The sequence below is a fragment of the Lolium rigidum genome, chromosome 2 (assembly GCF_022539505.1).
Source record: "Lolium rigidum isolate FL_2022 chromosome 2, APGP_CSIRO_Lrig_0.1, whole genome shotgun sequence".
NCBI lineage: Eukaryota > Viridiplantae > Streptophyta > Magnoliopsida > Poales > Poaceae > Lolium > Lolium rigidum.
In genome coordinates, this window is record NC_061509.1 from 33,151,033 (window position 1) to 33,221,886 (window position 70,854).

At 45.8% G+C, this 70,854-nt stretch overlaps 5 protein-coding genes and 1 pseudogene across 8 annotated transcripts; 3 read left to right on the forward strand and 3 right to left on the reverse strand.

The window, feature by feature from the left end:
- Positions 1-8,751: 8,751 nt before the first annotated feature.
- Positions 8,752-15,102, forward strand: LOC124691532 (putative disease resistance protein RGA3). Of its 4 annotated transcripts, XM_047224817.1 has the most exons (4): positions 8,752-8,875; positions 10,600-10,690; positions 10,821-11,374; positions 12,552-15,102. In XM_047224817.1, exons 3-4 carry the CDS (start codon positions 11,009-11,011, stop codon positions 14,973-14,975), a joined length of 2,790 nt encoding a protein of 929 aa, XP_047080773.1. In that variant the 5' UTR covers positions 8,752-8,875; positions 10,600-10,690; positions 10,821-11,008; the 3' UTR covers positions 14,976-15,102. The 4 variants fall into 4 exon arrangements, with proteins under 4 accessions (XP_047080773.1, XP_047080772.1, XP_047080775.1 ...); XM_047224816.1 differs by lacking the exon at positions 10,600-10,690; XM_047224818.1 differs by lacking the exons at positions 8,752-8,875; positions 10,600-10,690 and adding an exon at positions 9,370-9,451.
- A 750-nt stretch (positions 15,103-15,852) lies between these two features.
- Positions 15,853-18,336, reverse strand: LOC124691533 (phytochrome-interacting ankyrin-repeat protein 2-like). The gene is made up of 3 exons (XM_047224820.1): positions 17,776-18,336; positions 16,977-17,148; positions 15,853-16,401 (listed from the first exon to the last, which is right to left on the reverse strand). Exons 1-3 carry the CDS (start codon positions 17,890-17,892, stop codon positions 16,190-16,192), a joined length of 501 nt encoding a protein of 166 aa, XP_047080776.1. The 5' UTR covers positions 17,893-18,336; the 3' UTR covers positions 15,853-16,189.
- An 841-nt stretch (positions 18,337-19,177) lies between these two features.
- LOC124689460 lies at positions 19,178-22,432 on the forward strand (annotated as a pseudogene).
- Positions 22,433-24,897: 2,465 nt separating this feature from the next.
- LOC124689461 lies at positions 24,898-25,987 on the forward strand. Its single transcript, XM_047222986.1, has 2 exons — positions 24,898-25,235; positions 25,313-25,987. The coding sequence occupies exons 1-2, from the start codon at positions 25,089-25,091 to the stop codon at positions 25,985-25,987; spliced, it is 822 nt and encodes a 273-aa protein (XP_047078942.1). The 5' UTR covers positions 24,898-25,088.
- A 937-nt stretch (positions 25,988-26,924) lies between these two features.
- LOC124689462 (multiple organellar RNA editing factor 2, chloroplastic-like) lies at positions 26,925-31,583 on the reverse strand. The gene is made up of 6 exons (XM_047222987.1): positions 31,549-31,583; positions 31,266-31,416; positions 29,302-29,510; positions 29,131-29,228; positions 28,943-29,008; positions 26,925-27,328 (listed from the first exon to the last, which is right to left on the reverse strand). The coding sequence occupies exons 1-6, from the start codon at positions 31,581-31,583 to the stop codon at positions 27,183-27,185; spliced, it is 705 nt and encodes a 234-aa protein (XP_047078943.1). The 3' UTR covers positions 26,925-27,182.
- An 18,584-nt stretch (positions 31,584-50,167) lies between these two features.
- Positions 50,168-52,756, reverse strand: LOC124689463 (wall-associated receptor kinase 2-like). Its single transcript, XM_047222988.1, has 3 exons — positions 51,730-52,756; positions 51,465-51,623; positions 50,168-51,156 (listed from the first exon to the last, which is right to left on the reverse strand). Exons 1-3 carry the CDS (start codon positions 52,754-52,756, stop codon positions 50,168-50,170), a joined length of 2,175 nt encoding a protein of 724 aa, XP_047078944.1.
- Positions 52,757-70,854: the final 18,098 nt, after the last annotated feature.

Sequence of the window (70,854 nt, forward strand, 5' to 3'; positions counted from 1 at the left end):
ATGAGATTTGGCGAGATGGATGTCAAAACGGCGTTCCTTAATGGAGACATTGAGGAAGAGTTGTATATGGTACAACCCAAAGGTTTTGTCGATCCTAAAAATGCGACAAAGTATGCAAACTTCAGCGTTCAATCTATGGACTGAAGCAAGCATCAAGAAGTTGGAACCGACGCTTTGATAAGGTGATCAAAGACTTCGGGTTTATACGGTGTCATGGAGAGGCCTGTATTTACAAGAAAGTGAGTGGGAGCTACTGTAGCATTCACGATATTATATGTAGATGACATATTATTGATCGGGAATGATATAGAACTATTAAGCGATGTTAAGGGTTATTTGAATAATAGTTTTTCAATGAAAGACCTTGGTGAAGCATCATATATATTAGGCATCAAGATTTATAGAGATAGATCAAGACGCCTAATAGGGCTATCCACGAGTACATATCTGGACAAGATTCTAAAGAAATTTAGAATGGACGAAAGTAAGAAAGGGTTCTTACCTATGTTACCGAGGCAAGGTATTGAGTAAGACTCAAGGACCGGCTACGGCGAGAAGAAAGAGAAAGGATGAATAATATCCCCTATGCCTCGGCGATAGGATCTATCATGTATGCCATGCTATGTACTAGACCGGATATAGCACATGCTTTGTTAGTTTGACTAGCGAGATATCAAAGTGATCCGGGAATGGAACATCTGGACAGCGGTCAAGAATATCTCGAAGTACTTGAAAAGAACTAAGGATATGTTTCTTTGTTATGGAGGTGACCAAGAGCTCGTTGTAAACGGTTACACCGATGCAAGTTGGAACAACGATCACGATGACTCTAAGTCACAATGCAGGTACGTGTTTATATTGAATGGTGCTTTGCGATAGGCTGGGCAAGCTCGAAGCGGTGCACGGTGGCGAAGTCTTCAACGGAATCGAGTACATAGCGGCTTCGGAGGCTTCATCGGAAGCGGTATGGATGAAGAGGTTCATTGTAGAGCTCGGTGTGGTTCCTAGTGCATTGGACCCATTAATCATTTCTTGTGATAACATGGGTGCCATCGCCAATGCACAAGAACCAAGGTCACACAAGAGGCTGAAGCATATCAAGCTGCGTTACCACTCGATTCGCGAGTACATCGAAGATGGAGAAGTAAAGATTTGCAAAGTACACACCGATCCGAATGTAGCGGATCCGTTGACTAAAGCTCTCCCTAGGGCAAAGCATGACCAACACCGGAATGCCATGGGTGTTAGGTATATTACTATGTAATCTAGATTATTGACTCTAGTGCAAGTGGGAGGCTGAAGGAGATATGCCCTAGAGGCAATAATAAAGTGGTTATTATTTATATCTTTATGTTTATGATAAATGTTTATATATCATGCTAGAATTGTATTAACAGAAACATTAGTACATGTGTGATATGTAGACAACAAGAAGTCCCTAGTATGCCTCTTAAACTAGCTTGTTGATTAATGGATGATTAGTTTCATAATCATGAACATTGGATGTTATTAATAACAAGGTTATATCATTATATGAATGATGTAATGGACACACCCAATTAAGCGTAGCATAAGATCTCGTCATTAAGTTATTTGCTATAAGCTTTCGATACATAGTTACCTAGTCCTTATGACCATGAGATCATGTAAATCACTTATACCGGAAAGGTACTTTGATTACACCAAACACCACTTTGCGTAAATGGGTGGCTATAAAGGTGGGATTAAGTATCCGGAAAGTATGAGTTGAGGCATATGGATCAATAGTGGGATTTGTCCATCCCGATGACGGATAGATATACTCTGGGCCCTCTCGGTGGAATGTCGTCTAATGTCTTGCAAGCATATGAATGAGTTCATAAGAGACCACATACCACGGTACGAGTAAAAGAGTACTTGTCAGGAGACGAGGTTGAACAAGGTATAGAGTGATACCGAAGATCAAACCTCGGACAAGTAAAATATCGCGAGACAAAGGGAATTGGTAATGTATGTGAATGGTTCATTCGATCACTAAAGTCATCGTTGAATATGTGGGAGCCATTATGGATCTCCGGATCCCGCTATTGGTTATTGGTCGGAGTGAGTACTCAACCATGTCCGCATAGTTCTCGAACCGTAGGGTGACACACTTAAAGTTGGATGTTGAAATGGTAGTTCTTGAATATGGAATGAAGTTGGAATATTTGTTCGGAGTCCGGATGTGATCCCGGACATCACGAGGAGTCCGGAATGGTCGGAGAATAAGATTCATATATAGGATGTCATTTTATGTGAATAAAATGTCGCGGAAGGTTCTATGGAAGGTTCTAGAAGGTTCTAGAAAAGTCCGGAAGAAACCACCAAGGAAGGTGGAGTCCACAAGGGACTCCACCCCCATGGCCGGCCAACCCTAGTGGGGGAGGAGTCCCAAGTGGACTCCCCCTAGGGGCCGGCCACCCCCACATGGGAGGTGGGAATCCCACCTTTGGGTGGGAGTCCTAGTTGGGCTAGGATTGCCCCCTCCTATGGAAGGATTTGGTTCGGGTCTTATTCGAAGACTTGGACACCACCTCTTGGGGTTCCACCTATATAATGAGGGACAAGGGGGAGGGGGCCGGCCACCTCAAACACCACCAAGGTGGCCGCACCCCTATAGTGGCCGGCGCCCCCTCTCCCCAAACCCTAGCCGCCTCGCTCCTCCACTTCCCGCACGCTTAGCGAAGCTCCGCCGGACTTCTCCACCACCACCGAGCACCACGCCGTCGTGCTTGTCGGATTCAAGAGGAGCTACTACTTCCGCTGCCCGGCTGGAACGGGGAGGTGGACGTCGTCTTCATCAACAACCGAACGTGTGACCGAGTACGGAGGTGCTGCCCGTTCGTGGCGCCGGAACCGATCGTGATCAAGATCTTCTACGCGCTTTTGCAAGCGGCAAGTGAACGTCTACCGCAGCAACAAGAGCCTCATCTTGTAGGCTTTGGAATCTCTTCAAGGGTGAGACTCGATACCCCCTCGTTGCTACCGTCTTCTAGATTGCATCTTGGCTTGGATTGCGTGTTCGCGGTAGGAAAATTTTTGTTTTCTATGCTACGTTATCCTACAAGGAGAGACGATAACACAGCGGCAGACATGCTATCCAAACTCGGATCCGGCAGAAAGCCAATTCCGCCGGGAATCTTCCTGGAGCATCTCCGGATACCCTCTGTGAAGGGCGCTAACCCGGAAAACCCAGAGGTGGCAGTGTCTCCGGCCAGAGAGGTATTGTCTACCATTCCGGCTTGGACACAGCCTTTCCTGGATTACCTCATCGATCAGAAGCTGCCGGAGGACGAGGTCCTCGCGCGCCAGATCATCAGACGAGCAAGATCCTACACAATTGTTGATGGACAGCTCTACAAACGAAGCGCAACAGGGGTGTTTCTCAAATGCGTCTCCAATCAAGATGGCATTGAAATCCTCAGAGAGATCCACGCAGGGGATTGCGGGCACCATGCCGCTCCCAGGTCACCCGTTGCAAAAGCTTTTCGGCTAGGTTTTTACTGGCTTACAGCTAAATAAGACGCTGACAAAATAGTCAAGACCTGCCGAGGTTGTCAGTACTACGCTACTCAACCAAACGCTCCAGCCCAAGAGCTGAAGACCATACCTATCACCTGGCCATTTGCGGTCTGGGGGCTCGATATGGTTGGTAAGTTAAAAGATCATCTCCTGGCGGTTTTGAATACCTCTTGGTCGCTGTTGACAAATTCAGCAAGTGGATCGAGGCAAAGCCAGTGAGAAAAGCCGATGGTGCTACGGCACTAAAATTTGTCTGCAGCCTCGTGATGAGATTCGGCATCCCACACAACATCATAACAGATAATGGCACAAACTTCGCTCAGGGAGAATTGAAGGATTATTGTGAGACAATGGGGATTCGATTGGACCTTGCATCTGTGGCTCACCCACAATCCAATGGTCAAGTTGAAAGGGCTAACGGTCTAATATTATCAGGAATCAAGCCACGCCTTGAAGAACCGGCTGCGACGAGCAGCTGGAGCTTGGGCCGACGAGCCGGACGCTGTCTTGTGGAGTTTGCGAACTACCCCTAACAGGTCAACAGGGTTTACCCCATTCTTCCTGGTATACGGATCCGAAGCCGTGATTCCCTCCGACATCATCCACGATTCACCGCGAGTTTCCGCCTATAATGAAGAAACAGCTGATGAGGCCAGACAGCTATCTGTGGACCTGATCGAGGAAGCTCGGAACCTAGCTGATCAGCGCTCCGCCATCTACCAGCAGAAGCTCCGACGCTATCACAGTCGTCGAGTTCGGAAACGCTCCTTCATGGCAGGAGACCTGGTCCTCCGCCTTCGACAGGTGAAAGACCATAAGCTGCAATCTCCATGGGAAGGACCCTTCGTCGTTAGCAAAGTACTTCACAACGGATCGTACTACCTTGTCGATTTCCGCGAGCTAAGGGATAGACCTGCTAACTGGCACCGGAAACGCAAGCGTGAGGATCCGGATGACATCTACGATGAAACAGATCGCCCTTGGAATATCGCACAGCTACGTCCTTTCTACACTTAGCATATTTTTTCCCGAGTTACAAACTCTGTAATAGTTATACATGATCAATGAAATAAAGCTTATGGTTCACTCTTTGAGTCTTTTACCTCCTTTACTTGTTCATTTTTAGATCGTGTATGTTTTCCGACTCAAACCGCCTAGGCGTGTATAAAAGTTGTGATTTTCAAAAATCGTCCTTTAGGACGTAAGCTTAAGTTTTCTGATTAAGTTGTTGTCTGTTGCGAACTCGTGGATTCCTAGTAGCGATTTCGGCACCTATGCTTGGGGGGCTTGTTTCCGCGGTTATCGACGGATTGCCATTGGGCTTCGTCGCCGCTGGCGAGCGTCTCCGGCTAAGGTCTTCCGGCTCACGGAAGGTCAAGCGGGTAAGCCGGAAAACAACAAAGTCAGCACTTGCTTTCCGACATAAAACGAAACATGCGAATAACTGTAGCGGATAGCAGGATAAGTGTTTCCGCCCCATGCATAGTCGTTTCGTTTCCTAGCTACTTAAGAATTTAAAAGTCTTATTACAAACCCACTTTGGGGCCAAAATGATGCATTGTTTTTCCTGCAGGAATAAAAAGTTGTCACTCTCCCTTGGCCGGAGAAGTCTTGCCTTCTGGATCTTTTTTCTCGGCATCTTCGGCCGGAGACGACACGTCTTCATCACTTTCTTCTTCTGCAGCTGCAGCGCTGGTCTTGGGTTCCTCTTGGGGAGCGTCCTTGGAGCTGGTCCAGGTGAATTGGGTTCCGGATTCCGCAGGTCGCGCCTTCGCGTCGAGCTCCTTTTGAAGTTCAGCTTCCAAGGGCTCGTCTGCAGGAAGAACAACCTTGTCGTAGAATTCCTCATGACGGATCCTACGCGCGATACGGGTGTCGTAGCCGCTCACTTGCATCCAGGAGTGCATTAACATCCGCATCCGGAGGAACGCCTCGTGGTCACCCGATCAAGATCAAGATCCGGATTATGTGCTAAGCACATAGTCAACGCCATTGCAGCAGCGCCCGGGCTGATGATGCTTGAAGATCCGTCACCAGCTCCGGCGAACGTCCATCTTTCCAACAAGCTTGCGAACGTTGCAAGTGCGACTCCTCTTGATGGATAGGTTATAGCATATCTTGCGGGAGGCGGAGATGAGATCTTTGCGATCATCGCCCGCAAGTTGAAGAAGGTCATCCTGCGGGAACAAATTCCGGCGCTGTTCCGGATACCCAAGCGGCTCGCATAAAACAGTCGAGGATATAAGCATACAATTTGAGCATAAAGTAAAGAGTCGGAGCAAAAATCTGGACAAGGTCTCGGTATAAGTACCCAAGATGTTCTCATTGAGCAAATCCCAGTCGTTGTTCCGCGGTCTACATATACTTCCGGAGTCCATTAAGCTCTTTTTGCTGCCCTTTGATGGTCTCGCTTGTCGACTTTTTTCTTCAATATCAGCTCGCCCTTTTCCACGATGAACTCGGAGTTTTTCTCCGCCGACTGCTTCTCGGCCTGTTCCCTCTTTAGTTCCGCCTCCTTTAGTTTCGTTTCCAGATCTTGGTACGAGGAGCGCAGGTTCTCAAGTTCGGATGAGGCTGTAGCAAGGGAAGAGGATGCGCCTATAATAAAGTAAGTTAAAAACAAGTTCAAAGTCGGAATATGACTAATGACAAATGAGACGGAAACCAACCTTGGGCATCCGCCAGTTGTTTCGACAGTTCCGCATTCTCATCTTTCAGAGTCCGGATATTTTCCGCCTGACTCAGAGTAACGCGGCGCTGCAGGGCAATGTTCTTGTGAAGCTCGTAATGCAGCGCCTGCTGTTCCTGTAAAACATAAACAGTGCAGGAGTAAAAATTCCGCCTGTAGCAGTGGTTTCTTTCAAAGCATCATTGCCGGAATCTTTCCGCCATAATGCTTGGGGGCTACTGGTCCAATTTAAAAACTTTCCCGGAAGTAATTTTTCTCTAAGCATCTAAGCGCTAACTATTATTTGAGTTTCCGCATACATGCTTGGGGGCTACTGGGGAGTACCTTTTGCTTGCAGATGAGCTTGTCGAAGAATTGGCCGACATCCTTCTTAAAATCTTGGATCTCCGATGTCGCGGTGTCAGGTTTCCCCCAGGCGTTGTTCAGCATGGCGTTGAGCAGGTCTTGTTCAAGCTCCCATTTCTCCGCCTCGGACAGCTTGTTGAAAAACTTGGTAGCATACGCCTTGGGGGTGGAAGTGATGTCAGCCGGATCTCCAAAGTTCTTCGGAAAAACGACGATGTCGCCAGCGCCGTCTCCGGCCTTCTCAGAAGAAGTGACTTCAGCCTCTCCTTGGCCTTGTTCTTCCGCATCTTCTTGGGCAGGGCCTTTGGCCTCTGGATCTTCTCCACCTACCTTCTTGCTGCTAACCGGAATTATTTCCGGTGGAGTGTTTGCGGCAGGAGGGGGAGACGGATCAGCCTGAGGGGGAGATGGCTGAGGAGTAGGGTGAGAGGCACTTGGCGGAGCTGGAGTAGCAGGACCGACTGCCGGAGATTTCCTCATGTACTTAGTAATGGGCTCTTGGCGACCTCCGAGAGCTCCCAGAGGTCATCTTCATCTTCCGAAATTCTCTAGTTAATTAAATGATGTTCATCTTTTGCAGTTCGCTCTGTTAATTAAACAGAAGCTAGTTGGTTTCACTGTCTCCAAATTTGTCCTCTAAGATGTCGTTAATTAATTTTGTTTTTTTCTCATTGATAGAAATAGTAATGGGTACATAAGAGCATCTCCAGCCGCGTCCCCCAAAGCGTCCCCCAAAGGGATTTGGGGCGCGCCGGATAAAAAATGTGTTCCAGCCGCGTCCCCCAAAGCCCATTTTTGTCCGGCGCGCCCCGATACGGTATCCGGCGCCCCGAGCCCGTCCCCGTCCCACAGGGGACGCACCGGGCACGCCGGACACAACGAAAAGCGAGGCGGGGAGTGGCGGGGCCGACCGTCAGCGGCATGGAAGGCTAAAACCCCGTCGCCTACCTTTGGTCAAGCGATAACCTCGTCGGCGGCCCCAACAGCTGGAACAAGGATGGCCGCGCCCTGTTCTGGGGAGTTCCGAGGCGCACCCTCGAGAACGTCATCCGCGGCATCCGCAACGGCGCTCCAAGGTTGGAGATGCCGTCGTCACCGCCGCCATCTCCTCAATGGCAGCCGAGGAGGCTCGCACTCTTCATCCTCTGTACCGGCGCGATCGACGCCGTCCTCGTCGTACCGGTCGGCGCCCTACACCGTCCCCAAACGGGAGGTCAAGGAGGAGACGGCGACGCCCATCAACACGAGGCGTGGCGGCAGCGGCAGCCGGGGGCAGCAAGGGAGGCGCGGCGGCGCCCTCCTCATCCCGAAGCCGGAGGTGAAGGAGGAGTCGGAGGAAGCGTCGCAGGCGGCGCTGCTGGTGGAGTACGAGCGGCAGCAGCGGCTCATCGCCGGCAGCCGACGACCCCGAGGACTGCCCGTAGCTGCGGGCGGCGTTCTTGGCGTCCATCAACGACAAGGACGCCCGGAGGGGCGACCTCGACGCGGCGATCGCCATGTCCATCCGCGACTCCGGCAAGCGGCCGGTGGACCTCACCGACGACGGCGAGGCAGGACCAAGCGGCTTGGTGAAGGACGAGCTCGTCGACGAGCCCGTCGAGGAGCGCGTCAAGCAGGAGGTCGTCACCGACGACATGTACAACTTCCAGCAGTACTACGACGCCTCCGGCCGCCGCAAGTGGTTCTAGATTAGGTTTAGTTTAAATTTAGTGAAATTTCGTTCGAATCTATGTAAGTTTGGACGAATCTAAATCGAATCTCATTAAGTTTGAAATTTTCGAAATTTTGTTTGGTGTACGCGACTGGGGAAGCGATGTCCCCAAACGTCAATCCGGCACGGTTTGGGGGACGGTTTGGGGACGCGACTGGATCACATATCCCTATCAAGACTGGTTCATGCGCGGCGACTTCTTAACATGAGCGGAGCCAGATTGTCAAAAAAAAAAACATGAGCGGAGCCAGGGGGGACCACGTGGTCAAGAGGCAAATATTTCGAGACCCCCAGATATATTATGGTCAAGAGGTGTGTATGATGTGCTGTTTTCAGAGTCAAGCAGCGAGGTAGTGATTCAGTTGGTCACAGAAGATCCTTAGAGAAGTGAAAAAAAGCCTTTTGACTTTTCCCTTGCCTTCACACGACCAGCACACCCCTTCTCCATCACCATGTGCTTCACTTTTCTCCTGTAGCTTCTCTGCTCTCTCTCTCTCTTCTCTGGTTCGAAGGAGCCAAGCCGTTAGGCCCAAGCAGCAGCGATTTTGCTTCTTTTTCTTTGATTTGAAGCACATCAGAAGGCAACACAGGTACATAATGGAAGATCTTTCACTCATGTCTTCCATCTGCAGTATATTAATTTCGGATCTAGAAATTCTGGATTATTTGTTCCCCATTTCATGGATAGGATAGAAACTGGTATATCAAGAATTCAAGATCCATCCTTTTAATTCGTCGTGATTAATCTCTGTAGAATAATCATGGCAAGAAATAATCAGAAGACCATTGATTCGATTTATAAGAAGAAAGCTAGACTTATGCCATAGTTTGGATCCCAGGGACTCGTTTAGTTCATTAAACATTGACGATGTATGCTGTCTGGCTTCAAAGTACTGCTCTGATGATTTTTCAGAGCAAGAAAGGAACATTCTGAGATGTCAACTACAACATTATGAGCTTGACGTAACTACAAATCCAAGGTTTCAGAACCTTTCAAGTGTAGCTAGCAGATCTCTGTCATCAACTTGCGAAAACTGGAAAGTCGGTTGATTATTATTTGATTGATAGGCTGATTCGGCTTGTTCTTACTTTACCGGTCTCAAAATAAAATGGAAGACGGATTTCTAAGGGATTGCTTATTGATATACATCAAGAAAGAGATTGCAGTGAGGTTCTCGACCCATGAAATTATTGATGAGTTTAATACAGATAACCGCCGTGTGCCATTTGACTGAAAATTGTTAGTTTGGCGTCATCCCATTATGCATTTTGCTTTCATTCCATCTCTTGTGTGGATGTCTCATTAAATTATCAAAACTTGATCTCGTGAGTGCATTTTCTCCTACAACCATTAGTAGCTCCGCCGTTGCTTGTTGACTATGGTACCAGGTAGCTGTGTCTATCTTAATACGTGGGAGCTTGTTGGACCATGCGTAGCAATTTTCTACTGTGACAGAATCACAGAAAGTGAACTGTAGTATATGGTGCATGTTGATCGCCAGCTGAACTTGTTCTGAAACTAACCAGTTTGCTAGTCCAACTATCCCTCTCAAATGGCATACTGTATATATACAGAGCAACAGTATATTAATACCGTTCGAGACTGACTCGCGCTACTTGGTCTCCCATCCTCTCACTCTGCATCTCACCTATCTTGGTCTCCCTCTTCCCCTTGACAATCCCCAATTCCTCCACGGTTCCATCGCCTTCCACCGTGATTGCTCCAGTACATCACATTCAGGCGGATCCTGAGCAGGGCGAGGGGAGCCCATCTCCTCCAGTCGGTTCCACTGTCTCCCTTTGTTGCCGGTCTAGCAAATTTCATGGTGAGTAGTGCGAGTCAGTCTAGAACTATAATGACCGTGAATCGTGAGTAGTAGTGTGAGCTGGTCTTTCTTGGACGGTAATTTCATTTTTAGCCTTAGGTTTATCCTGTGCGCAACCTTGCATGTGTGCTGTTCCAAAATTTGAGATAGAGCTCTACAATTTTACCAAAGAAGATGCAGAAACTGGCCAACGAATTAGACTAAGACTTAGATAGATTAGTTCATGACTCATTTTCCTTAAAAAAAAATTCTCATTGATAAAAATATCAGTAGAGTACGCTATTGTATATTCGTATCAAGACTTGTCTCTATTTTAATTTGTGGGAACATGGGTAGAATTTTTTACTATGAAGGAAGCTAATTGCGCCTAGAGAGAGAAATGGTATATTATGCATGTTGATCACCAGTGGTTAGTTCAAGTATCTCCCTCAACTGGTTCTTGTTAAGTATGTCTCTCAATTGGTTCATGTTATGTTTTTATTTGTTAGGTGCCACTTATCCACCAGTGGGATGCTCAACTACGCAAAAAGTCGCGACTTAGTCTTCACACTACTAGAACAAATAATTGTTTGAAATAATGTACACATCCAGAGAGATCTGAAATTCTTTTTGCTAATTATTCATGCAATATTCTACATGCCAAGTTGCTTCCTTTGCCTAATTTCACCTACTTCTTCCTTTGCTTAATTTGATCAACTTTGCTCTACAGGGTTCATAAGTTCCCCACATCAATTATCGGCCAAAGTATTCTCCCAGCTAGCTCAGAACATCGTTAATTGACCAAGTTCTTAGAATACACACATAGCCATTTCATTGGTCAGTTCTCTGAACAGCATGGCCTAATCCTCCCATAGTCCCATGTCTTCCCTCCTACCTCTGATTCTCTGAAAAGCCTCAATGTCTCTGCCAGCTGTTGCATGGAGCATATCCGTCGCAGGCTGGATCATGTCGCCTATCATCTCCAAGCTTCTGGACGAAGTCTTGTCCTACTGCAAATCCAACAAAGCAGAGACACTTCGCCACCTGTTGACGGATGTGCTCCCTCGACTGACGCTTACTTTAGAAGCAGCAGAGGCCATGTACCACAGTAAACTATTTGAGGAGATGGTGAGGGGTCTCAAATCAGCTTTCTATGACATGGAAGACATCCTTGATGAACTGGAGTGCATTCGTCACAAACAACAACTAGTCGCGCAGAAAAAGTCGGATAAGAAGAAAAAGGGAAAAAATAATGTGGATGCTGAAGCTGGCCCATCAAACCAGGTCATTTCTTGATATCCTCAATTTTAGTTGTATAGATAGATGCATACTAGCTCATGCCTGCATGCCACCTTTATCCTAATCAGGTTGTATTGTATTTTGGTACAATGGATGTAATAATGTGGCTTATCTGGATAGGTTTTCTTTCATATGAGCAAGTCAAATATACAGAAAAATCTAAAACACTTAGACATATGAACATCTAAGTCCGTTGTGCTTGTGAAATTTCGTGGTAAAAATAAATTTAGGTTCGCACCTTGTATACAAAAAGTTTAATACTTATATAAATATCTAGTTTCTTTTACTTGTAAAGTTTCATTGTATTTTTTTTTAGTTTTACATGCACAAAAGTTTAGTGCGTAATATTTTTCCTTTTAGAGCATCCAAATTTGTTTTGCTCTTAGCTAAGGACGCAAAAGTGTTAACTTTTAAATGATACTTTACAGGCACATCGAAGGCATTAACATTTAAAACTTCTACTAAATATTCACTACTAAAACTTGTACAGTACTAACTTCTTCTATAAATTGTGACATAGTATATGCATATTCTATAAAGAAATGAATTTGCACGGCTTATTAATACTGAATTAAAGGCTCAGTGTACCTCTATCTCAAATGGGTAAAATCAAACCTGTCTCGGACGACTTATCGTAGACAGGTGGATTTTCACTGTCGGTGCTGGGTATCGGAACGATTTTTCACCCTAGGCCTAACAACGTTTTCTTTCTACATGTCTGTGATGTGGTCCATGTCTGACGGGAACAACACACATCTATGATGTACTGTAGTGATGTCCCATCCTGTAGCCATGTATGTTGCGAAAAACATGCATAGCTTGCATCTGTGGGGTTGATAGTTTCACCCAAAAAATGTGGCACTGTATGGTTAGGTATATATGTATCTGTTATACAAACTAGCTCTTAAAAATTAGTTTTATGTTTAATTAAATTCTACTTTCTACCAGACACAAGAAATGACAAGTCACAACTTGCACCCAAAGTTCTCAACATAACGATATGAACATAAGTTTCGTACAAATATTATTGAAATAAAGTAGACCTAGCACTTTAAGTTTTCTACCCCGGTCCTTGCAGCATTTATCCACCTGTCAAGGTAATATTAAAAAAATGTTGGCTCTAATTTTTTTTTTGAAATTGAAATGTTGGTTGATTTTGCAGGACATTAGTATTGAAGTGATTTTGGCTCTTCCGCGAGCTTTAAATCGTCGTTTGAAGGATAGCATGCTCAAGATAGAAGTCCTCCTTCATGAAGCACAAAGTATTATTCCACTCGCAGAACTCGTCGAGAAAAGCAAGAAGAGAGAAACAATCCAAAAAGATGTTTTTTCCAAAGATAGCAATAGTTCAGCTCCAAAAGTAAAGGTAACTGGCCGTGATGTGGATCGTGGCCAGATAGCGAAAATGCTTCTTGATACAAAAGATGATGTTGATCCAAGCTCAAGTGACAGTAAATGTTTCTCTGCAATTGGCATTTATGGAATTTCAGGGTCTGGGAAGACAACCCTTGCACAATATGTTTGCAAGTATGAGGAAAATCAAAACTATTTCAACCTTGTTATGTGGATTCATGTTTCTCAGAACTATAGTACACGTGACATTTTGAAGGAAATGTTTGAGGCAGCTTCAACGGATAAGCAAGCATGCCCTGATTACAGTAGCCTTGATGTCCTGGAAAAAGAATTGGAGAAGAAACTAGATGGCAAACGATTCCTCTTGGTACTAGATGATATCTGGTGCGATGAGGATGATGATGAGCAGAAGTTAGAGAACTTACTTTCCCCTCTGAATCGTGGAAAGAAAGGAAGCAAGATTCTAGCGACAAGTCGCAATAAAGATGCATTTTCAGATCTAGGTCCTGATGTGGCATGTAAGCTTTTTCCAATATGTGATTTGGATGATGATATCTTCTTGGAACTCTTCATGTATTATGCCCTTGATAGTAAAAATCCAGATGATTCAGATCAAATGGAGCTCAAAAGTATTGGGGCTAAAATTGCACCAAAATTGAAAGGTTCACCTCTGGCAGCCCGTACGGTGGGAGGACAACTACGGAAAAGACAAAACAATGTTGACTTTTGGAGAATGACTCTAGATCGGGACCTTCTGAATGAGACGATGGGGGCTGTTTGGTGGAGTTATCAGCAACTTGATGAGCAGGTCAGGCGGTGCTTTTCTTACTGCAGTATTTTTCCCAGAAGACATAGTTTGGACCGTGATGAGTTAGTTAAATTGTGGGTTGCGGAGGGATTCATAAAGACTGCTAATCCAGAGGAGGACCTCGAAATTGTTGGTCAGCGATACTTTGACGAGTTATTGGCAACCTCATTCATGCAACCAGGAGAATCAAAATACCATGGAGGCAAGTTGTGGTATTTTGTTCATGATCTTATGTATGATTTGGCAGAGAAGGTGGGAGGGAATGATTGCTTCAGAATCGAGAATGGCCCGATAAGACATGTTTCTCGTGATGTTCGCTATCTTTTTGTTAAGAATGGAGAAATGGTTACTAAGGAGATTTTTAAACTGAAAAACTTGCGCACTCTCATTATTCATGAATCAGGTAATAAAGTATTCCTGCAGAATGTGTTCAAGAAGCTGCAGAAATTGCGGGTACTGGCTGTAAAATACACATATGAGAAAACCAGGGGAAGAATATTGTTTGAAATCCCATCAATTATTGGTGACTTCAAGCATCTGCGCCATCTTGCTTTAAGGTTGCCCCCCAACAGCGAGCTAATTTTACCAATAACGTTAACCAAACTTTACCATCTTCAGGTTTTAAATTTGAAAGGTTACAGTGAATTGGAATTCCCTCCTGAGATGGATGTGAGCAAGCTCTCCAATTTGCGGCATATTAGCATGGATTCTCGTGGAATGGCATTTCCCAACATTGGCAGGCTAACATCACTCAAGACATTAGAACGTTTCAGAGTAAGTATTGAACATGGGTATAAGATAAAACAGCTGAGGGACCTGAACAAGCTTCAGGGCCGTCTGACGATTGCAGATGTTGGTAATGTTAAAAGCAAGAATGAAGCACATGAAGCAAATCTAGCAGCTAAGACACGACTGGCAGAATTGAAACTGATGTGGAACCACCGGTACGAAGGTACGACTCCACCAGAAGTTGAAGCAGAGGTGCTTGAGGGTCTTTGCCCACCCAAGGGTCTTAAAAGTCTGGAAATCTATGAGTACCGGGGTCTGACGTACCCAAGTTGGATGATGGGTGTGCAGAACGGCGGCCCAAAGTACATAAATACACTTCTTCTGGGCAAATGTTATCAGTTGGGACCTGCTCCCGAACTATTTGAGTGTTTCATTCATCTTCGTGAGTTAACAATTTGGGGAAGCTGCTGGGAGTACTTTCCAGACAACGTGAAGGACCTAAAGTGGCTCAAGAGCTTAACAATTGAGATATGCCTGAATCTTAAATTGCTTCCAGAACTTCCCCGTTCCCTTGAAATATTTACAATGGTCGATTGTGAGAGAGGCTTCACGGAGTCATGCAAACAGGTAGATCATCCAAATTGGCAAAAACTTCAGCACGTTAAAAATTGTCTTGTTTATCATTCTGATGAGTAATATCGGGAATGATGGCCACTGGACTTGTCTTGTTTATTTACTATGGTTTGTAATAATTGGGATGATGAACACCTTATTTTATGCATTTCCAATGGTTTATATATCGTGTAAGGATTTATGTTGTTGATTTTTTCTGATGGTTTGTCATATTGTGGAACGATGAATCCTGACAATTCTTCGTTTCCTGCGTGTCTGGTGCTTCACCTGCAACATTTTCTCTGGTTTAGCTGAGGTGATGGTTTCTTGGACCTTTATTTATCAACTGCTGATCAGAAAGCAATGTTTCAGAGTGGAAATTCTGCGCCGGGTTATTCCGGAGACAATGTTAAGAGAGCAACATTTTCTCTGGTTTAGCTGAGGTGATGGTTTCTTGGACCTTTATTTATCAACTTCTGATCAGAAAGCAATGTTTCAGAGTGGAAATTCTGCGCCAGGTTATTCCGGAGACAATGTTAAGTGAGCAAATTTGATTCTGGTGTTTTGCTGTTAGTATGTGCATCTCTTTGAATAGGAAATAAAATGAAGTGAGATGTCCATGTGTCGATATTGCTGGTAAGTCAACGTTTAATTGCTGCTAGTAAGAACGTCATTGGAATGAATTGTGTATCATGTAGCTTTCAGGGCATGTTTCACAATTTGTCAAGCCAAAGTTTTGCATATGTTTTGTTCTTGGCACACCATATGGCCCATCTGTCATAGGATGAAGGTTTTGCCAAGTTGTCACACTAGCCACTTTTGTGACTGCCACAGTTGCCGCAGGGAACAAATAGGCCATAAAGCTTTTCCATTTGAACAAAATTTCTAGCATTCATACAATGTTAAGGAAGTGTATTCAGTTGCACCAAAGATTAAGAGGAACCAGTGATGCTTGTTAACCTTTCCAGAAAATACAATCTATTCTGATAAAATAATACTAATGGTAGGTTCAACACCATTTGATTTACAAGCACATTGCGAACAATGTTGTTATTTCATACAGATGTTCCGATGCACTGCAGCCTGGCATCAATTGCATATAAACACACAAAGCAAACTACAAAGCAGCAACAGATAAACACACACCGTGTTACTGTGGCATACATTACAATACCAATGCAGCCCTGCAAAATACTATTGCAGACATATATTTTGAGGTTCCACATGAAGGATGTAAATAAATGTTTTCAGGAGTAAATACTCTTTTAAAATAATGAATCACTGGCTCTTGAGTATCTCTAGTTCTCCGAGCTGAAGGAAGCATCGCCGCTAGAGTCGCTCTCGTCCTGCATGCGCTTCATCTCGTAGGCCCACTCTAGCCCAGAGCAGTAGTGGAGGGGAGGGTTGAACCTGTGGTCGTTCAGGTCAGGGGGCAGGAATGCGCCATTCTCAATCAGGAACCTGACCACCCTCTTGTTCCTTTCCTTGGCAGCAATGTGGAGAGGAGTCCCTGAATTGTATAAAGATGGAATCTTAGTCCTCCAAGGATAAAATAAATTTAGTTAGGTAGACAAAAAAATAAACATGTTGATGTAACCTATAGAAGCTGCATAGCAGAAACAAAATTGTATTGCAGAAGGTTCAGTTCAAATAATAATATAATAAAGGCATGATTATGCTAGAAGAAATATGAGACTCCAAGGGTCCAGTTTCAGTTGAGGTACACAAATAAAAAAGAAGTAACAAATAAAGTTGCATAGCAGAAAACTGTACTGCAGAAGGTCCAATCGAGATATAATGTATGAAGCCATGCACATGATTAGCGTACTTGAAAAGAGAGAACAATTACGGTCTGCAAGCAAGCTACGAGTAAACCTCAGCTGCACAGCTAGTAATGAAACAAGGAGACTGCAAAAAGTTGGCCACTATAACAGATAGTACAGGCAGTTAAGCAAATGCATCAACCCAAAACAATAGATGCAGAATACTATAAAAAAATATGATAAGCTCGTTTAGAAAGGTGGAACTGATAGCAGAACGACCAGCACAAAAAATAAAAACTCAGAGAGATGCAGGCAATCTTACAGCCACAAGCTCCTTTTGTGCGAGCATCGATATTAGCGCCGCGCTCCAGTAGTTCATCCATGACTTTGACATGCCCGCCCTGCGCGGCAAGGTGCAGCGGAGTAGCACCAGGGGACTTTGGTCCCCATGCGGGAGCATTGACATCCATCCCTTCTTTCAGGAGACGTCTCACCTAAGGAGAAGGGCGAACATGTTACTTCGGGAGCTTGATTGCTAAGAAAATAAAGACTGCACGCGCGGTTAAGTTGTCCGTGACAAATGGCTTAGGATAAGTAAAACCATATTTTCCGATTTGTAGACGAATCTAGCTGCAGATGTGATTCCAGGAATAACATGCCCAAGGTGCATGACTCGAAATCCAACAATTTGTGTAGTTTGTACTTGAAACTAGCCAGAGAAATCAGCGTGTCTAGCTAGCTACTAGACTAAGGCACGCGATTCAAAATCTAAACATGACTTTGGTGAAGCTGGATGTAGAACATCAATTTAGACGCCCCAAAGATCATAAAAAAATGAAAGAATGGCTTCCTTATGCCAGAAGATGATCAAAGAATGAACGAATGGCTTCCTTATGCATGCATGGATTAATATAAAAAAAAACAGCTATGGTATATGCGAAATGATGATCTTGCTCCGATGCAGCAGCAGCTGTGGTGTTCTCTCAATTGTTCCCATGTGTTTGTGTGTGTTTATGTTGACACCGTTGACACCATCGCCTAAACATAATACTAGCTCTGTAGCAAGAAATTTCAACGAGAAAAAAATAATACTAGGAGCCAAGGCAAGCAGCATGCGTTACCTCCTTGAGGTTGCCCTTGCGTGCGGCGACGTGGAGCTGGTTCCAGCCGCGGTCGTCGGCGTCGTCGCCGGCGGCCCGCACCCGGGCCATGCTGAGGGAGCTGCGAAACTGCACCATATTCTATACTTTGGATCCAAAGTTAACAAAGGAGACGGGGAGACGAGCAATCGAATCAAACTTGGAGGGGGGAGGAGAAATCGAGGAATCTGAGAGGGGAAATCGAGGAATCAGGAGGAGGAGGGGGAGGGATTTAGCGGGAGTAGTTGCCCATGCCGGCGGGTGCGAAGGGATTGAGTCCGGGGCCGAGCGCGCGGAGGTTCTTGTGGAGCATCGGCGACGAGGAGGAAGACGACGAGGGCGGCGGCGAGGGGCGGCGCACCATAGTATGGGTGATCAAGATTTGGGGTGGATCTGGGGGCAGATCAGAGGAAGGTGAAGAAGGCGGAGTTGGGGATCATATCCTTCGGATCTTTGGGTCGGATTGATTTCTGGAGGACGGAGCGAGAGGAGGAGGAGCAAACCCTAGGAGGAGGACAAACAAGGAAAGAAATCCAAATCCAATCAATCCCCTCTATCTCTCCTGCGCTCCCCTGTTTTATACTTACATCGTAGAAAAAAAAAAGAATATTATCGCCTTTTCTTTCTCGGGCTACTTACTAGTAACCCAGGCCTGCAATGGCCCACGTAAGCCCATCGATCCTCCTCCTCTCCTTCCCCAGCCCCATCGATCGACCGATCCATCCCAGGAACGACGCCCGCACGCCATGGTAGTGATCATTTCACAATTTGCGAGCACGGTTTCACCGATTCATTTATGGCTCTAATCTTCACTTGCCGCGGATACTCTTAACGAACAGATGATGAATGCCATGTAATGTAACCCCCAAGGACGATTCCTGTCATGGAAGACATGGTCGATCCGTCATTGCCGACAAATTAACCAGACGCATCAGGAAATGGAATCAGTGGTTGAACCACCATATGGAGGGCAAACGGATGACGAGAGCATGTCGGTAGTCTATGAAGAGCCGGACGAGGACGAGGAGTACCAAGATCCCCAAGCTAACATAGAGGTACGTTATTACTACGTACCACACTATGAACATTCAGTTCATGGTCACTTTTATTACCTCCATAAATCTTTACATGTTCTCTCATTTGCTTCATAATACTTTTTCTTTCAAAACTAATGTTTTTGCAAGATGACTGCAACAAATCTGACTGTGATGCTAAGCGTACAGGTTTGATCCCCTCCACAAAAAAAATCATGCTATTCTTGTTTTCTTCACATACTTTCATAGATATTCATCTCTACGAAGACATGAGCAACCTATCGTTACCATCGGACATCGATAGCGAGGGGAAGCCGCCGGAATGACAGCATTGGTGGGATAGATCTGTCATGCCGAGTAGCTCTAGCTCCCCACCAACAGGCGGGAAGGAGGAGGAGGCGGAGACCGTCACCGAGGACGGCCAGGATGAGGAGGGGGACACCGTCGCCGAGGACGACCTGGACAAGGAGGAAAAGGAAGAGGATTCAGATGTAAGGTGGACACGACTGAATGTGGAGGAGGCGGCCGAGGAGGCAGCGGTGGCAAGGAAGGAGGCAAGGGCCCGGGCAAGGACGCAGGCGCACCATCCGTTCACGGACGACGACGAAGACCTCGATGACCACTCGGCGAAGGGGGACTCAAGCTCGTCGGCCACGTCGACCGCCAGTACCTCTTTCCCATGAAGTGACGAGCAGGAAGTGTGTCCATGAGGATGACGAGGGGGGAGTTAGTTTAAACCTAGCAACTTGTTTTTTTAATTTGTATGCTTAATTGTCACAGTTTGTATGTTTAATTGTTCGAACATTTTTTGACCATGCGGATATAAATGTGAATAATGTCTGGAGTTTATATGTTGCACATGTCCTCCTCTTCACATGCCGGCCTCGTCGGACGAAAGGGTTGCCCCCGACGTAACCGAATATTTCGTGCATAGCGACCATTTCGGCGTCCGCAGGCCGACACAAACGAACGTGTGCGGACAATTTGAGCGTCCGAAATCCGTCGGTCCGTTGGAGGTTCCCTAAGGGAATTTCCAACGGACGATGGTCGCTCAGCGATCATTTGCATCCGTATGGTCAAAAAATGCACCAGGCTGTCCGCGAAGACGCAAACCTAGCTCAAATATGCACCTCGGATGCGTCTTCGCGGATGCTGAGTGTCCGCTCGCGTTTGGCGGACGTTTTGTTGGGTCCACCTGGCAGTGATCCATGCTCGATGCGTCTTCTCAGCTGCGCCAGTACTGGCACCGAAGCGTTGCTTCGGCAGTCTATGATATGTTAGAAAATATAAAATATTATGCTTTAAACTATGTGGGTTGGGCCGCTGGAGGCAATCCCAGGCGTAAACGGATGTGTAGATAAAAACGACTATTTTCGCGTCCGCGAGGCGACCCAAACGGATACCATAATACAAGCCCATGCCTGCAATGGCCCACGTAAGCCCATCGATCCTGTTCGCAAAACCATCCTCCTCCTCCTCTCCTTCCCCAGCCCCATCGATCGACCGATCCTAGAGACGACGCCCGCCATGGTAGTGATCATTTTTCGGGGGATTCTCAATTTGCGAGCATAGCCCACCGAATTGCATTCTAATACTTATGGCTCTAATTTCCACTTGCCGCCAGGGCTGCGCGGATACATTTCACAAACAGATGATGAATGCCATGTAACCCCCAGGGATTCCGCCAGTGATGGAAGACATGGTTGATCATGAGATGGAATCCAATGTCAAACCAGCACATGGAGGGCAAACGGATGACGAGAGCACGTCGGTAGTCCACGAAGAGTCGGATGAGGACGAGGAGTTTCGAGATCCCCAAGCTAACATAGAGGTTACCTCGTACCACACCATGAACAATCAGTTCATGATCACTTTACCTCCTCAAATTTGCACATGTTCTCTCATTTGCTTCAGAATAAATGTTTTTACAAGAGAGCCACAGCGTGGCAAATTACGGCCTAAGGCCCTTCGATAATAAATGTTTTTCAAAATCAATGTTTTTACAGGAAGACTGCAACAATTCTGACAGTGATGCTAAGGGTACAGGTATGATCCCCTCCAAAATAAAAAATCATGTTATTTATGTTTTCTTCTGGTGCTTTGATAGATGTTACTTATGTGTTCTCTAACGGCGATAGCTTCTCCGTGGCAGAAGAAGAACCTCCGAGCAAAATCGACCTATCCTGCTTTTCGGGCATCCTGCACCATGACCCGGATGAACAAAGCCGCAGCTGCTGGACGGTACCCGACAGCGCGCTCTTCAAAGTCCGTAGCAAGAACTTCCCTACCGATAAATCAAAGGTCTAAATCTCCCACATTATGCTTACTAGTTTATTTATGAAGCATATTAGAACTAGAGCACACTCACATTAAAGTTACAGATACCTGCGCCAAGTTATCTCATGGAGCTTGCGGCGATCGACTGGTTTAAGGACACCAAGCGCATGGATAATGTTGGCAGGCAGAAAGGGTGTGTTGCTCAGGTAAACATGATAATTTACCAGAGAAATATCTAGTTAACTTTGTGAATCTTAGTATGAGAAGAAAACCGTTGTTTCTGTCTGAAGTGTAAGAGAATAAAATTGAGGCCTTGTTCATTCTTCCATTGCTCATGTTACCGGCTTTGTAGGTTGCTGCCGAGAAAGGGATGCACACGTTTGTTGTTAACATACAGGTGGGTTATTCTTAAAAGATTCCTCGGTAATATTATCTTCATGCCGGTGAAGACCTCTGTCAAACTTCTTTCCAAAAGCATACATGTTTGGTGAAGTTAATTATCCCATCGCAGATTCCTGGACCAATTCATTACAGCCTAGTGATGTACTTCGTCACAAATACCTTGGAAAAGGGATCGTTGCTGCAACGCTTCTTCGATGGAGATGATGAATTCCGCAATAGTAGACTGAAGCTCATGCCGGGAGTTCCAAAGGTCTGTTTTCAGAAAAATCTGCTGACTATTATGTTGTACTCTTCAACTCCCTTTTGCCTCAACAAATGAGAAAAACGTCTTCAGGGCTCTTGGATAGTGCGGCAGAGTGTCGGAAGTTCCTCTTGTATATTGGGGAAGGCCGTCGATTGCAGTTACGTGCGTGGTCCGGGGTACTTGGAAGTAAGTCATGTGTTTTTTTCTCAATCTCATGTTAATAGCAATAGGATGACCTCAGGGACAATGAGTACTCATGAAAGTTATTATTTCCAATTTTTAACATGTAATGCATCTTTATCGGGTTTTTTCTGCAGGTGGATGTTGACATCGGTTCTTCTGCGGTGGCCAATGGAGTTTTGGGCCTGGTGTTTGGTGTTGTCACAACATTAGTAGTTGACATGGCTTTCCTAATACAGGTAAGGGGACCCAAATACCAATGCTGAACCCTAAGTAGACTTAAAAACAGAAAATATAGTCCGATCGTACTTTGTTCCTGCAGGCGAACACGTACGACGAGCTTCCGGAGCAGGTGATCGGAGCGGCTCGGCTGGCCCACGTCGAACCGGCGGCAGCAATAGTTCCTGACCTCGACAATAACAGTGACAGTAAAGATAGCAGCAATGACGACAACGACAATAACACTTCCTCAGAGGATGACTCGCCCAAGAAAACCAACTGATTTTTCTTTTCTTCGCTCACAGATTATTTGATTCTTCTATTTACCCTCTTCCGTTAGTCAGCTCAAGCACTGCATCAACTTGCAGCCTTGGCTTGAGTTCGGAACTTGAGACAAGTATTAATTTTTACATTTCAATTTTGCACTTCAGTTGTTGGTATCTGGAAGCAATTGGATGTAGATTACATGCTCGCACAATACAGATTGATGAATACGGCCTACTGTATTACAAAGTATATATTTGAGACGGTATTGATTTGTTTTCATTATTTTGTTACACTACATTTTTTCCACATCAATTTTTGGTTTTGCAAAGCAATTTCCTGTTTTTTTAAATGGGCACTTTATTACTTTGAGCAAGCAATTTCCTGTAGATTGCTCGGTCCCAAAGTCCCGATGGATGAATACACTTCACTTCACTGTATTCCACAGCATATATTACTATATATCCAAGAGTTGATATTCAAATGAGTATGGTACATTCATCAGGTTACTGTTGGTACTTCTGCATATGTTGTTTCTCAAAGAAAATAGACCATTTTGTTTGTTTCGTGGGCTTAATTAACAATGTAATGTTCATTCCCAACTGTTATGATACCGTATTCTGTGGTTATGGACCCATAATTGTACAAACATGGTCTTCCCCTCTTTTGGAGAGACGCCCGGTTCAAATTCAGAACAGGGAGTAGAGGAGAGTGGGCACAATTGGATGTCCAAAACAGACTTCACAAAATTCGATGGAACCGATGTGGGAATTTGGGATAAAACTTGCAATACATTTTTTTCAATTGTATGACATAGCTGGAGGGTTCAAGGTGTCCCCTGCTATTATGTAGATGCGGGACAGTGCTGCACAGTGGTATCAAGCATATAAGTTGGTCACTCCATGACACAATTGGTCCACATTTAGTGCAGATGTGATTCAGATATTTGAAGGAAATGTTTAGATGGACAAGATTAGGGAACCGCTTAATCTGGAAGCAAACGTGCTATGCTGATGAATATAATTTTGTTTTCACATATTGGTGTACTAGATCAGGCTGTATGACCCACATGTTGGAGGAATAATGCTTGTGCAACAATTCATACTGGGACTGAGTGTTGAGGTGCAGTTACCTGACGGTGTTGCTGAGGCAGCAACACTTGCTGCAGTACAGGAAGGTGTGCTAGAGAAGGTAAACAGTGGCACTCTAAAATTTATGCAAAGAAGTCAAGGTAAAGCTTTCCAAGAGGAGAGAGCTCTAGATGACCACCCAATCAGCAGAAGTTTGAGAAGGGGGAACTATGGAAGGTAAAGGAGAGAGATAATGAGTAAGTGTAGGCAGATGTTTGCACATTTTCATTAGTGCAATATTCCAGCCGGAGCTCAAGTAAAAGCCTTGTAGGCAACTGGAACCTTGTGTAATGAGGTGCTGGATACTTTGGTCGCTCACGGAGGGGTGAAGAATCTTCTCGCAGTCATCTGTCACTGAATGCATTGGCATGATCCACAACCCTAAGACAATCCAGTTTTGGGCAGTAGGTGACAAAGTAATGCTACTTATGTTGGACTCTTGCCAGCTCCCACAGTTTTGTGGACCAGACTTTGGTGGACAAGTTAGAGCATCTCTAGCAGATCCCGCAAACGCGGCCTGCATCGCTTGTATGCGGTTTTTGGCGAAAAAACGGACCAGGGTAGATCCCGCATATCCGCGAAAACTGCAAAATATTTTGCAGGCGTCGGCAACCGCGGCTCCCGAAACCGCACAAAAGCAGTTTTTGGTGCCCTATGCAGGCTGGACTGCATCGCGTGCGAAGGGAAAGCTCCCCATTCTTCGTTCCCGCACACAGCCGCCGCCGCCGCCGCCGGAATCCCCCTCGCCGCAGGTTGCTTGCGCCGCCATGGCCACCACCGCGAACCCCGCCGCGAACCCACCGGGTCCCCCGCGCTCCGTTGCGGGGATCGAATCGACCGCCACCGCGATCCCCAACGCTCGATCCGCCGCCGCTGCCACCGGCCAGCTCGATGTGGCCAAGCGCAAGCGGCTGGGCACACACGTCGTCGCCGGATCTTCGTCGGATGCTCCTCCTCGAGCGGCATCCAAGGGCAAGGTGTCGGGGAGGAAGGGCGGCGCCAACAAGACCGCGGCGGCAAAGACGGCGGCGAAGAAGGCGCCGGTGAGGAAGAAGGCATCCATGGCGGTGCTGAATGCGGCCACGGCACCCGTTCCCGCCGACGGCGACTCGCCAAGGTAAAATTTCCCCCTTTCCCCCTTGCCGACGGCGGTGAATTTTGACGCCGGTTTCTCTTCCGCAGGCCCGTCGAGCACGAGAGCTTCGTCGGCATGCTGAACTCGGCGTCGATCGACATTGACATGGAGCCGCTCGGAGAGGATTACGACGAGGCCGCGGTGGACTATGAGATTGGCGTGGACGACGGCACCGATGTGGAGTGCGAGGAGGTGACTCAAACCGAGGGGTGACTCAAGAGGACGTCGTCGGCGTGTTGCTCGATGCTGCACCGGCGAAGAACAAATCGATCCGTAGCTCCAACTACAGCGAGTTGGAAGACGCGGCTTTGATCAATGCGTGGGAGTCGGTGTCGATCGATGCCGTAACCGGCACCGATCAAACCGGCAAGCGCTATTGGCAAAGGATTGAGGATGCATTCTTCCATGCCATGCCGCGCAATGCTACAACGGCGCCACGCAGCTACCGATCGTTGCAAGGTCGTTGGGATGTGATCAAGAACGCGGTGAGCCGTTGGAGTGGGTGCCTCGAGCAAGTGAGGAATGCCCCTCCTAGCGGCACCAACATCGACGATTGGGTAAGTTGGTCGCTCACTTCATGGCTCTTGTAGGATGTCATTGCCCTTTGTGTTTACTCACTTCATTGCTTTTGTAGGATCGCATTGCAATGGAGAGGTACAAGCAAATGCCCGCTTCGAAAGGAAGAGCATTTGCGCTACACCATTGTTGGAAATTGCTTGAGTTTAGTGAGAAATGGAAGCTGCGGGACAAAGAAGCACCACCGGCCAAGGGTGCATTGTCACAATTGGATGACAATGAGGATGATGTGCTCACACACAAGAAGAACTCCGGGAGGCCGGATGGAAACAAGAGCGCGAAAGAGAAGCTAAGGAGGCAAGCCGAGGCTGCGGGGTTGAGGGAGAAGATTGACGAGATGATGAAGTCCAAGGAGCATTTGGTGAACAAGGCATTGGAAACAAAAATGTTGATCATGGAAAGGAAAAGCCAAGAGAAGCAAGCCAAGTGGGAGCTACTCCGGCAAGATGAGCTGCGCAAGGCTGCCGTCGAGGAGAAGAGGGCTAATGCCGATGAGAAGCGCGCCATGGCCGAGCTCATTGCGGAGGAGAACAAGGTGATGATGATGAACCCCGGCAACATGGATGAGCTCACAAAGGAATGGTGGAATCTATCTAGGATGGAGATCTTGGCAAGAAGAAGAGAAGCGGCGGAGGCTCGCGCTGCTGCAGAGGAGGCAGCTCGTGCGGCGGCAAGTGGTGGTGGTGGCGGCGGCGGCGGCGTCGATGACACGGTGACGCGTGGTGGTGCATGATTTATCATCGAGTTGCATCGCGTTATCTCTTTTTTGTTAGTCATTGTCGGCGTGCTCCATGTTTAACTGCTGATCGTGATTGTCATGTTTGAATTCGGCTGTATTAAAACTTTGCAGATTTTGGGGCATTTCGTCGAACACCTTCGAAATAAGGGACAAACCTGTTTTGCGGTTTAGTTTACAGTTTCTGTACATGTTTCGGCCGAGCAGATCCCGCATGCGAAAACCGCATAACAGCATATTCGGGAATATGCTGTTATGCGGTTTTCGCATGCGGGATCTGCTCGGCCGGAGCAAATTTCGGCCTGCATATCGCGTTTTTCGCGGCCTGCATACGCGCGTATGCGGTTTGCGGTTTGCGGGATCTGCTAGAGATGCTCTTACACAAGTTACACTGCAAGATAACTTGTACTATTTCACCAGACTTTGGAGATTCCATGATGTATGAAGGAACGATCAGTCATATGACATGGTGGCTTCACGATCACACCTTCTCACATGATATAAGAGTTCTGCCGTTGGGAGACTGGTAGCATCGTCGACATGAACTGACTCAAGAAGTGGGGGTTGGATTGAGTTCACCTGTCAGCAACAACAGATCAAGTTGCAGGGAAGATTGGTAAACACACAATGAAAGTTCAGGCAATACCTCCAATGGAGGATATCCATGCTCGATATTCAGGTGTTCTATGAACCGCTAGTCTACCCCATCATAGTGTTTGATCATGCATCTCCACTAGATATATGAGAAAAGGAAGGTAAGTCCAGTCAGGGCTCTTTGAAAGAGAAACATATAGCATCCTTGTTAAGCTGTAACACACGTCCTCCCTTTAGTCGCAGAAAAGGGAAATGGCGTGGCAAAAAAGAACTACGTGACACAAGAGCCAAAGTGGGCGCAGCCGACAGCTTCTTGGGAGATGTCATATCACACCGGGAATGAAGGAACTACATGCCAGTTTGGTGCTTCAGAGTTCAAACCGTAACTATACATCACAAATCTTGCTAAAAATCATCCATCCAAACCATAACAAGCTGAGAGGAAAACTACCGAACTGACTGTCCAGATGCAGTGTTTTATGAAACAGACTAGCAGCACAAGCACAGGCTACATTTTCATCAGGATTAGGAGACGAAATCCATCAGGTGCCTACGGAGGAGGAGATCGGGCCAGCCTTGTAGTTGCGGCGAGACATCATCATCGCTGCTGGTTCTCCCTCCGCCGCACGTAGCGGGTCCTGTCGTTGTACCTCGACCTGTCCGACGCCCTCTGCGGCACAGGCTCCACCCGCCTCTGCCTCTCCGGAGATCTCTGCACAATCTCCCCATTCACAAACAGCTCGGCTGCACACAAATACATCGGGAATAGAGTCAGTTTCTCTGATCCAATACTTCCATCAATTAATACTCGAAAGGGTATAACACTACAGGCAAACATTTGTCCGAAACATTCACAAGCACATAGAGCAAGGCACCCGTATCATGTTAACATTATACGGATGGCATGCTCTTTGAGTGACTGACCATGGTGGACGCCAACTTGCGCTACATCGATGACAATGTCTAGAACAACTGACTAGTATGTGAACTAATTAACAGTACAGTTGCATGCAAACCAAGACAAAGTGAAAACGCTAGCTTCAGCAGATGGCTGTTGGACAACACAAATTACATGCCAAAAAATAGAGGGGCATGGTGTTGTCCTATTAAAGATAGTGGTGTGGTGCAAAGGACAGAAATGCACCTTGAACAAAATCACCTTAGAGTGTTTAAAATAGCCGGCTACCGGATATAGCCGCGGCCTCCCAAAACAGCTATAGCCCGGCTATAGCCTGGCTATAGCCGGCTATTTAAGGATTTTGACACCTTTTAGCGGGCTAATGCAGTTAGCCGCACCATGCGGAAAAGGCTATAGCGGGCTATAGCCCGGCTATAGCCGGCTATTTTAAACTATGCCTTAGACCAGAAAATCTAGTTAATGCTTTACATTATTAGCTCAAATAGAAATAATGTATATACGACTTAAATGCCAACTCCCATTTGATATGGTAAAAGCACCATACAGAATACGTAACACCAGAGATATCACTCTTATCATCTTTAACAATGTTTTACGACATTTCATTGGTAGAAAATATGTAAATAACAGGGAGTCTGTTTCGTGATAATTTCTCGACCCACGTGTATGACCACAATATAACTCATTGTACAGTGTGTTTCATGATAACTAAAGATGGATTATGTTTCATGATAACTTCTTGCTACCAAAACCATTGTTCCATTAGCAACCAATGCAAGAATCGCTCATTAGACTCCATTGATTCAGCCAGATTGACCAGAGAACAAAGGTCAACAGCTGAAGAAACTTACAAAAAAAATTTTTTAGACTAACAGGAAGTCTCCCCGATTCCGTTAGCAAAACAGTGAAACCATAGAGAGTTCTGGAACTACAAGCAAGATGAGACATAACACAAAAGGTAGAAACCAATCAATACCAGACTATACACAATGCTGAAAACACTTTATACTGTGCATTAATACTGTATCATACAAATGCTCAGAACAGTCATGGCTCACTGACAGATTAGAGCAGCAAAAGTTGTAATTAAAGAGGGAGTCTGTTTCGTGATAACTACAACTACTGTACCCACGTGTATGACGACAAGAAAACCCCAGCAAGGAGTTCATTAGCTAAGAAATTAAAGATACTGCCAATAGGTTGAATAGCCCCACTACAACGGAAGCATTTAAACAGCAACAGCAAGATAGATATACTGCAAGTCTAAAATCTCTAACTGATCCAAAATGGTAGGACCGGAAAAACTAGCTCCTTCCACTGACAACGGATCAAACCAACAGTAAGATTTTTTTAATCAACATGTCATGTTTAAACAACCAAGCAAAGAAAGGCACCAGAAGATGACTCCAGATTATTGAACATAATACAGCCAGAATTACCTCCGTAGTCCTTGTGCTCAGGGTCCACATACGAATCAGGGAGCACGAAGAGAACACCAGGAATCCCTGAAGTGCAACAGAATCAAACAGATGTATTTAAGACACACCGGAATCCCACTACCGGAAGGAGGAACATGTTAGCTCTGGCTTTAGATGTAGTAGATAGATGGCATGTAAAATCCGTGAACCTTCGAGCTTGTTGGACGTCTCCTCGTCGATCTCGCACCCGAACCCGAAGTAGCGCTCGCACGAAACGTTGTAGATCTTCTTCTTTGCCTCTTCCTCGCTGGGACACATCCAAAGACAGAACAATATCAGATCATGGCTGCCAGCGGCGAGGAGAGGCGAGTGGCGGGTACCTTCCGAGGACCTTGGCGAGGGTGTGGACGTAGCAGTCAATCATCTGGTGCTTGGATGCGCCGTCCCCGCCGGGCTTGTCCATGACGATGAGCCAGTGCTCGTAGTCGCAGCCGGGGAAGAGCGGCGCCATCTCCGTGGGCGCCCGGTCGCCGTCGGAGGGAAGAGAAGGCGGCGGCCACCGGGCGCAGCAGGTCCATCGCCTCTGCCGCTGCCGGGGAGGAGAGGTGACGGGAGAGGAGCAGGCGGGAGGCGGAGGAGAGGTGGCAGCTTGCGGGCCATGGTGGCGGCCATGGGAACCCTAGCGGGGAGGCTTGGAAGGTTCTGGAGGGTGGGGGGAAATGGGGATCGAGCCGATCGAGACGAAGAGACCTGGTGGGGGTTTAGAGATGGGTTTCTTACAGCCCACTAAAGACCATGCGAGTTTGCTTGATTTGACAAGATGAACACCACGGCCCGAACGTACCTGGTCCTTGTGGATGATTCACAGGGTGAAGAGGGATCCTTGGAAGTAAATCACAGCTGCGAAATCCATTGATTGACTAAAGAAACCGGTTAGAAGACCCCGTTCTGGGTAAATTTGCTATAAAGCACTTATTCTTCTGGTGTAAATTTGCTAGATCTATATGGTCAACCATACAAATATGTTTACCTTAAACAATATTTTACGACATTTCATTGGTAGAAAATATATAAATGCTTGCTACTAAACCATTAGCAACCAAAGCAAGAACAGCTCATTAGAATTCATTGACTCAACCAGACTGACTACAGAACAAATGCCAACAGTTGACAATACATACAAATATCGGATTGTAAACAATGCCCAAACAACTTTTTATATTGTGCATTACTGCATTATACACACCACTCATATCACTTGATACTGTGTGTTAAGCTTCATTCCTCACCCGAGATGGAAAAGAGCACCAGCGGTCGTAACTTGCGGTCATACACCTGTTCATAACACTTTCATGGCTCACCAAGAGTTGTAATTAAAGAGGGAGTCTGTTTCGTGGAATTTCTTGACCCACGTGTATGACCACAATTTAACTAATTGTACAGTGTGTTTCATGATAACTAAAGATGGATTATGTTTCATGATAACTTGTTGCTACCAAAACCATTATTTCATTAGCAACCAATGCAAGAATCGCTCATTAGAGTTCACTGATTCAGCTAGATTGACTAGAGAACAAAGGTCAACAGCTGAAGAAACTTATAAATATTTTTTTAAGACTAATAGGGAGTCTCTGGCGCGCGGGGGAGTAGCCGTCGCCGCCGGGCCGCCGCGCCATGCCCCTGGCGCCACCGAGGCGGTGGAGGACGAGGAAGGAAGAGGAGGCGGCCTGCAGGGTTCTGGAGGGGGGAAATGGGGATCGAGCCGATCGAGACGAAGACTTGGTGGCATAGTTTTAAAAACCGGACCGGTGAGTGAACCGGCGAAGTGACTGGCTCACTGGTTCATCGGTTCAACCACTGGCTCAACTGGTTCAGTTGCGACAAAAAACCGCTAAATTTAATAAATTATTATGCTAATCTTGAGAAATATTAGCATGTAATCCTATATATTGTATTTACTTCTGTAGTATACCACAAATCAAACCTAGCAGAGGTGTTATTGGGTCGCAGGTGAGCAGTTTTGAGCATTGTCACAGGTCATAGGTTCTAATCCTGCCAAAAATGAAATATTCGTATACATTTTTTCTGGTTTTTTGCTAATTAGACCAGTGGCACTTAGAAAACCGGACAGGGTGTCGGTTCTGGTTTTTTCCGGTCGGACCGCCGGTCCGGTCCAGTTTTTAAAACTATGCTTGGTGGTGGGGGTTTAGGGATGAGTTTAAGCTCTTTTTGGGCTTTCTTACAGCACACTAAAGTCCATGCGGGTTTGCGTGATTTGACAACATAAAAAGGTAATAAAAATTACAAGCAAATCTTTGGACCACCTAGCCACCACTATAAATACCGATGCGAGGTGCGTCACCGTCCTCGCCTCCATCACCGGAATCAGGCAAAGCTTATCGTAGTAGAGTTTGTTGTAGTGGACAAATGAGAAGTCGTTGTGCTCAGGACCCAAAGGACCAACGCATGGCAACCGTAGATCGGAAGAGACTGACCTAAAACCACAGAAACAAACATGAAAACCGAAATAATCCCATTAGATTTGCCGGACACACTACTCCACGCGCTCTCCGTCGATGCAAGACGAACGCGACGAACCGCCGGAGCGAGGATAGGGCGGAGAGGACCTTATTCTGACATCGTGATTTAGCCGCCGCTCCATAGTGGTATCTTTGTCGAGGGGTAATTCTCACCAAAGATAAAATTGTAAAATGCAATTGGCAGGGAAGTAAAACATGTGTCTTGCATCACCATGATGAGACTATAAAGCACTTATTCTTCCGGTGTAAATCTGCTACATCCATATGGTCAACCATACAAATATGCTCTACCTTATACCCACCACGGATCGTTTGGAATATATTCGTCAACTGGCTCAACAACGTGGATCTTAGGTTCAAACTACTTATTAGGATGAGATAAATTATCGTTATTTGGTCGCTATGACTATGTCAAAATGACAAGATTTTTAATGATCGATAAAAATGCTTGTCTTATGCATGTCATCTATCGGTGCACAACTACGCTCCATTTATGGTCATCTCTATAGCGTTTAGAGCATCGCGATCTGTTTACGGATGTATCTACATGGTTGGAGGATACGGCAAGAGATATTTTTTCCCAATATGAACGGCAACGTAATCTAGGAAATTGCCGCCCTTTACTTGTAGTTCATATCATAAGTACTTGTAGTCTTGTAGAGAGGCTACGTTTTGTAAACTGAGCTTGACTCTGGTGGTTAGGTTCCTTATGGTGAAACCAGTCCACCTACGTTTAATTCTCAGACTTGGCATAAGTGTTTGCATTTACCTCGAATTTGGTTTCGGTCTTGGTCCTACTAATTTAAATCCCTTAGATTCTAAAATCTGACTATTTACGTCAACCACCACTAGCACCCCATCATTAGAAAAGAGCATAAACTAAAGAATATCTCTCGTGTACAACATGCAATAACATACTTATGTCTATCTATTAAGCCACCTGTTGTTAGGTTTAATTAAGATGGAAAGGAAACCTTCAAGTCTCAGGTCCTATAAAGAAATAAGTACCTATAACATATCCCGTGACATTTGGCTTCGAAGCTGGGTAGAAGAAGTCAGCTTTCCTCGCTGAAATGGAGGGGGTTTGTTCGGCTATAAACTTTTGGTAAACACTACATATCGTAGTCCGATCGGAAGCTAAAAATCGGACCTATGGAAAGCCACCCATCGACAGTACATCGTGCGGGTCGCATGCGTGAAGGCTTCCCACAAAAAAATCCGGGCCCGATAACAGCGCAGGTTGCCTACCTCAACCCCAGAAATTCTACGCGATAACTCATCCCCAAATCGATCCAAAAAATTAGGGCTGGATTGCTTCTCCAAATCCACCTAATGTCGCTGCATTTTCTCTCCCCACCACACTGCTGCTCATTTGTCCCCCGCGCCACCACCTCCTAGCCCGGCCAATACTAGCGCTTCCATCCCTGCGTCGGCACGCATGGCGCTCCACCGTGGGAAGATCTTGACAGGCCGACCAGGCTACAGTTTGCAGGCAGCGGATCAGAGACTGCTTCCTTGAACGATTACACGAACCTGTAGGAGGTAATTGCAACTAACCTAGGTTTCAGGCTACAAGCAAACGCTTAATAAATCACCTTCGCGGCGTTAGGGACAACTTGCAGCATCTAGGTGGGATTCATGGCAGAGTCCAATCCTACTAATATCGTGTAGATCACACTTGCACTAGCTCGCAAGCACCCGCTGACATAGGCATCCCAAATGGGCCTGCCTAATATAGTACCCGGGGTTTATTGAAGGCCCACTACCCGAAGAATAAGAAGACTCGAGAGCCCAAGATGTATTTAAGGAAAAGATAGAGTTGTAATAGGAAGTGTTATTTGTAATCTGGCGGGATGAGTTAGAAACCGTCCCGGACTACTGTAATCCTTGTATAGCACGAATCCCTCGGCTCCACCTATATAAAGGGGGGTCGAGGGACGAAAGATCATCGAATCATTGTCTGCAAACCCTAGTTTTCATATTCGTCGAGTACTTTTCGGCTGAAACCTTCGAGATCTACTTGCCCTCTACTTTTAACTAAACCCTAGCCTATAATTCATAGGCATTGACAAGTTAATCCCTTGTCAATTGGCGCCGTCTGTGGGAATTAGAGGCGTAAGGATCTGATCTCGATGGCACGTTCAAGATCTTCGACATCGTCAACCGGGAGCAACACTATGGATCGAGGTAAACGGATCGCTACTGGTCCTGTTGATTTTGTTCCTCACCCACCCTCCCGTTTGGATGCATATGCGTATCTGGCGGAGCCCTTGGAGATGACGTTCGGAAGGTTCCACTTTCGCGTCAAGAAAGAAGGATCGTATCGTGTCGAAATTCCAAATTCGTCGGGATCGTCGGCGGTCGATTCTGAATTTTCAAGCTATGCATCATCAAGCTGAGTCAGAAGAAGAAACTTCGGCAACCCGCTACGTCGGCACCGGAGCAAGAGAGAAACTCGCCAAGATCTTCGGCAACGCATCGTACGGGTCATCCGCGGACTCATATATAAGCGATGGCTCAAGCGATGTCGACGATTACGACTTCATCGACAAATCTCTCACGGTGGGCAAGGTCTTCATCAATCTCAACAATGATGTCACCAAACCCAACATAGATCTGAGTACAAAATATCATCAGATTTATGCTATCGAAGATCAAGAGGAAACATCGGAGGCTTTCGATCAATTGGGAAATCCTTTTATCGATCCCTCAGATCTAAGGAGAGGTATGGGCACTAAATACGTCGGGCCCACACCACGCGTCAGAGTCCAACTTCCACGAGGCAGCACTGGGATAGAGCGGCAAAAGCCATAGATGGTTCGAGAACCAATGACGACAACGGCTACAGCTCAAGAGCTGCAAGCTTATCAATATATGCTCGCACGAACTGCCGAGAAATAGAAAAACGAGACAGCTGAGCTAAACGGGAGAAAGGAGGCAGCTTACGCATCCGGCGGGGAGAAGGGCAGATCTAAGTGGACAATCTAGAGTTTCGGGTGATAGCCACGGGGAGGCTCGGAACAGAGGAAGATCAAGGCTACAACACATACCCGAAGCAGAAAGAGAGTACTTGGTTCAAAACCTCGACATGTCCTTTATGACGATAGATACAAGAGGAAATATTATCCCTAAGACACCAGAAGCTGGGTATATGGCGACACAAGCTTACATCCTCGCATCCAAGCCGCCCCCAGGAGATCCAAGGGAAACATTATACAACATGGCATTGGCGGGAGTTGGAGCTATGGGGACGGCGTTCGTAGCAACGCCTCCCGAAGGAGCGGCAAGGCAAAATAGTCCACGACCTGCGGCGGCAACGGCGGCAGCTCCGGAAGGACCAAGTGGAGCAAGAGACACATGAGCACAAGCGAGGGTCGATAGAGCAAGGCAAAGCAGAAGAGATCATCGGCAGTCCCCGGAGCTTAATGACGAGGATATGTGCGGTCTACCGTGCTTCACGAGAAGAGTTCGAAAAACTCGAGTCCCCTCAGGATTCAAGTTACCCGATCACTTCAAAAAGTTCGACGGCCTGCAAGACCCGGAGGACTGGCTAATCGATTACCTCGAGACGGTAAAGCTAACTGGAGGAACTAGAGCAACAGCCATGCAAAGTATTCGAGGTGCACCTAAGTGGAGCCGCACGATCTTGGATCAAAAAACTTCCGCCGGGATCCATCGACAGGTGGGAAAGTTTCGAGGACGTTTTCGTCAAAAACTTCAGATCCACATGCAAAAAGCCTGCATCGTTGGAAGAGGCTGAGGGCGTGTCGACAAAAGCCGGATGAGTCAATGAGAAAATACATCCAAAGGTGGAACATCATAAAAAACTCGGCAGAAAATATATCTGACGAGAGAGCAATAGATGCGTTTGTCGCGGGAATCAGGCGCGGAGACTTTGTCGAGGACTTGGGAAGGACCAATCCAAAAACAGTATCCGCGTTGATGGAAATAGCAAATAGATGGGCGAGACGGAGAAGACGCTGTCCACAATAAACGACACGGGTCGCCGGAGGAGGACCGTAGTCGGAAATTATCGGACGAGGCGACGATTTCCTCGGCGGTATCCGAATTACGACGCCCCGGGGCAAATTTCGGCAGGATTTCGGTCAAATACGAGGAGCAAGCAACGAGAGATGATTATCGAGAGAAGCAATGAGCAGCGAGGCGATAATAGGGACGACTCACGTAACGAGGCAAAATAGTGGGCCAAGGTTTCCACGACCTTTTATGTCTCCCGAAGAAATGCTGAACGGACCGTGCCGGATGCATTTTTTCCTCGATAGCAATGGGAAAAGACGGTCGGGACACCTGCGGAAAGATTGTCGAAATTTCCAAGCAATGTTCGGATGTGCGAGAAAACGCTCACGCACGAGCAGCACGAGAGAAACCCTCGGGAGCCTAGGAGCGAAATTCATCTACCGCCACCTCCCGCGATTACGGAAGGCAATCAACACCAGCTCGGAATAGCGGCAGCACCAGCACCACCACCCTATGTTGATCCTAACTCCAACGGAGACGGTGTCGATGATTCGAAGGGAAGGCCATCCAATAGAGCTCAAAAAGTAATCTCGCGACAGGTGTTCATGGCGGAGAAAATGCCTCCACCAACAGTTGAGTACCTCAATTGGTCGGGACAAGACATCGGCTTCACCATAGCGGACCACCCGCGGCAAGTTCCTCGACCGGGGCAGTCGGCACTCATTACGCCGGCGGTTATCGCGAGGATTTGACGTCTCTCGAGTATTCATAGATGGTGGCAGCAGCTTAAACCTCATGTATGCAGATACATTGAGGAAGATGAACATATCCTTAGCAAACACTGAAGCCAACGGACACAAGGTTCCACGGCATCACACCGGAGAAACCAAGTTACCCATTGGGGAAGATCAACCTCGACGTTCGGTTTGGAACCGAGAAAATTATAGAATCGAGAAGGCTGGAGTTTGAAGTCGTGGATTTCCCATCGCGGTACCACGCTTTGTTGGGACGACCAGCATACGCTAGATTTATGGCAGTACCACACTATACATACCTGGTATGGAGATTGCCTGGACCCAAGGGACCAATCACGGTCAAAGGGAGTTTTGCTTTAGCGGATAAGTGCGACAAGGATTTCCATCGATTGTCGAAACCTTCGGGATGCAAGCGGAATACTTGGCGTCGAAGAGCATGACTGATTACGACGTGCTTGCCGGACGTCGGAAGGCCAAACAAGGAATCAACTTTCAACACGAGAGAAAAATTCTAAGGAGGTGCGAGATTCACCCGACGGATCCAAAAAGACGACATCCATTGCAAACAACATGGATATCGCATAGGAAAGCGCGCTCGTCGAGTTCCTCCGTGAGAAGCTGGAAAATCTTCGCATGGTGTCCAGCTGACATGCCGGGAGTACCCGGGGAACTTGCCGAGCACCACCTAAATTTGGATCCAACAGCGAAACCAATCGAGACAACCTTTGCGGCGCTTTTCGAGAACCAAACCGCAAATCCATGCTATCGAAATAAATCGACTAGAGGAAGCTGGTTTTATCGAGAGAGATATCTACAGAAGCCACATGGGTAGCTAACCCGGTGATGGTGCCAAAGAAAAACACGACAGGTCCTTCGCATGTGCGTCGACTTCACGTGTCTCAACAAACATTGCCCTAAGGATCACTTTCCCCTCCCAAGGATCGATCAAATTATCGACTCCACGGCAGGTTGTGAACGTCTTTCCTTTTTGGATGCATACTCTGGTTATAACCAGATCAGACTAAAAGAAGATGATGAAGCCAAGACAGCGTTTATTACACCTTACGGCGTGTTTTGCTACAAGACAATGCCCTTCGGTCTAAAAAATGCGGGAGCAACATATCGAGAGGATGATGCGAAGTGTTTAGCAACACAGATTGGGAAAAACGTGCAAGTATACATCGATGATGTCGTCATAACATCAAAAAGGGGGCAACGCTGATCGAGGATCTCAAAGAAACTTTTGACAACCTCGACAAATTCTGCCTCAAGCTGAACCCGACGAAGTGTTCTTTTGGGGTCCCGGCGGGAGAACTTACGGGATTTCTAGTTTCAGCAAGAGGGATTGAAGCAAATCCCGACAAAATACAAGCCATAGTAACAATGAGGAAGCCAACGAAGTTGAAAGAAATACGGCGACTAAGCCGGGCGAGTCGCAGCTACGAGCGGATTCGTCGCCGGGTTAGGAGAAAAAGCACTACCATTTTATGCGGCGATAAAGCAAGGAGATAAATTCCGGTGGAACGAAGAAGCTGATCGAGCTTTCGAAGATCTAAAGCGAAAAATATCGACACCACCAATCTTAGTGGCTCCTAAGGAAAAGGAACCTCTCCTGCTGTATATTGCAGCCACGCCCCAAGTGGTTAGCACGGTGTTAGTTGTCGAAAGAGAAGAAGAAGGGAAAATCCATGGAGTGCAGCGACCGGTATACTTCGTGAGCGAAGTCTTGTCGCCCTCGAAACGGAGGTACCCTCGGTACCAAAAGCTAGCATATGGAGTGTTCACGACGGCACGAAAATTGCGCCACTATTTTTCGGCACACCCGATCATAGTGGTCAATGAAGCTCCTTTGTCAAATATCTTGAACAACCCGGAAGCTACGGGTCGTGTCTCCCTTTGGGGAATAGAACTTTCCCCTCGGGACATCACGTATGAAAAAAGAAAAGCAATAAAATCGCAAATACTACCGGACTTCATCGCGAGTGGATGGAGTTGCAAAATACGGGACCCCCAGATTTATCGAGAACCTGGACCATGAACTTCGATGGGTCCAAGAGGCTAGAAGGGGCTGGCGCAGGAGTAGTACTCATATCACACTGAAGGCGACAAGTTGAAGTACATCCTTCGTATGACATTCCCCAACGCATCTAACAATGAAGCGGAATATGAGGCTCTCATACACGGGATGAAGATGGCGAAAGCACTGCGGAGCAACTCGACTAAAAATCTTTGGCGACTCACGAGTTGGTAGCTCAGCAAGTTATGAATCAATGTGACGCAGTCAATGATAGCATGATGGCATACAAGGAGGTGTACAATGAGCTCGAGAAATTGTTCGATGGATGCGAAGTAAAACATATTAGCGAGATTGAGCAACGACGAAGCCGACGTTCTTGCAAACATCGGGTCGCGAGTGCCTTACGGTCCCACCAGGTGTATTTTGGGAGGAGATAACAGAGAGATCCACTGAAACGACAAAATCAAAAAAGAAGGAGAAGAAGCCCTCGGGGGTTATCAAGGAGAAGCAAGAGGAAGAAGAAGAAGAGCAAGACCTGGTCCTGGTAATACAGATACCATGGATGCAGCCATACATATCATATATCCTCAGGAAAGAAATACCAGATGATCCAGTTGAGGCAAGGCGAGTAATCCGACGCTCCAAAGCTTTCACGGTGGTTAAGGGAGAATTATATAAGCGAAGTATTTCAGGCGTCTTACAAAGGTGCGTTACACCCGAAGAAGGAAGAATAATTCTAAAGGACGTACATGAAGGAATATGTGGCCACCACGCAAGTAGTCGAGCTATCGCAGCCAAGGTTTTTCGGGCAGGGATTCTGCTTGGTTGACAGCAATAGAGGACGATAAGGACATAGTACGAACTTGCGACGCGTGTCAAAGGTTTGCCGCAAAACCTCACTCTCCGGCAGCAGAGCTAGCACCAATACCTTTGTCATGGCCCTTTGCACAATGGGGACTCGACATGGTTGGCAAGTTACACAAATCGTCGCCGGGAGGAAAGGAATACATGCTAGTAGCTGTCGACAAATTCACAAAGTGGATAGAAGCGAAGCCGATAAATTCACCGGACGGAGCATCTGCGATAAAATTCATAAAAGACCTCGTCTTCAGGTTTGGAGTGCCCCACAGCATCGTCACGGACAACGGCGGCAACTTCACGTCCAATGAATTCAAAGACTATTGCGAAGAGGTGGGTATCAAGCTGAACTTTGCATCGAGTTGCACATCCTCAAACCAATGGGCAAGTCGAGAAAGCCAATGGCATCATCTGCAATGGCATCAAGAAGCGCTTGCTAGGACCACTAGAAAAAGCTCGACATACCTGGCATGAAGAACTACCAAGTGTGTTGTGGAGCATCCGAACAACTCCAAATACAGCGACACAGGAAACTCCGTTTTTCGGTACATGGAGCGAGAAGCGGTACTACCAATCGAGATAGAGCACAACTCTCCACGTGTCGCGGAGTATGACGAAGAAACGTCGAGACAAGCATTAGAAGATGATGTGGACGCACTTGATGAAGCTCGAGATGAAGTATTGTCTCGAGTAACCAAATATCAACGGGACTTGAAGAATTACCACGGTCGACGTTTGCGGCCAAGATCTTTTCGGGTGGGCGACCTAGTTCTTCGGCTCACGCAAAAAAGTCATGAAAAACTCGAGTCACCGTGGCTCGGCCCTTACATCGTCACGGAAGTAATCGGAGGAGGAGCATACGGGATAAAGGACAAGAAGACGAGGGGTGGAGGAGCCAAACCCACTGGAACGTGGCGCAACTCGGGCGGTTCTACGCCTAGAGTCGAAATATAGTCCTTGTAAAACTTCAACGTCTTGAAACGCCCGCGAGTTTTCAGACGCACTCTTTTCCTTTTTCGGGGCACCGAGTGGGGCCGGAGAAGGTTTTTAATGAGGCGGGCTCGCGGTGCTGCAATATAATAAAGATAGTGGCTATATCACCTTTTTTCTTTGTCAAACGCGACCAAAGTCATCGCCCCGACGAATTTCAATATAGTTCATCAACAAAAGAAGAAAAAAAAAAAAATCTTGCCTTGGTATTCAAATACCTCGTGAGTCAATAAAAATACAAAATAGTACTCAGTAAAAGCTCGGGGGCTCATATTTGCCTTCAATATATAAATGCCTTGGTCCACAACCTCGCAAGTATACAAATATAGTAAAAAGTCACCGAAACACTCGGGGGCTAGGCAAACATAGAAATATAATGGTTGCTTTACAATATAGTCATGGACTACAAAGAAGAAATTTCTACAAGAAGCAAATAATTAGTCTTGATTCAGTATGTCATCAAGAGTAACTCTGTTCTCTTCGGGAGCAGCACCAAGAAAGTCGGCATAATGGCCATCGGCAAAAAAGTCGGCATCCATCCGAAGAAGGTCCTCAATCATTTCTTCGGCTATAGGTGTAACCTTCGTGTTAATCCTATCAACACCAACTCTCCGGCGTTTTACCTTTTGATGAACCCTCTCGACAACTTGGGCAAGGTCAAGCTTTGAGTGACGGATACTGGAGCATGATAAGAGCAAATGCGGCACCAGCTACCGGTTGTGCTTTGACAAAATCGTGGATCTTGCGAGCATCCTTGAACCTTTCCATCAATTCAGGAAGAGTTTTTGGTGGAACATTCCGAGGAAACATGGAGTTGTAAACCATAGATAAGGTTTTGGTACGAAGTGAAGGAAATCACGGGTTTGAGAGGTACGATCCTGAAATCTGGTAATTTGGCGGGTCCTCTCCGGAGTGGCCCAAAACAAAGAACCATGGTCCAAGGAAAGATTGACAAGGAGGTTTGTCCTAGTGTTTACCCTTTCTTCCTCGGCAGCAGCATCAATAAAGGCACCTATCAACACAACGAAGGGACAACCTTTAGGAGACAATAGCATGAAGATGAAAGATATCACAAGACGAGACAAACATACCCGACATATCTGCACTGGCTTCATTCATTAACTCGAGCATGAAATTTTCTCGAGTGACCGCTTTTTCGAGCTTCGAAACGAGCAATCTCCTTAGCGAGCCACGGCCTCGCGGGCTTGCTGAAGGGCAACTTTTTCGGCTTCAGATGATTTACGAGACTGCTCCATCATCGCAAGTGTTTGCTTTTTCGCATACTGAAGTTGTTGTCGAAGATCATTCAATTCTTGCGACAAGGTATCATCGACAGGTGCAGTATCAGTAACAGTTCTCTCCGCGCGGGAAGAAGGCGAAGCATTGGAAGGAGTAGGAATTGGAGTATAGTTATCAAATATCAACTGAAATTTAAAACAGAACAACATTAAAAAACGAGGCAAAGATAGAGTTCTTCATTAATCTCTCGAGAATAATTACAAGGGCACTACGGTGGAGCTAGGGAAATACGTGTCGCCAAAAGACTACTTTGGCGACAAGAGCAAAAGAAGCAAAAGAAAAACAGAGGCATGCAACTAGACCTCCGGCCTTGACGAACTAGGAGTCGACGTTGGCTGGATCCGAGATACGCCAAGATTTTCTTCGTATTGGGCTTGGCCGCCTTCATCGGTGACTTCCACCTCGACTTGTTCTATCGGATCGGTGTCGCCAACCTTCGTCCGGTCGAGAGTCTGCGGTGTCGGCAACCGAGCAACGGTATTTTCAACCGCTACCTTCATGTTCTCATGGCGCAGCTTCAGCCCAAGATCTTCGGATGTATTGAACATCTTGGCGAGGTCAAGGAAAGTCGAAGGTTCCTCTTTCTTCGGGAAGAAGTAGGGGAACAACGCCGACAAAGCCCCACTGGCATTGGCCACACCTTCACGAATTTCGCGTCCATGGGACTCTAGAAGAGAAAGTGCGTCAAGGAGAGGGTCATTGACAGATTTCTCCAGATCAAAATCTTGGTTGGTTTGAGCTGCCACATAAAACAGAATGTTAGTCGAAAACCAAGAAACAAGAAGTACAAACAAAAAAGAAGGGACAAGCGATATTACTCAGCGTGCGTCGACTTTGCGAATTCAAGCGCTTGATGATCCCTTGTTCTCGTGCAACCTGTGCAGATTTTTGCTCGTGCAAGGCAGATTCGGCATCTTTGAGCCTTTGCTGCAATTCTTCGACACTAGCAGCCTTTGCCTTGGCATCATCGGCTTCAGCTCTGGCTTCGCTAGCGGCAAGCTCAGCCTTCTTGCGAGCCGTTTCACTTTTCTCAAGATTCCGAGAAAGTGTCTCGGCACGTTTGTTAGCCTCTGCAAGTTTTTCTGTTGAGAAAGGAAAAGAAAGAGAAGAAAGATTCAAAATAGCGACAAGCAGAAGGAGTAAAAATTCAAGGAAAAACAGCAAGTACAACAGTCGTTACCTTCGGCTCTGCTGGCATACTCGCGGTACCCAATAAATTGGGACCCGATGCGGATGAGATCCTTGATCATAGGCTGTCAAAGAAAAAAGTAAGAATGGGAAAAACTTCGGCATCACAAGAGTAAGGGTCCGCAAAAGCAAAATAGAGGAAATATAGATCTCGATAAACTCACATCATCTAAGAGCTGCGACGAAGAGCTGCCCAATTGAGGAGGAGGCTCAACGACCATTTCAACCCTTGCCCTTTTTGGCGAAGGGGCAAGGGGGCTCGATGGTGGAGTAGTAGTGACGACGTTTTGTTGGGGAGGCGATGTTTCATCTCCTTCAACTAACGTGTACGAAACAAGCACGGTACGTGACGTGCTGGTCCGAGAGCTACGTCGATGAGTCGGTACTTCTTCCTCATCACTAGTAAACAAAAAATCGACAGTACAAAAAGCAAGACAGAGTTAAATCTTTCGAGTACATCAAAAAGAGGAGGAGAGATAAAATTGACTTACGAGCTGATGAGGGACTCAAAATAAGGATCATAAGCTGCCTTCGGATCAGAAGGAACAACTTCTTCAGCCTTAGAAATGCCAGAATCCTCGACTTCAGTCCTTTTCCTTTTGTTCTTCGGAGAAACAGCAGCCATCGCGGACTCTGGAGTGCTGTGGCGGGTCAAACGCGCACGCGGCGGCATCCACGGAAGCGGTTTGAGCAATGTATGCGAGAGCGGGAAGTCGGCGAAGATTGGGCGCAGAGGAAGATTTGCGAAGAGGAGCAGGTGAGCGGCGCAAGCGAGGGGATGAACGGAGGTTGAAGACAGGTTTATATAAGAATTGGGTGAAGCAGTGCACCGTTGGATGAGGAAATCGTGTGGCGAGAATCGATCTTCTAGTTACAAGGGCAAAAAAGTATTTTTACTGGGATAGGCGTTACCGTACGTGCACCAGAAAAAGCGGAGGACGTGTGTCCCCCACTTGCACGACGTGTCAACATGGTGGGAACGATGGACCCACAAAGCAGAAAAATATCGACCATTGATAGAGTTGAAGAAAATTTGACAAGGGAAAATATGTCGACAAGAGAAAGGAGAATGGCGACGAGGATAAGTTATTTGAATGCATCGGGAGCCTTTGGTCAGAAACAAGTTTTTGCCCAAATGCTCGGGGCTACTTCGAAAAAAGAAAAATTTCGACAATGGCAAATATAGAAAATGTTGAGCCTACAGTCAAGCACAAGTTCTTGGCTGTAGCCTCGGGGGCTACTCCCATCGGGAGCGCTGTTCGCGCACCCGACAAAAAAAAAAAAAAAAAATATAGAAGAAAAAGAAAGAGAGAAGAAGAAGGAGGAAAGAATATCAGGAGATAATGGCAATATAGCGACAAGATAGACTAAAATGTTGAGCCTACAACCAAGCACAAGTTCTTGGCTGTAGCCTCGGGGGCTACTCCCATCGGGAACGCTGTTCGCGTACCCGATGAAATTAACAAAGGAAAAATAGAACAAGTAAGAGAGTATATTTCGAGTTATCATTAACTCTCCATATACTCCCATCGGGAAAGCAATATAAGTCATATTTGACTCGATAAAATGTGCCATTCCAACAGCCGGAAAAGCACTCGACAATATATTCTCAGAACGCCGAAGTTGCGATCAATTTCTGAATGCCGCAAAATTGCGAAGGTAAGACCCCAGACCTATTCTGCTGGGCGTGGCATCGCCGAAGACTGCGCTCTGCTACTTTTATCCGTATCAACCGATACGAAGAAAAATCCTAACGGACGCGTTAGGTACTCGATAAATTTGGCGGGACTCGACGGAATGGTAAGACCTTAAGCGGCGCCTGTCGAAGTTTACACCGGTATCCCGAAATCATGTCCGGGGACGTGATTTTGAAGTAGGTTTTGCGGATTGCCACTAGAGCAGCTAACTAGTACCTGATACGTCAGATGAACTAGCCCCAACTACCAATATCCCTGTACAATATAGAATTTTATGAGAAAAAGTATGAAAGTTAGAGCTTTCGAGTAAAAATAAACAGTAGAGATTTTCCCCGACTCTATGATTCAAGCAAAATCTCGGGGCTACTGACATAGGCATCCCAAATGGGCCTGCCTAATATAGTACCCGGGGTTTATTGAAGGCCCACTACCCGAAGAATAAGAAGACTCGAGAGCCCAAGATGTATTTAAGGAAAAGATAGAGTTGTAATAGGAAGTGTTATTTGTAATCCGGCGGGATGAGTTAGAAACCGTCCCGGACTCCGTAATCCTTGTATAGCACGAATCCCTCGGCTCCACCTATATAAAGGGGGGTCGAGGGACGAGAAGATCATCGAATCATTGTCTGCAAACCCTAGTTTTCATATTCGTCGAGTACTTTTCGGCTGAAACCTTCGAGATCTACTTGCCCTCTACTTTTAACTAAACCCTAGCCTATAATTCATAGGCATTGACAAGTTAATCCCTTGTCACCCGCAGCATTGAGGGATCTAGCAGGTTGTTGTTGTTCATCTCAGGCTGTGTTGGCCTTAGGTTCCAGCCGCTTGTGCTGATGCGACTCTGACAAGAACACAAATCAGGACAAGGCAATTGCAAATGAACTAGGTTTCAATTTTGCATCTTTTTCCCGCATTTTTCAGAAATTAAATACATGCATTCCTTTTATATATGCATTTGTGAAATCAATTGACCTAGTTCTTTGTATATAGACACATGGGTAATGTTCATAGTGATGCTTCAATCTGCTTCTTGTTTTATTGCTTCCATGATCTGCTAGGCTTCCACGTGAAATCAATTTTAGCAGTCAGTTCTTTTATAATTTTATGTGCTTCCATGTGCTTCTTGTTTTGTTGTGTCGGATATATACTCATGCTTTGAGTGTACCTTGTTTTTGTAGAAATATATATGCATTTGTGAAATTAATTGTACAAACAAAGTTGATGATTCAGTGTTTCCGTGCTTCCAAATTAATGTTCATATGTTTCCCAACTACTGAACGTTTGCTTGTACATATTTTTTTATAAATTCTCACACAATATCATGCATCTGATCTCTTTTGTTGCACACATGTCCAGATTAATGAAGGATGCCGCTACAGATTGAACTTTACAAGGTTGCTGATTTTCAAATAGAAGTGCACTTCACTGCTTCGACGATCGAGCTGACAAACTCCATGCTCCATCGAGGGGGTCCGCTGTCGATGTCTCCTCGTCGACTTTGTTGGCAATCTTGATCATAAGCATGGCGATACTTGCAACTTCGTAAACAGCGGTAGCCGTGCCAATGGAGACCAAATCTCCAAGACAACGACAAATAGTGGGTGTCGGATGCTTCCTACCATTGATGCTACTGATTCCTTGACATGAGCCTCAGAGTGGGAATGTCGTGCTTCCATTGTCACATATGTAATGCTTCAAAGTTGCGTATATTAAGCTTCCTAGTCTTATGTATGTGCTTCCTGGAGTTTGGTACCACATATGTATTTTGGTATCATTTGTGACATGTTTTGAACTTATGTACAAAATGTTTCCGATTCTCTATTTGTGTGCTCTATTCTTTACACAACAACAATGGCAATGCTCTGGTACTACTTTGTTCATGCTTCAACAATTATCAAAGTGTGTTTTCCAATGGCTCAAGACCACATATATACAAGCAGATGTATTACATGTGATAGACATCCTTCAATCATGAACACAATATGCTTCTTGGAACATACATGCACGCTTCCCTTCATAAACTTACAACAAGGTCAAGAAATTTTTTGGTACATTATTGTGCATGCTTCAACAATAATAAAATGGTGCTTCCAAATAAACTATATGGAAAAACCAAATCCTAACATTATAACATGACTGAATGATGAAGCATGGCTTGTAACGCTTGAAACTTGCACTAGTAGAAAACCTCTCATCCATCTAAGCCATAAATACCGGTTCCCTTACGAACCGGTACTAAAGGGTGCATTAGTACCGGTTGCACTGCCCAGACCTTTAGTACCGGTTCGTAAGGACCTTTAATACGGTTCGTGACACGAACCGGTACTAAAGGGTTCGCGTCAGCTGAAAAACCTTTAGTACCGGTTCGTGACACGAACCGGTACTAAAGGGTAGACTTTTAGTACCGGTTCGTGACACGAACCGGTACTAAAGGTTTTTCTGCTCCCCACGCAGCTCCCCCCCCCGTGGATCGCCTTTTTTGACAGTGTAAAATAGAAAAGAAAATGATAGAAAATTCAAAAAATAAAATGTTTTCAGATTCTTGTATGTTATGCAACCTACTATTAGGGGAAATTAACAAATTTGAATTTTCACTTTTTTTGCAAAAAAGTTTTGAAAAATGGTAAAACCGCAATAACTTTTGCATACGACGTCGAAAAAAAAACGTATAATATATCAAAAAAATCCTGGGAAAAAGTTACATCCGAATTCACCGGGGTTTACCCGGTTAGCCAATTTTTAGATTCTCAAAATTCCAAATGAAAATATGAAAGCAGGAAGATTTTAGTTTTTTTCCTGAAATTTAGAATTTTATATATTTTTATTTTTTATTAAATTAAAATTAATAATTATAAGATTTTTTGAATCCCAGAATATTACTATGACTTTTAGCAAATTATAATATTTTCAAATTTTCAGGTTTTAGGTTTGGCAAAAAAAAACATTAAAAATTTACAAAATAATTAAAAATAATACAAATTAAAAAGTTAATTTTACTTATTTATTCAACATTATTATTACATCATTACTTTTGTTTATTAAAAAAATTATTTGAAATTTAAACAATAAAGAAGTGTGACATCGACCAACATGTTAATAGGATTGATATGATACTACTATCACATAATGCGCGCGAAGCACTTGGAAGTGAAACGGGATGGAACTCGGAAGTTAAGCGTGCTAGTGCGGGAGTAGTGTGAGGATGGGTGACCGACCGGGAAGTGTGAGGACGGATAAGTAATTGACTAGAGATTAAGTGTAGTTAGAGACTAACGGAAATATTAGAAATTGTGAAAAAAAGGGAGTGAAAGATAATTAGAAAAAATGGATAAAAAAAATTAAACGAAATAGCCTTTTTGTGAAAAAATAAAAAAAAAGATCACCAGCCCCCGCGGGCACCTTTAGTACCGGTTCGTAAGGAACCGGTACTAAAGGTGGGAGGCCTTTAGTGCCGGATAATTAGTACTGGTTCCAAAACCGGTACTAAAGGCCCTTTGGAACCGGTACTAAAGGGGGGGTTTTCTACTAGTGTTGGATTGTTGTCGCGCTCAAAGTAAGATGGAAACAAGCACTGAATGAAAGTAAGAATCATATGTAGTGGATGGAATCATCCATGATTATATGGATCTGGCTAATAAAATATTGAAAGCATTTTTGGAAGCAACGGGATTAAAGGAAGTTTATTTTGGAAACCACATTTGGAAGCCATATCAAAGGAAGTTTATTTTGGAAGCAACCTGATTAAATGAAGCATATTTGGAAGTTTTCTGAGGGAGTGGGGCCCTTGAAGCAACGCGGTCAACGTGAGTATTTTAAGGGAGTGATTAAGGTGTGCGGGATGCTATTTAAGGGATTCTCATATTTCAAGTGCGGGCCTAGTAGAAAATCGTACGGCCAGATAGCTTCCAATCCTAGGGCCAAAACCTAGTCCGATGTAAAGCAAACCATCGGGAGCCGATCCCTAGCTAAACTTTTAGGGGTACATACCTTGAAATCAAACACTTCACTGTAAACAAGGTACACAACAGGGTACACGGTGAAACTAAAGTAGTATGTTATTTTACATATGCTTTTTTGAACTGTTTTTTACATATGAATTTTATGTATGCTTGGACGTGAGTGATTGTAAATTTGCCTCATAAGTTACACACCCATACCAAGGGAGTTACTATTAGACAAGACAATTTTTTCGAGAAAAGGAATATATTAATATTACAAAAATACCAATTACAACGAGCTCTGCAACGACGTAATACCCTAAAGGTAGTAGGGATGTGCACAACAAAAAAAACTAAAAAAGAAAAGTCTCACTATAGTGTTTCAGTTCTAGCAATAGCAGCACAAACACCACCAAGATAACACAGGAAGTCCAAGTTCTACAAAACCGACGCTTCAAAGAAGGAAACAGTGCACAAGCGTCGTTATTGCCCGATCGAAGATCTTATGTTTTCACCCAGAAATAGTCTCCACTCTCAAAGCAATGTCTTCAACAAGGTCATTCCCAAACACAATCAATTAGGAGTAGACCTTGGATTTTCACCCTGAAAGGTAAGACTTTGAATTGCCTATGTTATTGCCCCCACTTGCATACCGGTGCTACGAAGCCCCAAACACTAAGAAAACTTCTCATCATCGTGAAGACTCGAACCACCATTACCAGTCTGCAAAACCTGACCTCCATGCCAAAACATGTCACATGATGACAAAAAATAGCCGAGCTTTGCGTCGCTCGCCCTGAACCAAACGGTTGGAAAAAATATGGGTGCGCACAATCGAATCCCATCCGATCCAGCAATATCCAGGCATAAGGTGCACTACTGAGCTCGTCGGAGGAGCCTTCCGAAACTTGACACTCCAGCCAGATCAAGAAGAATATGCAATGAATCAGATCTTTGTCTTAATGCGAGAGAAACCCTAGGCCCGCCACCTTTATTCAGGCCGAGCCCCCACGCAACCGGCCATCCTCGCCGCCCGTCCCACCGAAAAACCCACAGAACAAGCGACCCTAGGATGCGAGCGAAATCCAGCAGGCTGCACAACATTCCTCGCCAGCCAGGAAGCTCTACGACACAGGCATGTAGCTAACGCAACAGAAACCGCCACGCGGAATGTGGCCCACCATGCAATATGCACACACATCGTGTTTCTCACCGTTTGACAATTGGCTGTTTCTTCTTGTCTTTTTTTTTAATCAATGTTGAATAATTTAGCTCCACATCATGACTTCTTCTTATGAATGTGAAGACCTCTGTTTGGTACCATGGTCCTGGTTCTTCTTGGAGTGTATGGTGTTTTATCGACATCGTTATCTTCTCTCTTTGGGTCGCCATACTGACCGAAGTCTTCCTTGTGGGCTACTCCATCCATTCGATGATACTCCTTTGCCTCTTCTTATGACAACACGGCTCGCCCTTGGGTTGGGTCGCTTATGAATAAGCATTGAGCCACCTGCGAAGGTAATACCGATGGTTCCTTTTTCGCGCTGACCTTTGAGCTAACACTCTTGGATTGGGCTGGTGGTATACACAATGTAGTGAAATGTTGTTCTTATTTAACCATGTTCTTAGGCCACCTGACATGGAATGTTGGTAATACCTTCTTTCTAACGTACCTCGACCCCCAAATCTTTTCGATCCTTCCGGAATATAAAAGGAGTTCAATTAAAATTCATACATTAAATAAAAAAATCATAGAAATTCACTACCACATAGAACGCAAATAACAAAATACTTTAATTAACTTGTTCATACATTTTCTAAAACAAAGAACAAATACTCACAATACAAATTTCATTAGAACTAAGGGTGCACACCTTGCTTCTCACATCAACAAATAAAGTAAATGTTGGTACAGTGATAGTTGTCTACCTTATTTTACATGGTGATACACATGGACGGACTCAACACAATCTTGCTGATAATCAACTTACAACTTACGAGATCGGTTTAGAATGAGAAGGCGTTCTGCTACTTCTGTCATTGATGGCCTTTGGTCGACATCAAGGTTAAGACATTCCACAGCAATCTCCGTGAGATTATCAAGAACTTCTAAATTTTCTGTCGTAGCAATATCCTTGTCAAATAGCTCAGTGGCTTTCTCTCCCTTTTTGTGAGCATCAAGGAAACTGCTTACCAAGCTGTTGTTGTCAGAATAAGTGGCCTTCTTCCTGCTAATAAGCTCTAGGATGAGAACCCCAAAACTGTATACATCACTCTTTTCAGTCAATAGACCTGTTTGTAAGTACACTGGATCCATATAGGTCCTGTCACCGATAACTGTTGCAGCATGTTCCTTGTCTCTCGCAATCAACCTTGATATGCCAAAGTCAGAGATCTTCGGCGCGAAGTTCTCATCCAAGAGTATGTTTGCCGGCTTCACATCACCATGCAAAATTTTTATATGTGCTTGTGAATGCATATAAGCTAGACCATGTGCTGATTCTGCAGCAATTCTTAGACGCACATCCAAATTAAGAGGCTCCTTGTTGCCCTCCCCATGAAGAATATCGTCCATGCTACCTTTGGAAATGAACTCGTACACTAGCATGGGGGTGTCCACTTCTAGGCAACAACCTAAGAGCCTAACAATGTTCCTATGGATAACTTGAGACTGGATGATGACTTCATTTGCAAACTGCTCGCTCTCTAGCAAATTACCGGTTATTGGTTTCTTTACTGCAACTTCTACTTTATCAACAAATCCCTTGAAAACTTCACCAAAACCACCTTTTCCAATTACATTGCTGCTCATCAAAATATGCTTGAGATCCTCTTTTTTGTATATCTTTATCATTTTAGCCTTCTCTAATGTCGGGCCACCATTCTTACGATAGAATTCTTTTGTCTTTCGACGCTCTTTGCGAAGAATGATAATGAATGATAGAAGGGCCAGAACAAGGAGACCAGCTACCGCACCTACATGGACATATATATGTACCATTATTTTGTATAATTATATATATATTTCCAATGTGTAGTATATATATACCACTAACAAAAGCATGAATCATGGTTTGATAAAAGTAATATTTATGATTTGTCTTTTCTTTTGGGCTATGAGATAAAAAAAAATCCTTTGATTTCGTGATTTTGAGTATGATGCTTCCTTTTCTTTTCTTGTGTGACTGTATAAGGCATTACTAAAATATATAACATGAAAATCAAGCATATTGATGGAATGCAGTGTCTAGTAGAAAAAATAATCCCAACAAACTAGTGCTTACCCACAACTGCCTTTGCTACTGTGGGAAATATCTCGGAGCATTTTCCTCCCTTGTTGGTCATTCCGGGTCCGCATGGACAGTCATAGCCGTGAAGCCTGTTCTTGCAGGTTCCACCATTCGAGCAGTTGTACTTCTCAGGAAGCTTGCACTCATCGATGTCTGGCAAAGTTGAAACGATGCAATGTTACAGATATAAGAGGTCGTCCATGTAAATTTTAGTAGTCCACACATTAGCTTCCGAGCAACATATCTGTCCTTTAATTACCTTGGCATCCGTTAGGGACATATGGGTTGCCATCGTAATGCTCGGCACACTTGCAAATGTATCCTTCTCCGCTGGTGGCGTTGGCACAGTAGCTGCTGCTGCTGAGGCAAGCATAGTCTTTTGGTGGCTGCTGGCCTGCTACCGGACACGTACCATTCCTGATTGCAAACTCGATCACCAGGGGGACGCCCCTGGAGTATTTGTTGGACATCCCCTCATAGCCAGACATGTCGGTGGTAGAGAAGTTGTACCATGATTTCTCCACCAGCATGCCATAGGAGCACGGGTTGATTTCCTTCCGGTAGTCGGGGTCGACTTGAGGGTTCATCAGCGGCCCGAACATGGTTTGTGGGGGCGTGTCCGGGGGCATGACGGCCTCGCAGCAGCCGCGCCCAGTGCATGACCCATTGGAGGCATACCGCACGATGCCATTGAGATCTGAAAGGCAGTAAAGAACGAACATTTCGGAAGTGTTTTCGGTGAGGGACAAGTTGGTCGCCAACATAACTTCGACTCGCCAGGCTCCCACGCCGACGAGTACATTGCGCGTCACCGACAGGAGGAACGGCCCCTTATTTTCTAAAAACATTAGGTGGGATTTTAGGAGGCGGTCCACTGGACTAGTGCGGCAGTATGACATGACTCCGTAGTACACTCTTGCCTCGCCCTTCCCGACTGATACATCCATCAGCTCAACTGGCAGCTGCTCAACAGCGATGTTGTCGGATGCCACGGGAGTGGCGCCCGAGAAGACCAATGCATTCTTCTCCTGGTGTGTTGCGATTTCATCTCCTGGTGTGTAGGCGAGGAAGGCGCGAGCCGGCTGGACGGAGGTGTTGCAGGTGACCTCGAAGCCCGGGAGGAAACAGCCAGCCTTCCCCATGCCGAAGGGGTAGGGGATGCTCACGTCGCCACACTTATCCGGGCAACCCTCAAGCGCAATCTGGGGCTGGCCTTCAGCAGCGGCGGCCTGGAGCAGGATCAAGTTAGACCCAGCTGCTGCTGCAAGGAGGAGGAAGAGGAGCATATGGGAAAGGTTCGAGTGTGAGGGTGTTGTCATAATGCTAGCTAGCTAGCTTAGGTGCAAAAGCTTATCTCTGTGCCATTAGCTACGGCACAGCATCCTCTTTTATAGAGGCATGCACTATAAACAAGGGGAGAAGTGGTACCGTTGGGTGGTTGGCTTCAGAAACAAAGCAGCATCATGAAAATAATATTTATGGACTTCACAACCTTGGTTTGAGCACACCCAAAATAGACCCATTATTCTACACATGACCTTATATTAGGGACCTGCTACGGTTTGGTATTGGATTTAATACAATACGATGACTTGACTTTCCAAGCCACCTGCATTCGCACGATATTAGACTGGTCATAGTGGGGAGTAACTTAGACTAATAACATATGTTATGGTCAAAAAATATCTATAGAAAGTTAAAATTCCGCTAAAAATTAAGATTTTTATGTGGTTCTTGAGTAACAAGGTGTTGTTAACCAAGGACAACCTAGCTAAACGTCATTGGAATGGGTGTACAAAATGTGTTTTCTGTAGGGAACAGGAGACCATCCAACACCTTTTTATTGAATGCCCTTTAGCTAAACTCTTATGGCGTACAGTTAAATTTACCTATGATCTTCCACCTCCCACCAATATTACCAATATGTTTGGTAACTGGTTAAAAGGAGTAGATAGATAATCTAAAGCGTATATCCGGATTGGGGTTTCTACTTTATGTTGGGCTATTTGGAGGAGCAGAAATGACATAATTTTTAATAACAAACCTTCTTTTCATTTCCTGCAGGTTATTCATATGGTTTCCCATTGAGTCCAGCTTTGGGCTCTGCTTTTTCCGGAGGGACATCGGGATGCTATGGTTACTGGCTGCACACGGCTCCTGCTGGTCGTTCAGAATATCTTGTGCCAGGCTGGTTGGCGGCATACTAGAAGGCTATGTTGATTCGTAGTCATATTATGTTACTTTTTCGATGGTTGATTCTTGTATCAATCCTCGATGATGCGTGATTTGTAAACATTGTTACTTTGAAATTCTAATAAAAGGCCGTGTGCATCATCATGATGCATAAGCCGGGGCATTACCCCCATTTCGAAAAAAAACTAGTCTAGGTTACTGCCTTTATAGTGGGTAGTAACTTATATGGTGTCATGCATTGTAGCATTTGTTATATTATAGACTCATCTTACCTTGAGATGTGTGATGTTATGGTAACATAGCTAGTTATCACCTCACTCTCTTTCTTCATTTATTAGCATGCCATGTCTACAAAATGTCTTGAGATGTGTGATGTTACTAGCTATGTTACTCCTACTATGAGCAGTCTTATACTTTCCAAGACGGCATTATATGTCAGCAACTACAAAATACTCCACCCACGCACCCAAGTACATATAATATCATGTCTCAGTGCAGTTTCTAGGTCAGTAACTTTTACGTCTAATATACACAACTTATTTAAAAGATAATAGAAAGATACATAACATACAAAAAAATTGCAATTAATATGCCTCATGCCCCAGAGACTGACGTTCACTGATACTTCCGAACACCTTGCATCTACCATACTATGAAGCTAATGTCAGAAGTCAGAACAAATTAGATCAGGGTACATGTATCTTGCACATCGCCGAATGTTTTGGACCGATGAACAATCCTTCAATAGCAGGAAATAGGCATTTATCTCACTTGGCAGAATGGAAATTGCACAAATGATGTTTTCATTTCAGCAAAGACTTCTCCGGTCCCCACTCCGACCCAGGCAGAGGCAGAAGGGCTTCTAACTGCAGCAAATATTGTTTCTTCTCTTCTGTTGCAGGAACCTTTTTTCTTCACAGATAATCTAAATTTGGCGAAAGCAGTTCAGGAAAAAGGAGGAGCAAATCCAACTATTCTCTGGGAGATCAGAAGACAAGCAGTTCAGTTCCAGGAAGAATTGCAACTTCTTCACCCAAGGATATGCACATCAGCAGATCTCTAAATGTCATAGCTCACAACTGTGCTCATCAGGCCAAGACTCTTCCTAGAGTCTCACCTCTTTGTTCTTGTAATAATCCTGCTCATAGAGCCTCTTCTTGTCCTGTATCTGTGGCAATCAACAGATTACCACCATCGGGAACAATGCTTCTCTCTGTACAATGTCTATGAGTAATGAAATTAGGGTGCTGAGCACCCTACCCTTGTTCAAAAAAAAACAATCCGCCTTCTCCACTGTTACGGGGACAATGTCAGTGTTGTTTTTCTTAACCTTAGCCCATGGAAACAGAGTTGACAGCATCTCTTGCTGGAATTGTTGTGATAGCAGGTTGTTGCATCCGAGTATCCAATCGACAATTACACTGAGGTTGAGACATGTCGCAGCTCAAGAGCTTTTTCCGAGTACGTGTTTTTTTATAAAGAGAATATATTAATATCAAAAGATATCAATTACACCTAGTTTGTGCAACAACGCACCACCCTAATGGCAGTAGGATGCACACAACCAAAAAAAAAACCAAGAAACAAAAGTCCCGCTATAACATCCTAGGCTTAGCAACATCAATACAACCACCACCAAGACAACACCTAAAATACAGAATCTCCAAAAACGACGTCTCCAAGAAGGAAACAGTGCACTAACGCCATCGTTGCCCGACCAAAGCTCTTAGGTTTTCACCCCGAAGATAGTCCCCGCTCTCAAAACAATGCCTCCAACAAGGTCATTGCCAGGCACAACCAGTTAAGGCCAGACCTTGGGTTTTCACCCTGAAAGGTAGGACTCTGCACTTCTCCTGTGCTGCCGCCCCTACTTCCATACGACTGCTGCGGAGCCCGGGACACCAAGCAAGTCTTTCAACAACACGGAGACTTGAACCTCCCTTAGCTAGTCTTCCGCTCCGGCCTTCATGTTATTTCCTTCATCTGACTGCATCGTGGATCAAATGTCTCTTGATGCTAACACATACCAGAGCTTCGCGCCGCTGATGGCGTGTAATTCACACGTTCGTTGGGAACCCCAAGAGGAAGGTATGATGCGCACAGCAGCAAGTTTTCCCTCAGAAAGAAACCAAGGTTTATCGAACCAGGAGGAGCCAAGAAGCACGTTGAAGGTTGATGGCGGCGGGATGTAGTGCGGCGCAACACCAGGGATTCCGGCGCCAACGTGGAACCTGCACAGCACAACCAAAGTACTTTGCCCCAACGAAACAGTGAGGTTGTCAATCTCACCGGCTTGCTGTAACAAAGGATTAACCGTATTGTGTGGAAGATGATTGTTTGCAAGTAAACAGTAAAGAACAAGTATTGCAGCAGATTTGTATTTCAGTGTTAAAAGAATGGACCGGGGTCCACAGTTCACTAGAGGTGTCTCTCCCATAAGATAAAAGCATGTTGGGTGAACAAATTACAGTCGGGCAATTGACAAATAGAGAGGGCATAACAATGCACATACATGTCATGATAAGTATAGTGAGATTTAATTGGGCATTACGACAAAGTACATAGACCGCCATCCAAGCTGCATCTATGCCTAAAAAGTCCACCTTCGGGTTATCATCCAAACCCCTTCCAGTATTAAGTTGCGTAGCAACGAGACAATTGCATTAAGTATGGTGCGTAATGTAATCAACTACTACATCCTTAGACATAGCATCAATGTTTTATCCCTAGTGGCAACAACACAACACAACCTTAGAACTTTCGTCACTCGTCCCGGTATCAATGCAGGCATGAACCCACTATCGAGCATAAATACTCCCTCTTGGAGTTAAGAGCAAAAACTTGGCCGAGCCTCTACTAATAACGGAGAGCATGCAAGATCATAAACAACACATAGGTAATAACTTGATAATTAACATAACATGGTATTCTCTATCCATCGGATCCCGACAAACACAACATATAATATTACAGATAGATGATCTTGATCATGTTAGGCAGCTCACAAGATCCAACAATGAAGCACAATGAGGAGAAGACAACCATCTAGCTACGCTATGGACCCATAGTCCAGGGGTGAACTACTCACTCATCACTCCAGGAGGCGACCATGGCGGTGAAGAGTCCTCCGGGAGATGAATCCCCTCTCCGGCAGGGTGCCGGAGGAGATCTCCGGAATCCCCGAGATGGGATTGGCGGCGGCGGCGTCTGCGGAAGGTTTTCCGTATCGTGGTTCTTCGCATCAGGGGTTTCGCGACGGAGGCTTTAAGTAGGCGGAAGGGCAACGTGGGGGGCCACACGAGGGCCCCACACCACAGGTCGGCGCGGCCAAGGCCTGGGCCGCGCCGCCTATGGTGGCGGCCCCTCGTGGCCCCACTTCGACTCCTCTTCGGTCTTCGGAAGCTTCGTGGCAAAATAGGACCACGGGTTTTGATTTCGTCCAATTCCGAGAATATTTCGTTACTAGGATTTCGAAAACAAAAACAGCAGAAAACAGACAATCGGCTCTTCGGCATCTTGTTAATAGGTTAGTTCCAGAAAATGCACGAATATGACATAAAGTGTGCATAAAACATGTAGGTATCATCAATAATATGGCATGGAACATAAGAAATTATCGATACGTTGGAGACGTATCAGCATCCCCAAGCTTTGTTCTGCTCGTCCCGAGCAGGTAAAACGATAACAAAGATAATTTCTGAAGTGACATGCCATCATAACCTTGATCATACTATTTGTAAACATATGTAATGAATGCAGCGATCAAAACAATGGTAATGACATGAGTAAACAAGTGAATCATAAAGCAAAGACTTTTCATGAATAGTACTTCAAGACAAGCATCAATAAGTCTTGCATAAGAGTTAACTCATAAAGCAATAAATCAAAGTAAAGGTATTGAAGCAACACAAAGGAAGATTAAGTTTCAGCGGTTGCTTTCAACTTATAACATGTATATCTCATGGATAATTGTCAACATAGAGTAATATATTAAGTGCAATATGCAAGTATGTAGAAATCAATGCACAGTTCACACAAGTGTTTGCTTCTTGAGGTGGAGAGAGATAGGTGAACTGACTCAACATAAAAGTAAAAAGAATGGTCCTTCAAAGAGGAAAGCATCGATTGCTATATTTGTGCTAGAGCTTTTATTTTGAAAACATGAAACAATTTTGTCAACGGTAGTAATAAAGCATATGAGTTATGAAAATTATATCTTACAAGTTGCAAGCCTCATGCATAGTATACTAATAGTGCCCGCACCTTGTCCTAATTAGCTTGGACTACCGGATCTTTGCAATACACATGTTTTAACCAAGTGTCACAATGGGGTACCTCCATGCCGCCTGTACAAAGGTCTAAGGAGAAAGCTCGCATTTTGGATTTCTCGCTTTTGATTATTCTCAACTTAGACATCCATACCGGGACAACATGGACAACAGATAATGGACTCCTCTTTAATGCATAAGCATGTGGCAACAATTATTATTGTCATATGAGATTGAGGATATATGTCCAAAACTGAAACTTCCACCATGAATCATGGCTTTAGTTAGCGGCCCAATGTTCTTCTCTAACAATATGTATGCTCCAACCATTAAGGTGGTAGATCTCTCTTACTTCAGACAAGATGGACATGCATAGCAACTCACATGATATTCAACAAAGAATAGTTGATGGCGTCCCCAGAAGCATGGTTATCGCACAACAAACAACTTAATAAGAGATAAAGTGCATAAGTACATATTCAATACCACAATAGTTTTTAAGCTATTTGTCCCATGAGCTATATATTGCAAAGGTGAATGATGGAATTTTAAAGGTAGCACTCAAGCAATTTACTTTGGAATGGCGGATAAATACCATGTAGTAGGTAGGTATGGTGGACACAAATGGCATAGTGGTTGGCTCAAGTATTTTGGATGCATGAGAAGTATTCCCTCTCGATACAAGGTTTAGGCTAGCAAGGTTATTTGAAACAAACACAAGGATGAACGGTACAGCAAAACTCACATAAAAGATATATTGTAAACATTATAAGACTCTACACCGTCTTCCTTGTTGTTCAAAACTCAATACTAGATATTATCTAGACTCTAGAGAAACTAAATATGCAAACCAAATTAGCAAGATCTAAGTGTTTCTTCATTAATGGGTGAAAAGTATATGATGCAAGAGCTTAAACATGAGCACAACAATTGCCAAGTATCAAATTATCCAAGACATTTTAAAATTACTACATGTAGTATTTTCCAATTCCAACCATATAACAATTTAACGAAGAAGAAACTTCGCCATGAATACTATGAGTAGAGCCTAAGGACATACTTGTCCATATGCTACAGCGGAGCGTGTCTCTCTCCCACAAAGTGAATGCTAGGATCCATTTTATTCAAACAAAACAAAAACAAAAACAAACCGACGCTCCAAGCAAAGTGCATAAGATGTGACGGAATAAAAATATAGTTTCAGGGGAGGAACCTGATAATGTTGTCGATGAAGAAGGGGATACCTTGGGAATCCCCAAGCTTAGACGCTTGAGTCTTCTTAGAATAATATGCAGGGGTGAACCACCGGGGCATCCCCAAGCTTAGAGCTTTCACTCTCCTTGATCATATTGTATCATACTCCTCTCTTGATCCTTGAAAACTTCCTCCACACCAAACTCGAAACAACTCATTAGAGGGTTAGTGCACAATAAAAATTAACATGTTCAGAGGCGACACAATCATTCTTAACACTTCTGGACATTGCATAAAGCTACTGGACATTAATGGATCAAAGAAATTCATCCAACATAGCAAAAGAGGCAATGCGAAATAAAAGGCAGAATCTGTCAAAACAGAACAGTCCGTAAAGATGGATTTTATTAGGGCACCAGACTTGCTCAACTAAAAATGCCCAAATTTAATGAAATTTGCGTACATATCTGGGGATCACTCACGTAAATTGGCTTAATTTTCGGAGTTACCTACAGAGAATTAGACCCAGATTCGTGACAGCAAAGAAATCTGTTTCTGCGCAGTAATCCAAATCTAGTATTTACTTTACTATCAAAGACTTTACTTGGCACAAAAAAACATAAAACTAAGATAAGGAGAGGTTGCTACAGTAGTAAACAACTTCCAAGACTCAAATATAAAACAAAAATACTGTAGTAAAAACATGGGTTGTCTCCCATAAGCGCTTTTCTTTAACGCCTTTCGGCTAGGCGCAGAAAGTGTAAATCAAGTAACATCAAGAGATGAAGCATCAACATCATAATTTGTTCTAATAATAGAATCATAAGGTAACTTAATTCTCTTTCTAGGGAAGTGTTCCATACCTTTCTTGAGAGAAAATTGATATTTAATATTACCTTCCTTCATATCAATAGTAGCACCAACGGTTCGAAGAAAAGGTCTTCCCAATATAATGGGGCAAGATGCATTGCATTCAATATCCAAGACAACAAAATCAACGGGGACAAGGTTATTGTTAACCATAATATGAACATTATCAACTCTCCCCAAAGGTTTCTTTTTAGCATTATCAGCGAGATTAACATCCAAATAACAATTTTTCATTGGTGGCAAGTCAAGCATATCATAGACTTTTTTAGGCATAACAGAAATACTTGCGCCAAGATCACATAAAGCATTACAATCAAAATCTTTGACCCTCATTTTAATGATGGGCTCCCAACCATCCTCTAGCTTTCTAGGAATAGAAGTTTCAAGTTTTAGTTTCTCTTCTCTAGCTTTTATGAGAGCATTTGTAATATGTTTTGTGAAAGCCAAGTTTACAGCGCTAGCATTGGGACTCTTAGCAAGTTTTTGTAAGAACTTTATAACTTCAGAGATGTGGAAATCATCAAAATCTAAATCATTACAATCTAAAGCAATGGGATTATCATCCCCAAGGTTGGAAAAAATTTCAGCAGTTTTATCACGAGGCGGTTTCAGCAGTTTAGCGAGTTTCGAGTAATTTTGCGCGCTTTGCACTAGGAGTAGAAACATTGCCAACACCAATTATTTTACCATTAGTAGTAGGAGGTGCAGCAACATGTGAAGCATTAGCATTGCTAGTGGTGGTAATAGTCCAAACTTTAGCTACATTTTTCTCTTTAGCTAGTTTTTCATTTTCTTCTCTATCCCACCTAGCACGCAGTTCAGCCATTAATCTTATATTCTCATTAATTCTAACTTGGATGGCATTTGCTGTAGTAACAATTTTATTTTCAATATCCCTATTAGGCATAACTTTCGATTTCAAAAGATCAACATCAGAGGCAAGACTATCAACTATAGAAGCAAGAATATCAATTTTATTGAGCTTTTCCTCAACAGATTTGTTAAAGGCGGTTTGTGTACTAATAAATTCTTTAAGCATAGCTTCAAGTCCAGGGGTGTATTCCTATTATTGTTGTAAGAATTCCCATAAGAATTAGCATAACCGTTACCATTATTATAAGGATATGGCCTATAGTTATTACTAGAATTGTTCCGATAAGCATTGTTGTTGAAATTATTATTTTTAATGAAGTTTACATCAACATGTTCTTATTGGGCAACCAATGAAGCTAACGGAACATTATTAGGATCAACATTAGTCCTATCATTCACAAGCATAGACATAATAGCATCAATCTTATCATTCAAGGAAGAGGATTCTTCAACAGAATTTACCTTCTTACCTTGTGGAGCTCTTTCCGTGTGCCATTCGGAGTAATTAACCATCATATTATCAAGAAGCTTTGTTGCTTCACCAAGAGTGATGGACATAAAGGTACCTCCAGCAGCTGAATCCAATAAATTCCGCGAAGAAAAATTTAGTCCTGCATAGAAGGTTTGGATGATCATCCAAGTAGTCGGTCCATGGGTTGGGCAATTTTTAACCAAAGATTTCATTCTTTCCCAAGCTTGAGCAACATGTTCATTATCTAATTGTTTAAAATTCATTATGCTACTCCTCAAAGATATAATTTTAGCAGGGGGATAATATCTACCAATAAAAGCATCCTTGCATTTAGTCCGGGAATCAATACTATTCTTAGGCGGAGATAGCAACCAATCTTTAGCTCTTCCTCTTAATGAGAAAGGAAACAATTTTAATTTTATAATGTCACCATCTACATCTTTATACTTTTTCATTTCACATAGTTCAACAAAATTATTGAGATGGGCAGCATCATCATCAGAACTAACACCAGAAAATTGCTCTCGCATAACAAGATTTAGTAAAGCAGGTTTAATTTCAAAGAATTCTGCTGTAGTAGCAGGTGGAGCAATAGGTGTGCATAGGAAATCATTATTATTTGTGGTTGTGAAGTCACACAACTTAGTATTTTCAGGGGTGGCCATTTTAGCAGTAGTAAATAAAGCAAACTAGATAAAATAAATGCAAGTAACTAATTTTTTTGTGTTTTTGATATAGCAAACAAGACAGTAAATAAAGTAAAACTAGCAACTAATTTTTTTTGTGTTTTAATATAATGCAGCAAACAAAGTAGTAAATAAAATAAAGCAAGACAAAAACAAAGTAAAGAGATTGAGAAGTGGAGACTCCCCTTGAAGCGTGTCTTGATCTCCCCAGCAACGGGGCCAGAAAATATGCTTGATGGCGTGTAATTCACACGTTCGTTGGGAACCCCAAGAGGAAGGCATGATGCGCACAGCAGCAAGTTTTCCCTCAGAAAGAAACCAAGGTTTATCGAACCAGGAGGAGCCAAGAAGCACGTTGAAGGTTGATGGCGGCGGGATGTAGTGCGGCGCAACACCAGGGATTCCGGCGCCAACGTGGAACCCGCACGAGCACAACCAAAGTACTTTGCCCCAACGAAACGGTGAGGTTGTCAATCTCACCGGCTTGCTGTAACAAAGGATTAACCGTATTGTGTGGAAGATGATTGTTTGCAAGTAACGATAAAGAACAAGTATTGCAGCAGATTTGTATTTCGAGTATTAAAAGAATGGACCGGGGTCCACAGTTCACTAGAGGTGTCTCTCCCATAAGATAAAAGCATGTTGGGTGAACAAATTACGATCGGGCAATTGACAAATAGAGAGGGCATAACAATGCACATACATGTCATGATAAGTATAGTGAGATTTAATTGGGCATTACGACAAAGTACATAGACCGCCATCCAACCGCATCTATGCCTAAAAAGTCCACCTTCGAGTTATCATCCGAACCCCTTCCGGTATTAAGTTGCAGAGCAACAGACAATTGCATTAAGTATGGTGCGTAATGTAATCAACTACTACATCCTTAGACATAGCATCAATGTTTTATCCCTAGTGGCAACGAGCACAACACAACCTTAGAACTTTCATCACATCGTCCCGGGTATCAATGCAGGCATGAACCCACTATCGAGCATAAATACTCCCTCTTGTAGTTAAGAGCAAAAACTTGGCCGAGCCTCTACTAATAACGGAGAGCATGCAAGATCATAAACAACACATAGGTAATAACTTGATAATTAACATAACATGGTATTCTCTATCCATCGGATCCCGACAAACACAACATATAGTATTACGGATAGATGATCTTGATCATGTTAGGCAGCTCACAAGATCCAACAATGAAGCACAATGAGGAGAAGACAACCATCTAGCTACTGCTATGGACCCATAGTCCAGGGGTGAACTACTCACTCATCACTCCGGAGGCGACCATGGCGGTGAAGAGTCCTCCGGGAGATGAATCCCCTCTCCGGCAGGGTGCCGGAGGAGATCTCCAGAATCCCCCGAGATGGGATTGGCGGCGGCGGCGTCTCTGGAAGGTTTTCCGTATCGTGGTTTTTCGCATCAGGGGTTTCGCGACGGAGGCTTTAAGTAGGCGGAAGGGCAACGTGGGGGGGCCACACGAGGGCCCCACACCACAGGTCGGCGCGGACAAGGCCTGGGCCGCGCCGCCCTATGGTGGCGGCCCCTCGTGGCCCCACTTCGACTCCTCTTCGGTCTTCCGGAAGCTTCGTGGCAAAATAGGACCCCGGGTTTTGATTTCGTCCAATTCCGAGAATATTCGTTACTAGGATTTCGAAACCAAAAACGAGCAGAAAACAACGAATCGGCTCTTCGGCATCTTGTTAATAGGTTAGTTCAAGAAAATGCACGAATATGACATAAAGTGTGCATAAAACATGTAGGTATCATCAATAATATGGCATGGAACATAAGAAATTATCGATACGTTGGAGACGTATCAGCCGCTCCCTCCAGAACCAATCAGCCAGAATAAAAGCATGGGTACGCACAACCGAATACCACCGATCCAGCAACTCCAGGAAAAAAGCACTGTTACATTCGCCGACGACGCCTTCCGGAACTCAATACTCCTGCCAGATCAAGAAGAGCAAACCTCGGGGAAGTCATCATCTTCGCCCAAGAGAGACCCTAGGACCGCCGCCTTTATTCAGGTCGGGCCCCCACGCTGGCGACCATCCTAGGCTGGCCAGAGCTGCCTCCAAAGACACCAAGCGCAAATCGTGTTGTCCGAAGACACCGGACACGCCCTGGGCACCGCCGCAGCTGAACGCCAGCCCACCACCGGCGACAACAGCCGTCGCTGGATTCCACGCCTCTCCACCTTGCCACCGGAACGCGGTGACTGATCGAAAGGTCCAGCACCACCATCCGCAGGCCGACCCTCTCCAACGAAGAAGAGAGCCGCCTCCACCGTCGAACCCAAGGCTGCTGCCCCGGGCGACCTCATGTCGTGGGAGAAGCCCGAGATCATCTCCACGCACCGGCGAGAGGCTGGGGGGAAATGGTGCAAACCCTAGGCCTGGCCGCCGCCCACCACCAGCCCCTGCCGGCATGCTGCGGGGAGGAGCTGACGGGAGGCGGGGGGCAGGGTCAGGCCGCCGCCGCCCAGCACCATCCACGCCGACCGGTCGCAGCGTCGAGGAGGGATCCCGTCCGCCGTCCACAGCGCACTACAGGAATGGATCCATACGCCGACGGCCAGAATCTACGCCGAGGGCTTTTTATCGGGGCCGTCGGCGTACGACATCGCCGGGGCAGCTCGGAACACCGGCCGTCGGCGTAGACTTACCGTCGGCGTAGAGGTGGCTACGCCGAGGGCAGCCGTCGGCGTCAACCTGGCCCTCGGCGTAGCACCGGCATCGCCTGCCCTCGCACCCGCGCCGTCACTGCCCGCTCACGGCGTCACACAGACGCCGAGGGCTACCCTCGGCATAGGGCATGGCCCCTTATGCCGACGGCCACCCTCGGCATATAATTTTTTTTTATTTTTTATTTTTTCTCTCTCTCATATTACTTTGTATTATGTTTCTATTATTTATTTACTAGTATGAATTATGTAAAAAATAGTTCTATTTTTTAAGAATTCGTAGATGGCATATGTAGGTCCCACGAGTGACGATCCGCGGGGTCCCCGCCCTACGGTTTCCCTAACCCTAACCCTAGCCCTAGCCCTAGGGTTTCCCTAACTCTAACCCTAACTCTAACCCTAACCCTAACCCTAACCCTAGGGTTTCCACATACATTGCTAACCCTAACTATAACCCTAACCCTAACCCTAGGGGTAGATCTGCGGGGTCCCGCCCTAGTGTTTCCCAAGATACAGATCACCGGAGCGTCAGAATTGTTGGGAAACTTGCATCTGCCCCTAACATATATGTACACGTGTGATGTAAGGTTTGGCTAACCTTGGATGTACCCGGCATTGACGATTTCCGCATAATGGGCTAGCACTTGGTAAAATCCAGGATCTGTATGTGGAAACCCCCGCCATGGCTCAAACAGAGCCTATTTTATGGTAAAGTATGCCCAACCTATGGTTTCCATGTACATATGTCCTAAACAAAGCAAAACAAATAAAAAAGTCCACTGGTAAACCCTCGCACGGAGAAAGCTATAGGGGTAGATCTGTGGGGTCCCCGCCCTAGGGTTTTCCAAGATATAGACCACCGGAGCGTCGGAATCGCTGGAAAACTTGTGTGTGCCCACATGTCATGCACAAAAGTGATTTGAGATGGTTTTATATCCAAGGATACCCCCCAAGGTGTGTCCGGCTTCTCGGACAGGGGGTTCCTACACTTAGGCAGATTCTGGATGTATAGGGGGGAACTCCCTCGGAGGTGAACTGGAGAGAAAAGTGATACATTTAAGAACTTAAGACCCACACACGATACAAAACACTTAAATAACTACACCCACACACATACCAAAGCGCTTAAAGTACTAGACCCACACACGAACCGAAACACTTAAAGAACTAGACCCACACACAAACCAAAACATTTAAAGAAACTACACCCACACACGAACAAAGCACTTAACACTGGGTCGACGCATGACCCGCTAGACACACGGACTCGACACACACACATATTAATCAGAGAAGTCGAAATCTTCATCCTCGCTGGGGGTGTCCTCTGAAGCGGTGGTTGTGAGGTTCCACGACCACCGTTCATCATTATCCCCCCATGTCGACGCCTCTCCTTTGGCGTACTCTGCTTCAACCTCGGCCTTCCTCTGCCGCTTTCCCGCCCTCCTCTCTCTCCTGTACGCCTGCTTGTCCTTCCGGAATGCGCGCATTGCCTCGACGTCTCCGGGATGGTCTCTCGCACCACCGTGCCATGAACTGCTCGTCCGCCTCGGTGGTATCAATCCGCCGCTGGCCAGCCCCGTACCGCCGCGCTTCACCCCGTGAGCGAAGTAGCGGCTCGCAGAGAGACTGCGAGCTTCCGTCAGAGACCTGACCTCCGGGAAGTTCATTTCGTGGCGCGGCCAGCCAAACCTCCAAGCCGCAACGTCGTATGCGCGGGCAGCAGCCTCCTTCGTGTAGAAGGTGCCGAGCCACACACGCGTTCCACCGGTGGTGATTTCAGCCGCGAAATGCCCCGCAGGCCGCAGGCGAACGCCGATGAAGCCCGTGTTGCTACGGCGACGAGGAGCCATCTCAGCGGCAACTCAGCTCAGAGGATTTTGTGGTGCTGTTGGATGAGAGAAGTGATGAGGGGAGAAATGTTGCTGGTGTTGTTAGTGGAGAAGACATGGCTATATATAGGCCGACGAGGGGCTGAAACGGCGGGAAAACTTGGCGGGAGAGAATGGGCGGGAAAGGGTGGGCGAGAAAACTTGGCGGGAGAGAATGAGCGGGAAAGGGTGGGCGGGAAAACTTGGCGGGAAATCATGGCGGGAAAAAAAGGGGGGGAGAGAAGCAGCGGGAAAGGGGGGGGCGGGAAAAAAGGGCGGGATTCCTACACTTAGGCAGATTATGCATGTATAGGGGGGAACTCCCTCGGAGTTGAACCGGAGAGAAACTTGAGATCATATGGGATGATCCTTGTTTCCACATGTACCTATGACCTAACCAAGCTCAAATGGAGGCATATGCCCACCGGGGACCCCGATGGGATGCAGTCAAAGGGGTAGACCGCGCGGTCAACAGAACTAGGGTTTCATCGGAAATCGAGCATCGGATCTAGGGAATGGCCCCAAAACTTGTGTGTGTCCACATGGAATGCACAAAAGAGATTTGAGATGGTTTTATATCCAAGGCTACCCCCCCAGGTGTGTCCGTCTTCTCGGACAGGGGGTTCCTACACTTAGGCGAGTCTCGCATGTATAGGGGGAACTCCCTCGGAGTTGAACCGGAGAGAAACTTGAGATCATATGGGATGATCCTTGTTTCCACATGTACCTATGACCTAACCAAGCTCAAATGGAGGCATATGCCCACCGGGGGACCCCCGATGGGATGCAGTCAAAGGGGTAGACATCGTGGTCAACAGAACTAGGGTTTCATCGGAAATTGAGCATCGGATCTAGGGAATGGCCCCAAAACTTGTGTGTGTCCACATGGAATGCACAAAAGTGATTTGAGATGGTTTTATATCCAAGGCTACCCCCGGGTGTGTCCGTCTTCTCGGACAGGGGGTTCCTACACTTAGGCGGATCCGCATGTATAGGGGTGAACTCCCTCGGAGTTGAACCGGAGAGAAACTTGAGATCATATGGGATGATCCTTGTTTCCACATGTACCTATGACCTAACCAAGCTCAAATGGAGGCATATTCCCACCGGGGGACCCCGGATGGGATGCAGTCAAAGGGGTAGACCGCGCGGTCAACAGAACTAGGGTTTCATCGGAAATCGAGCATCGGATCTAGGGAATGGCCCCCAAAACTTGTGTGTGTCCACATGGAATGCACAAAAGTGATTTGAGATAGTTTTATATCCAAGGCTACCCCCCAGGTGTGTCCGTCTTCTCGGACAGGGGGTTCCTACACTTAGGCGGATCTCGCATGTATAGGGGGAACTCCCTCGGAGTTGAACCGGAGAGAAACTTTAGATCATATGGGATGATCCTTGTTTCCACATGTACCTATGACCTAACCAAGCTCAAATGGAGGCATATGCCCACCGGGGACCCCGATGGGATGCGATCAAAGGGGTAGACCGCGCGGTCAACGGAACTAGGGTTTCGTCGGAAATCGAGCATCGGATCTAGGGAATGGCCCCAAAACTTGTGTGTGTCCACATGGAATGCACAAAAGTGATTTGAGATGGTTTTATATCCAAGGCTACCCCCGGGTGTGTCCGTCTTCTCGGACAGGGGGTTCCTACACTTAGGCGGATCTCGCATGTATAGGGGGAACTCCCTCGGAGTTGAACCGGAGAGAAACTTGAGATCATATGGGATGATCCTTGTTTCCACATGTACCTATGACCTAACCAAGCTCAAATGGAGGCATATGCCCACCGGGGGACCCCCGATGGGATGCAGTCAAAGGGGTAGACCGCGTGGTCAACAAAACTAGGGTTTCATCGGAAATCGAGCATCGGATCTAGGGAATGGCCCCAAAACTTGTGTGTGTCCACATGGAATGCACAAAAGTGATTTGAGATGGTTTTATATCCAAGGCTACCCCCCAGGTGTGTCCGTCTCCTCGGACAGGGGGTTCCTACACTTAGGCAGATTCTGCATGTATAGGGGTGAACTCCCTCGGAGTTGAACCGGAGAGAAACTTGAGATCATATGGGATGATCCTTGTTTGGGGTGCGGAACCGCGTGACGTCATTTTATGCATCCTAGTAACTACTGCAATTATCTTGAAAAAGACCGAACAGTTAAAGGGTAGATCTACGGGGTCTGAGATTAGGGTTTCATGTACGAGAGGGAATCTTCACATAAGATGATATAATTATTCTTAATACTTGTTCCTATGACCTATATTAATATTTTTTTATACTATAATATGAGATTAATAAAATTTAGAAAATAATTTTATACCTATAATTGAGATTAAATAGGAAGTAAAAGGAAAAAACAAAAAAGAATATGCCGAGGGCCACCCTCGGCATATAGCCGGCCCTCGGCATAGGGGGGGCGCGCCGGACCTGTTAGCATAGTGCTGGTCGAGCCGGACCAGCACGCTAACCCTAAACGGCCCCCCGCGTGCCCGAGCAGCCCGCCGCCGCCTTCCCCGTGCCCGCCGCCGCCATCCCCGCCCGCCACCGCCACCTTCCCCGCCCACCGCCACCTTCCCCGCCCGCCGCCGCCTGCACCGCACCTCACCGCGCCGCCACCACCTTCCCGCCCGCCCGAGCCCGCTCCGCCGCCACCTTCCCCGGTCGCCTCCGCACCCGCCCGAGCCCGTGCCGCCGCCACCTTCCCCGGCCGCCTCCTCACCGCGCCGCCGCCACCTTCCCCGACCGCCTCCGCACCCGCACCCGGCCGGCCACCTCCGCCCCCGCCCCCGGCCGGCCCGCACTCGACCGGCCACCTCCGCCACCGCCCCGCACACGACCGGCCACCTCCGCACCCCGGCCCCCGGCGCCGCTGCCCCCTGCTCACCATGGCTCACAGTGAGTAATCTCACTTTTTTATGCATTTTGTTTTCTTTTCTAGCTATTTAGTATTAGTAAATATAAATAGACATGATTAATGTGTGTCACGAAATAGGGTAGGAAATACAAATAGCATTGACTAATTTTAATTTGTGAAAATTAGGCCCCGTCGTGACCGCTCCGTCGTGACCGCCCCGTCGTGACCGCCTTGTCGTCGTGTTTGTGATTCTCTCCGTCCGCCGAGGGTGAGCTAAAACATCGCCTCCCCTTCTCCGCATTTTATTATGTCACTAGATTCATTTTCCAAGTCCAGTTGCGTAACCTAGGTGTCACTTCCCGTCCGCGAGCGTTACGCGGATAAATATGCATTAGTGGTCCGCATATTTTGAACCGCAACGCTTGCGGCATTTACGGGACAGTCGGCGGATGCGTAGTTGGGTACGTTTTCCATGTTCTACTCCGGTCCAAGTCAGAATTTCGGCAGCGCCTCCCCGTTGTTCTCCGGATGCACATCCTCTCGGCATTTTGCCGAGACGTGTTTCGGGAGAGCTGCGGGGAGGTGCTGCCGAAATTCTGACTTAGACCGGGGTAGAGCATGGAGAACGTAGCCAACTACGGATCCGGCGGCTTCTAGGAGCCCACCTAGTAGAGATGTAGGTTGATGCATGCGTTTCGCCCGGTAAAATAAATAAAAATATGATGCATTTAATTTCCTATTTGATATAAATGCTATGTATGTGGTTTGGCTCCCAAGAAAGCAGAGGATGGCTGATAATGGATGGATGTACAATGAGCGTGTTAGTGCGACAGAGAAAACAGACTGAGTGGACAAGGAAGACCCATTTTCTAGTGAATGAGTTAGCGCGTGGTACAAAGGGGCTGGTTCGGCCACTTAGCCCTTGTGTTCGCTGCGTGAAGCGTCTCCGTCGTGGAAAGGATGAAATGTATAAACACCTTCTGCAATATGGGTGTATGCATGGGTACGTCCCGGAAGTCGACTTTGATGAGCGCGAACGTGACAGAGTTGAGGTGATGCGGCAGCGGCTCAATGGCAACGAGTACGATGGAATTAGAGACTTTCTAGATGATCTCGTCCATGCCGATGTCCCGGATTCACCACCTCCAGAACCGGAGGCGCCGCCAGAACCGGAGGAACCTCCAGAACCGGAGGAACCAGAGCCAACCGCGAAGGCCTTCTATGATATGATTGCCGCGGCTAAGAAGCCTCTGTACGAGGGCGCCGCGATTTCTCGCCTCGATGCCATCTCCCAATGTCTAGCCGACAAGACCCGGTACAACACCACCCGTGAGGGCTTCGAAGCAAATCTGAAAACAATTGGTAACATGTTGCCCAAAGATCATTGTCCGCCTAAAAGCTC

Coding starts and splice junctions, on each gene's coding strand:
- LOC124689463 (XM_047222988.1), bottom strand. CDS start 52,756: ATGCTCCTCTTCCTCCTCCTTGCAGCAGCAGCTGGGTCTAACTTGATC. Junction 51,624..51,729: donor TGTCCCTAACGGATGCCAAG/GTAATTAAAGGA, acceptor CAACTTTGCCAG/ACATCGATGAGTGCAAGCTT. Junction 51,157..51,464: donor AGTAGCAAAGGCAGTTGTGG/GTAAGCACTAGT, acceptor ATGTCCATGTAG/GTGCGGTAGCTGGTCTCCTT.
- LOC124689461 (XM_047222986.1), top strand. CDS start 25,089: ATGCCGCGCAATGCTACAACGGCGCCACGCAGCTACCGATCGTTGCAA. Junction 25,236..25,312: donor GCACCAACATCGACGATTGG/GTAAGTTGGTCG, acceptor TTGCTTTTGTAG/GATCGCATTGCAATGGAGAG.
- LOC124691533 (XM_047224820.1), bottom strand. CDS start 17,892: ATGGTGCAGTTTCGCAGCTCCCTCAGCATGGCCCGGGTGCGGGCCGCC. Junction 17,149..17,775: donor GCAAGGGCAACCTCAAGGAG/GTAACGCATGCT, acceptor CCTTCTCCTTAG/GTGAGACGTCTCCTGAAAGA. Junction 16,402..16,976: donor CACAAAAGGAGCTTGTGGCT/GTAAGATTGCCT, acceptor TATACAATTCAG/GGACTCCTCTCCACATTGCT.
- LOC124691532 (XM_047224817.1), top strand. CDS start 11,009: ATGTCTCTGCCAGCTGTTGCATGGAGCATATCCGTCGCAGGCTGGATC. Junction 11,375..12,551: donor AAGCTGGCCCATCAAACCAG/GTCATTTCTTGA, acceptor TTGATTTTGCAG/GACATTAGTATTGAAGTGAT.
- LOC124689462 (XM_047222987.1), bottom strand. CDS start 31,583: ATGGAGCGGCGGCTAAATCACGATGTCAGAATAAG. Junction 31,417..31,548: donor AATCACGATGTCAGAATAAG/GTCCTCTCCGCC, acceptor CTGTGGTTTTAG/GTCAGTCTCTTCCGATCTAC. Junction 27,329..28,942: donor TGAGCACAAGGACTACGGAG/GTAATTCTGGCT, acceptor ATTTGTGTGCAG/CCGAGCTGTTTGTGAATGGG.